Source organism: Typopeltis vanoorti, chromosome 8 (genome assembly GCF_054136105.1).
Source record: "Typopeltis vanoorti isolate ZY-2024b chromosome 8, IOZ_Tvanoo_1.0, whole genome shotgun sequence".
In the NCBI taxonomy this organism is placed as follows: domain Eukaryota; kingdom Metazoa; phylum Arthropoda; class Arachnida; order Uropygi; family Thelyphonidae; genus Typopeltis; species Typopeltis vanoorti.
Window position 1 is genome coordinate 71,260,056 of NC_143556.1, and position 72,089 is coordinate 71,332,144.

The 72,089-nt window shown below is 34.1% G+C and overlaps 2 protein-coding genes across 2 annotated transcripts in view; both read left to right on the forward strand.

The window, feature by feature from the left end:
• The window catches only part of mei-9 (DNA repair endonuclease XPF mei-9), a 3,344-nt gene extending 2,752 nt beyond the window's left edge, over positions 1 to 592 (forward strand). Inside the window, exon 2 of the mRNA XM_090396751.1 lies at positions 1 to 592. This exon is cut by the window's left edge and continues 2,291 nt beyond it. Coding sequence (XP_090252877.1) covers positions 1 to 281 — 281 coding nt within the window. The 3' untranslated portion in view covers positions 282 to 592.
• Positions 593 to 20,348: 19,756 nt separating this feature from the next.
• Positions 20,349 to 53,361, forward strand: LOC150104090 (XK-related protein 6-like). The gene is made up of 3 exons (XM_090396395.1): positions 20,349 to 20,902; positions 27,839 to 28,035; positions 52,745 to 53,361. The coding sequence occupies exons 1-3, from the start codon at positions 20,493 to 20,495 to the stop codon at positions 53,359 to 53,361; spliced, it is 1,224 nt and encodes a 407-aa protein (XP_090252521.1). The 5' UTR covers positions 20,349 to 20,492.
• Positions 53,362 to 72,089: the final 18,728 nt, after the last annotated feature.

Consider the following 72,089-nt stretch of genomic DNA (forward strand, 5'->3'; position numbering starts at 1 on the left):
TCATGGCACAAAATTCCTCAGAAAATCAGAATGAATATGAAAAATATAATCCAGTTGGTCAGAATTTTGTCTCAAAATTACCAGGCATTAATACCAAAAATATGTGGGGCATATTAAATAAGGTAGGATCAATATTAGAACTTATTAATTACTCTCAAGATGAGTTGGCAACTATTTTAGGAAATTCCATGAGTGCTGAAAAACTATGGAAAGGTGTACATGCAAAAGAAGAAGTGAAAAGTTCTTCAAAAATTTCAGCCTTTACAAAGAAGAAACATTAGAGAAATGTATTGTGTCATTTTGTATATTAGACGAGCAAAGAAGGAAAATATTTTTTTGTTTTTTTTCCTCCCTATATTGAAGTGTGGTAAGAAATGCTGTTTTTGATTTAGCAAAATTTCATTATGAACAGACTACATTTATAATTTATTATATATTATTGTTATCATGTGTGACATCTTTAAGAGTTACTTTTACAATATTGTATATAGTAATGTTGGTTTGCAAAATGTTACTAGTTCATATGCTTACTGTTTTAGATTAATTTTGTAAATTGTGAATACAAATGGAATTACTAGTAAAGATGTTTTAGAGGATATTTGAAAGGGTCATTACTTAAACATGCATCAGTACATTTGACATTAAAAATCTTTGTTTATACTATTTGTTTACTGAGTTTTTAATAATTAAACTTTTTCTACAATTATTTCTTATTGTAACTCTCTAAAGTGTTAACATGGTATAACAAAGTGGGGGGGATAAGCATTATTCTTTTATATTCTTAATTCCACTATGAATCTTCCCTCCCACTTTTGGGGGAAAAAAAAAAATGTAGTCAGAAAGCAATAAGCCTACTATCTGACTAACTTGTTTCTATAAAAGTTTGTAATGCAAGTAGGAAATGACATAAAGAGAATGAAACCGCCACATTTTTTATGGTTTCTGTTTCAGTACTTCCTTACTAGTATGTTAACTATAGATATCTGGTATTTGGAAGTTTGATATTTGGACAAAATGTTAAATATGCATAAGGAAAGTGTAGATGTTAAGGAATTGTATATCTTAATTTATAAGTGTCTCAGCTGCTCAAGAATGATCTCCAGAAGCTTATACTTTTTTTTTTTTTTAATATTTATTAAACAGAATGAGATATAACAATGAAATAAACTGGCATGTAGGGAAGAAAAGAGCAGCAGTTCAATGAGTGTTTGCAGAATTTGCCATATGTACTACAACATATTTGAGGTAAACAGCAAGAGCTCGAGGGACTTGCTTTTTTATTTAATTAACCTTTTTTCATTCAAATATTTCCACAAATAATGTAATGAGATAAGTCTTGAGAGGAAGAAAAAATTTACAAAATCAGCTTAGCAGCAAGTCAAAAAAAACAAACAAAAATAATGCACTTAATGGAAAAATACATAGGTCATTAGAAAATATATACTACAACATATTTGAGGTAAGGAGCAAGAGCTTGAGGGACTTGCTGTTTTATTTCATTAACCTTTTTTCATTTAAATATTTCCACAAATAATGTAATAAGATAAGTCTTGAACTTTTCTTTTATATTGCATTTAATGTAAAATACATAGATCATTAGAAAATAGTATCAAGTGTTTTCTGCTTGTTGGAAACAAATAAAACAAATTCAGACTGATTTTAGGAAGGGTGATCAGTAAATATTAAGGAGAGGAATATTGAGAAATACGTTAATATAATTTACTTCAGTATTTCACTAATAATTCTCTATAGTGCAGTTGAAGTGACGAACATGTACCCTTGACAGAAGCAATCTTTATTTGGGCTTTTTCAATTGAAAGTTAGTTAGCTGGTCTCATATAGAGGTAATAAAGATTTTTCCTCTTGCAAAACAGGCAGATTGGCTAGAGAACACACAAAATTAACAGACAGAAATATTCTATACAGTTGTATAGTGCAAATGGTGGATTAATGTAGACAGTGGATTGTGTGGTTGGATGTAGTGTAAAGTGATCTCCTGCAATGAGTCAAAGGACCTATTTTTAATATGTATCATAATTGGAGAAAACAACTAGGGATTTTCTTTTTTTATTCACATAATTGATACACAGTTAAAAGATGCAAACTAAAACAAGTGAACAAATTTAAATATCCAGGAAATTACATAAGCCCCAATGGAGAAATTGACGTTACATATAAAAAGCAAAAATTCCTAGCAGTCATTAGAACTTTGAATAGACACTTCAGTAAACAGATGTCTAGAACAATCCAAATAAAACTATATAAAATAATTAAAATAATAGCCAAACCTATTCTGAAATATGGTAGTGAAACATGGACTTGGGGAGAACGAGATAAAAGACAAGTGGAAGCTGCAGAAATGAAATTCCTAAGACCGCTCTCAGGCTATAAAAGAATAGACAAGATAAGAAATAAGAAAACAGTTATCCATAATTAGCATAACAGAAGACATCACAAACTATAGAAAGAACTGGAAAAACCACATAGAAAGAATGAATGAATGAGGACAGATGGCCAAATATTGCTTGGAAATATAAACCAAAGGGGACACCGATCAAGAGGGAGACCTAGGAGGAGATGGGCAGAAGACTTTTTAAACCCTTGAAAACATTACAGGCAAACAATTACCTAATATGGTAAGCCAAGAAGAAGATTGATACACAGTCAAAACAAGATATAATTTAAACAACAATTTGACTGGTGATTACAGAACAATTCAGATCTGCCCAAGAATCTAAGAATAGTCTGTCAGGTAACATCGTAAAATATGGACTGTTCCAAGTAATGCTGTGTTTTTGTAGATCATATGGGGTCACTTTGTTGATGTTTAATTGCTGTAAATAGTTGGATAGCTTCTTTGAAACTGCACCAGAGTCATCCCAATAACTATTGGGATGACTTTGGTGCATTTAAGCCACAGCTGGCCAACTTCAATTGCAGATTTCGATATTTAGTAATTTTTTCCAGTTCTTTATTGTTAATACTGTTATCACTGGGTACTGCAATATCAATAATAATATTTGATGCAACTATTGATTATGCAGCTACAGTAATGTTTTCTTCATCTGGTAATTTAAATTATCTTAATATGGGAAATTAAAAAAAAATTAAATTTTCATGAAAACAATATGCATTATTTGTAATTATTATTTTTATCCAAACGGTCATAATATTAGCTAGCTATTAGTTCCCCTTTAAAGGGAACCTTTATACCAATTATTATTATAGGCATGGACATCTCCATGGAGACCAAAGAATCGCTTGTGGGAGTTCCCACACTAAATCTGTTCATATAATACCGATCATACCTCTCCTTGGATGCATTTACTGACAGCTCCTCTCAAAACTGCCATATCCCCAAGTGACTAGATCTGTGCACTGTTGTATTATACAGCTGCATTATGTTCTACTGTTTAAAATAAATGTAAACACAGTAAGCATATTTTACTAAAAATATACTATTTAATTAGATATTTTTATTTGTGTATTACAAACCATTCCTCAGTGTAAAAGAATAAAGAAGATGCAACAAATTAAACATGTATGCTATGAACAATGATTATCTTCTCATGATGAGAAGATAACAATGGTTATCTTCTCATCAGCTCCAAGGATAGCTGGTTGTAAGATATTACAAAAGGTATTTCTCAAAAGGTATCACTACTGTTATCCAACTGATTAAATGTTCAAAGTCTGGCCTTGCAGAATGTATCACTAGTAGCAGGATACTTTAGAATGATGCCAAGTTTCTACATATAAGCATCTACAAATCTTTTCAAAGAAAGTGCTGAGGTTCTACATTGTCTCTACCTTAATATCAACAATGAACTATCCATGTCCAAAATTTGGGAAATTGTTATTAACAACTGTATTTCTTAATTTATTTTATTATTATTATTATTTTAGGATCCTAAATTATAGTATAAGTTTAGAGCATGGCATCCTCACAACTGCACATAAAAAGATAACATTTATTTTTAGTATAGTTTGTTGCTGTATTTAAATTTTCCATTGTTTTATTCTTCTTTGAGAATGACTGGTTTGTGATACACAAACCAGAATATCTGTAATTTTACAGTATATTTTTTGTTTAAAGTAAAATATCTTTACTGTGATTATGTGCTTTCTTTGTTTCAATGATCCCCCCCAATCCAAAGACTTGCTACTCTTGTTTTCTTTCAAACATTGCATTGTTTATAGTTTATATAATTAACAGGAACAGTGATTTTTTCCTTTAGTTAGTTTTGACTTTAATATCATTTTATCAAATCAGAAAGGTTTCAAATGAAAGCTCCGATTTCGATTGCATAGTTTTGCAGTTGCATAATTAGAATTCTCAAATAAGAGTTTATAAGGAAAATTCTGCATAGTTTTGCAGTTGCATAATTAGAATTCTCAAATAAGAGTTTATAAGGAAAATTTTGTGTAGAAGGGGAAAATTGAGGGATAGCAACTATCCATAGCAAGTCTGCGAATCTTCTCATAGTGGGAATTGTGCATATATAGTTCACATACTATTCCCACTATGGCCACATTGTATTGATTCATTCCTGTTGTGTTTCTTTCAGAAAGGAACCTTTTTTAGTTTTGACAACTCAAATCACTAGAAAACCGATTTCTCTCTTTTCCAGTTGAAATTAAGTTTATCCAGTCATCGAATAGTATTGTAACATTTTGGGTGTTTCTAAATGCTTCCGAAAAATTCTTGATTAGTACAGAAGTGAGCATTCAGATTAACACATTCAGTGCCACACTTTAATCAAACCAGTTTTTGCATATGTGCTGCTGCTGCTTCTAAGTGTTGTAAGACTCGCATGTTTTTGTTCTGCATTACTCAGCCTCACTTGAGTGGTTGAATCTTGTAGATTACTGCAAAGTCATTCTGTCATCAATGAGTGGCAGTGATAACACCCCTATCTCTCTCTCTCTCTAGTTCATACAACTTTTCACACATTCAGTTTCTACTGTATCTTCTACGGTTAGTTCGGTTAGTTCCACAACGATTGTTCCATTTTCCTGTAAATTTATAAGTGTGTAGGAATTCATTATCCTTTCATGACAGAACTTAAAACTTGAAGAACAAAGATTTTAGTTTTCTTCCTTTTTATTTCTCCATGCTGTTGTACTATGAAATACACACACACTCTCTCTCTAATATTTCCTAAAGACTATAATCTACAGAGTCTAAAAAAGAAATAATAGAGAGAGAGTGTGTCTGCTTATCCATAATACTAGTTACTGTAGGTTGAACATTCATTCATGTGGATTATCATAATATACGAAGGTGGTCTGAAAAGTTCTTGGCCTAACAATGAAAAAAATGAATTTATAATTTCAAGATTATTTTTATTTTTCAACATAATCTAATATATTTATTCTAGCGATGCTCCAGCACCATTATCCTGTTCCTGTAGTGGTTCTTAGTAAGATCTGCAAAATACCCCTCTACAGCTGCAATCACCACATGATTCAAAGAAAAGCACTGACCAGCGAGGAAGAGTTTTAATTTTGGGAACAGATAGAAGTCATAGGAAGCCAAAATCTGGTGAATAGGGTGGATGCTCCAACAATTTATAGTGCAATTCCCTTAATTTTCCCATTGCCAAAATACTTTTGTGGGCAGATGCATTGTCCTGATGAAAGATGATTTTTATCTTCTGCAAACTGAGTCTTTTCTCACGAATTTTTTCGTCTAGTCTGGTTAAAAGATCAGAATAATATTTCCCAGTTATTGTTTTACCTTTTCAAGATAATTAATAAACAAAATGCCTTTAGCATCCCAAAACACCAATGCCATGACCTTTCCCGCTGATGGAACCGACTTTGTCTTCTTTGACCCTGAACAACTGGCTTCTGTCCACTGTTTTGACTGCTGTTTGGATTCTGGTGTGTTATCTCATCCATAATAATAAATCAACACACAAAATCAGTTTTATTCTTGTTAAAATGCTCCAAGCACTGTTCAGAGATTTTCATGCGAGTGCATTTTTGATCTGCTGTGAGCAAGTGTGCCACCATCTTGCACAAAGCTTTTTCATATGCAATTCTTCATGCAAAATATATCCTACACATTCTTTTGAAATGCCTATAGTCTCAGCAATTTTACCCACTTTGACTCGCCGGTCATTCAATACCATATCATGCACTTGATCAATGATTTCTGGTGTTACACTTTTTGGACATCCTTCACATGGATCATCTTCAAGGCTGGTACAGCCATGTTTTAACTTGGCAGTCCATTTCTTAATTGTCAAAAATGAAGGAAAAGAGTGCCCATAAACTTTTATGAACTTCGAATGAATTTCTTTTGATGTTAAGCCCTCTTTTACAATGAATTTTATAACTGCACGATACTCAATTTTATCCATTTCAAGGGATACAGACAGCACTTTTGCTTCAGACAGCTGTATAAAACTAACTACTTGATATAATAACTTGCAATTTCACATGGATGCTTATGACAGATGTACCAACTTAGGGGAAAAAAATCTTGCTGATAGTACTGCCATATGGTCGAGGCCGAGAACTTTTCAGACCACCCTCGTATATATTTATATATGGGATACAATATATGGGAAGTGAAGATAGTATAAGTAACCCATATATATATATTATAGTAATCCACATGAAAGACTATTCGACCTATAGTAACTAGTATTATGGATAATCAGACTTCTCTTTTTTTTGTGAGTACCCAAATTTTCAACACTCTAACATAAAATTCACTTATGAATTAGAATCTAATGGTTCACCCATTACTGGACCTTCTACTGGCTAAGGAATCAAATAAATTAAAAGTCTCTATATTTCAAAAGCTTACACACATACTGACAGATATCTACATTTCTCTTCCCGTCATTATAGACCCTCGATAATTGGGTATTATTTCCACACTAGGAACAAGAGCCCACTGACTTATTACTGACAAGGATGAGCTAGTCAAACGACTTGAACATTCAAGAAATACTTTGCTTAAAAAAAGGCTATGATGACCACATCATCTCCAGACTTCTCAGCCATCATAAGATCAGAGAAATTTATAATGAAAACAGAGGATTCTTCATGCTTTCTTATATTATCTCTATTTCATTAAACTAGCAAAAATACTCAATTAACATAAAATCAAAGTAGTATTTACTCCTTTATCAAGATGAAATCACTACTCCAGTCTACAAAACCTTGACATAGCCCACTTCAGTATCCAGGTATTTATCAGCTATGGTGCAATTGCCAGCCATCTTATGGACAGGCACAAAAATCAATTGAACATATTGTAGAACACATTCCAGATGTCGACTACCATAAGACTGAAGATTCAGTTTTGTCATGACATGTGCTCTCTTCAGCTGACCCACAAGATGCTTCACAAATGAAACATCAAATTTTATGGGATAATCAGAACTATTACACTGTTGTTATGATACAATGGGGAGTATAGATCCTAGAGATTGAAGTATTACATGAGTATCGACTTGTCTGAGTACATACTATACTCCATTAGCCAAACATTTATGTGAATGCATAAATGCACACACAGTTCTGAACAATAGAAATATTTTAAAATAACATCAGTCTCTTTTATAACTGCATAACAGTCATCACCTTTGTTAGTCTTTACTGTTTTGTCTACTAATTTACTTGTTTGTATGTTTACACCTGAAGAAATCATGTGCAATTAGGATGAAATGTTATGTTGTCAATTAAAATAAATGTTATCTTATTCTGGTGTTCTGCTTTATAAACTCTCTCACACACAAGGTATATATATAAAAGCATGTAGGCTTTGCTGGTTCGTGACAATATAACTGTAACTGTTATGTAGTTATAGAAAAGAATGATGTTATTTTAAAATATTTCTAACTGTATGTTGCATTGTTCAATACATCGTGTGTGTTTACTCATTCACATGCACATGTTTGGCTAATGAAGGTAGGATGTATTCTGACAAGTTAATACTGGGACTAATGTTTAGGATCTAATGCCATTTTTTTGCAAAGATTCTTCAGTACATTGTTCAATTGATTTTTTTGTCTGTCCATAGTAAGATGACCAGCAATTGCACCATAGCTGATAAACGCCTGGATATGGAAGTGGGCTATGTCATGGTTTTTGTGGATCAGAGTAGTGATATCATCTTGATAATAAATACTACTTGGATTTTATATTCGTTGAGTATTTTTGCCAGTTTTATGGAAATAGAGCTAATATATGGAAGTGTGATGAAGCCTTTATTTTTACTTTCTTCATTAGAAATTTCTCTGGTCTCATGCCACTCGAGTAGTCTGGAGATATGGTTCATGATAGCCATTTTGAAGGAAAGTGTTTTTTTAAATGTTGAAGTTCTTTTATCTAGTTCATTCTTGCCAGTAATGAGTCGGTGGGCTCTTGCTTCTAGTGTGGAAATAACACCACAATTTTGAGATTTATAATGATGTAAACTGGCTGATAAGTACTGCCATTATCATTTGTGCAAGGAATTTACTGGAATTATTTCCAGTAAAAATTTTTTAAAAATTAACCAATCTTGAAGGGGAAGGACTTGTGTATAATAGGATAGTTAGAAACATGTGATGTTCAAAGGCAATTACTATTATTATTATTACGGCCAACGCCAAGGAATCCATAGACTCATAGAGGGAGACCCTAACATCATGTCAAGAACAACTATTCGACATTCACACAGTATCTATCATACTTTGCCTTGAACTCATTTACAGTCATGGCCCACAACACACTCTGGCAGCTTATTCCACTCATTCACCACTCTCCAAGTAAAAAACCTAGCTCTAACACCCTTGCTAACCACACTCTTGCCCAGCTTCCATGTATGGCCCCCCTAGTCCTCCCACCACTAGTCCTATTCTCAAAAATATCTTCTGAATTAATCTTATAGAAACCCTTCAGTAATTCGAATGTCTCAATTATCTCATCTCTTCTCTGCCTATCAACCAATTTCTGCAACCCACAAATCTTCAACCTGTTCTCAGACCTGCCATCATCTTGGTCACTCATCTCTGAATCCTCTCCATCTCTTCCCCATCCAGAAGAAACCCTGGCGCCCATATCTGGGTGCAGTAGTCTAGATGGGGTCTTATCAAGGCTCGATACAGAGGAACAATAACCTGTTTGTCTCTGCTTGTTAAAAGTATTTTTCAGCAACCAAGTGATTTGATGAGCTGATTTAGCCACTTTTGCAATGTGCCCCCTAAACTTCATCTCCCTATCCACCAACACTCTCAAATCCTTGGCCTCATCAATCTCCTGGAGTACAGTTCCACCAACATGATATACCGCTGTTTCATCATCAACTTTGCATCATCAGCAAATAAATTAACAGTTCCTCTCAGATCCTTTCCTATATCGTTAATGAACAAATTGAACAGTAATGGTTCAAGAACAGAACCCTGCAGCACACCACTAGCCACAGGCTGTCTTTTGGACTCTACTCCTGAATAAACCACTCTCTGATATCTCTCCATCAACCACCCTCCTATCCATCTCATCAACCTTATATCCATCCCCATATGCTGTAGTTTACTGATTAGAATTCCATGTGGTATCCTGTCAAAGGCCTTAGCAAGGTCGAGTAGAATCACTGTAAACCTATTACCCTTATCCAGTTCAGTCGTCACTGTGTTATAAAATGTGAGTAAGTTACTGAGCTCATTTTGTGAACATGAGTTCACAAAACCATGCTGTACCCGATACAGTATCCTATTTTCATCTATCCAATCCTGTATTTTCTTCTTGACCATGTTCTCCAAGACCTTGACAACGATTCCTGATATGCTGATCGGTACTATAAGATACTTAATTCTGTTCAGATTAGTTTGAGATGTGCACCATATTAATCATCTATTTACAAAATGTAAAACGATTATGCATTTTATTTTGAAGGCAAGAAATGTCTTTTTTTTTTTTTTTTCATTCTTTATTTATAATAATTATCTCATTTTTATATTTTGTCACTTAAAGTGGCATTTCTTATCCATGCTTCAGTGGTGTTCTTTGCATTTAAGCACGTAACAATATGTGACATCACTGTCTCCCTTATATACATTTTCTTTTGGCCTTAAGTATTTTCTCTAGGGATTATTTATTTTCACAGTATTGATGACAACACAGAATGGTAAGAAAATAATATTTAACTTCTTTGCTGATATTATATTATATCCAGCATCTTCAGAGCACAAAAACAGTGTCGTAGTATGCAAAAGAACAGCAATTTGGTATAACAGCGGGACTGGTTTTAAAAAAATTGTAACAGTCAACACAACGAACTGTAATCCTAATTAGGCATCATTTATGTTGGAAATAGAGAGAAAACAAATATTAATTAGAACTTAAAATGATGGTCCCCTAGATTTTTGGTAAATTTATGTATGAAAGTTGCCAATTTGACATACGGTTTAAATGCAGTGCATAGCTGATGTTTATTGAGCACTCTAGATATCTTTTCAGATGTGCCTTGAATATATGGGATGGTAAAATTTTTGCTGTGGTTTTACCATCCCATACATTCAAGCATGTCTGAAAATATATCTAGAGTGCTCCATAAATATCAGCTATGCAATATGTTTAAACCTTATGTCAAATTAGCAACTCTCATCTGTTCACCTAAGGACAAACTCTCTTCTTTTTCACATCCAGGAGTTTATGAAGTGCCCTGTTCTTGTGACCAGGCTTACTATGGACAGACAGGAAGAATTGTTGACATCCACCTGATGAGATCTGATGAACATAAAAATACATCTGGCACTATTGTTATGGCAAGTTGGGTGTAGTAGACCATGCCTTGGATACCACTTCACATAGGATCAATTGGAAGAAAACTGAAGTGCTACACAGAAGTCATTATAACCAGAGAGAGAGAGATTGTTTTTGGAATCAACAGAAGCTTTAAAACATTCTCCAAATCTCGACAAGTATGGCTGTATAAATTTACCAAAAATCTGGGAGACAGTCATTTTAAGATCTAAATAATATTTGTTTTCTCTCTTTTCCAGCATAGATGGCCTAATCGGGACTTAGTTCCTTGTGTTGCCCGTTACAATTTTTTTAAAACTGGTCTCATTATACCAAATTGTTTCATGTACTGTGATAAACTGTTTTTATGCTCTGAAGATGCTGGATATAATATAATATCAGCAAATAAATATAAATAAATATCATTTTCTTATCATTTTATGTTGGCTTCAATACCGTGAAAATAAACAACATGTACTGTGTTATTTATTTTATTTATTTAGTATATGTTATTTAATAAATAACATATACTAAAGGGGATATTAAATCCCACATTGTTTTAAAACCGAATAAGAAACTCAAAGATCGGGATCAAAGAGTTTCATGCCGAATATAGTAACTATAAACGTATCGGCGACTACTAGCATGAGCAAAAGCACGTAGTTCAAGTATGTAGTACAAACTCTTTATTTTAAATAATTTATGGGTGCACCTTTTTGACAACTCATATAGCAGAGTATATAAGTTTCTTTTTGCTATACCCTTAGTATTATACTTTGGTCTAGCTACTCACTGATGAGATCTCAATAAAGATCGAAACTGGTCTGGGTAGTGACCTCCCACCATAATGTATAACATCATACATCTCCTAGGAGATGGGTTTACATTATGGAAAATACTAAGAATAGCGATGAGAACTTTTTCCACCTTTGCAACGAGTTGCCCTAGTTTGTACTACGTACTTTTGCTCATGCTAGTAGTCGCCGATACGTTTATAGTTACTATATTCGGCATGAAACTCTTTGATTCCGATCTTTGAGTTTCTTATTTGGTTTTAAAACAATGTGGGATTTAATATCCCCTTAATTTAAATAATAATTTAAATAATATACTAAAGGGTTATGTATGAACACATAACCCTTTCCAAGCTTTTCTCTAGGTATTTTTATGGATGCTGGTTCTGAACTGGGTACCATGATTCCTTTGATTTTTTTTTCTAAGCATTTGTAAAACACAAGCAGCTGATGGTCAGCATTAATTTGTGGCCTGACTTCAGACCTACTAAACTTTCTTTTTTCACTGCATCTGTCTTCCTCCTGCTCTTTTTCTTACATTTTTGTAACTGATTTTACATTATACATATTCTTTAAGAATATGTATTATACTTCACATGCCTTAGGGAATTTGCTCTCTTTCCAAACTATAGAAAATTCCCTAAGGAATTTCAAGCACATAATCCAAGACCTCTGTTCTACCATCTGATGGGAAATATAATGTCATTGTGTGTGGGATAGATTTTCAATTAAAATTATTAGAGAAGAAACCACAGATATGCTTAGGATTAATGTCGATGTGGGTGATAAATTCAGGTGTCAGTGCAGATGATGATAAAATTGCTTAATTAAATTAAATTAAATGATTTATTATAATAGTTTGAGACTCCTAACATCTTGCAAATAAATATTGATATCTACCCATTAAAACATTTAGTATTATTATAGTTCTTTCACCAGGAAACAAGTTTTCACTTAGCGTGAATGGCATGAACTCCACAAATTACTTAAATTTCTATTTATGCCATGATATACACGTAACTGCCACTAGCTATATTCGAAATCAGTTTTATGTTTATAAGGAAAAACCCTTTAAGAAACCAGCCTTATAGCTACAGTCTGAAACTAATACAGTGCTGACAAAAAAGGAGTGAAAAAAAAAGAACACAAAAGTAAACCATATATTAATAACCATGGTGTCCAGACATATCACAAAATTCATCTTTGTTAGTTGGTTTACATATATCTTCTCCCTATCATTCATTCTCTGTCTTTATTTTTATTTATTTTAATATTTATAAAAAAATATTTTTCACATATTTTAAACATACATATTTATACACACATAGAATAATACTCAGATGGTCAATATTTCTGCCATATAATTATTATATTTCAATTTTAATTAATCCATGCTCCAGTCATAATTGGAAGATTTAAGGAAGAACAATTAATTCTTCCTTAAAGTCACAATAAATTCACTGCTTCTTTAACATTGATGAAAGCCATTCCACATTTCCTACACTAATAGTAAAAATTTGTTTTGTATTAAAAAACTGCACAACAAAAAATGCCTAAAAATTACTGATTAAATCTCATAGATGCTGCATTTTGATATGACTTTTTCACTAATAATTTTTATTTAAATAACTGATTTTGAAAAATTATTACTGCTAACTTGTGAATAATTAAAAATGTTATGCATGCTGAATTTACCGATGTTAGGTGATTAAATTCGTATTCTTTTTTTTTTTTTTTAAGTAAGGGAGATGAATAATGAATGAATTCACAATTCCTTTTGGTTGAAAGACCTAGGATTGAATGTCTCGGATATGAAGAACATTCATCAAGATTTTTCACCTGAAGATGGGTTCCTAGATCTCATATGGAGGTGGCAGTGTTTTTCTAACAGAAATGCTGTGCTTTAAAATTCCACAAATTTACCAGAACACACAGTTACGGACATGCTGGTCTCGTGACCTCAGTTTTTTCTACCATAGTCCCAAATAGGAACTCAGTTTATTACACAATTTTTTCTTAGTTACATATCTATAATTATGCTTATGAACAGACAAGAAAAAAATATGTTGCTGCACAAATTTAGAAAGTTGAACCATTGCTGAACACTACATCATCTGAGATGCAGTTTGCATTCGAGCTATTGGAATGGAGGTTTTGATCCATATGTATTGTCTGAATTCTCTTTAGTTTCTCAGAATTATTTTCTTTGACTAAAAATGTTAATTAATTCACATTGTCTTATATAGGATAACAAACCAAATACACAAAAGTAGCTGTATAATATAACATATAGCTGCTTATTGATAGACATGATATTCTAGAAGTAAAAAGGTTATAGTTCCATTATGGTATTACCTGGTTCGCAAAGAGATGATGTTTTGGAAAGGATTCAGATTATTGTAACTAGGGTTGCATTGGGTCTCAGGAATATTTGGTATGAAGACAAATTGATGGAATGCCAATTGTAGCCTAGTAACAGTTTGTGATTGGAATCCTTTGTCTGATGTACGTGGAAATGTAGATACAGTGAAATGAACAAGGTTAAGATATTGTTGATCAGCAAAAGCATTGTGTGTAACAGTCTGCTGTATGGAGATCTGATGCCAGTAATAATAAATATACACACATAAATATACACACCTGAAGCATTTTCTTATATTTGGATAAAGGATTAAACCAAGTATATAATTTCTTGGTATCTTTAATTTATAGTATACCCAATTGGAAAAACTTCCAAATATACACACTGCCTTGTATAAGTTTTATAGGATACCTTTGTGTAATCACTACATTTCTGACATTTTAGAATATCAATTTTCAATAGTTTAACAAAAATGTATACCAAAATATAACAAGAACATGCATCAACTGATAATAGAGTAGGAGTGGAATGAATGAACACTAAAATCAGTCAAGCAGTGTCAGAACAGATGTTACAGAGGAGGTACAAGACAGTAGTAGTCATATACATGAGGAATGTAAAGTGCAGGCTAGAAAGTTAAAAAGCATGGTAAAGAAAGAAAGAAAAATTGCAGTATGAGAGGAGATTGACCAGTCGGGCCAAAGATAACTTAAGGGAATTCTCCTGTTATGTGGCAGCCAAGAGAGAGAAGAATTATGGATGACACTAGCAAATAGCTATAATAGCATAGTGACAATTACAAGGGATGTAGGGAGTTATTTTATGAAAACTTTACCATTGTAAAACTGCATTATGCAACACTAAGGCAATTGATGTGAAGTCATCAACCACTATATTCAAGTAGTCGAGTCAAGAACATACTTCACGATAATTTACTTCATAACCAAGTGAAAAACTTTCCATAATATTAATTGCAAAGTTTGCTGGACAGGCAGAAAAGCAGTTATATGATAGATATTTAAATTAGTGATTTTATCGGATTCATGCAGAAGGGATTATGTAAAGAGTGCAGGACGAGAGGAAGATCAAGAGGCCATCAAGTTGTGTAAAGACATGGTGAAGAAGGGTGTAAGTAGATTTTTCCATAGAGAATTGTGGGAGATTGGAATGCATTAAACAGGAATTGCATGCGAAAAAAATGCTATGGAAGAGATATAAGGAGACAGGTGAAGAGAAGATGCATGAAGAATATAAGACATAGGCCAGAAGAGTGACTAGTGTGGTAAGGAAAGCGAAATTGGAATATGAGAGGAGATTAGTCCTAAGATCCAAAGAAATTCCTAGGGAATTTTTTAGCTATGTGGCCAATAGGAGGAGAAATGACTGTGGAAGAATGATATTGTGGGATAAAAATGGGAATAGAGTGACTGATGGAGGACATAGTGGACTTGTTCAATGAACACTTTATTGGAGTATTTCATCCTAGAGGAGTCAGTTTTAATGCTAGAGGGATAGGGCTGGTTCAAGGTACAGGAGGAGCGTGTGTTTCAGATACTGAGTACTCTGGATGTCAGTAAAACTTTGGGACCAGATGGTATTTCACCACGAGTTTTGAGAGAATGTGCTAGGGAACCGACAATGCCTTTAACCTGGCTTTTCAATGAAAGTCTGGCTGCAGGAAAGGTGCCCAGGGAATGGAAGGAAGGTAAGATAGTGCCATTGCATAAGGGTGGTAACAGACTGGAAGTGTTTAATTATAGGCCAGTCTGTGTGTCATCAGTAGTTGTTAAGATCTTGGAGAAAGTAGTGAGGGACCGTATACAGCATTGGGCAGATGAGGGTAATGTTATATGTGAGAGTGATGTGAAATGGAGCTCTTGTTTTAGCAATATGCTAGCCTTTCATAATAAAGTTACAAGAAAATTAGATGAGAGAAAGGCATATACTGCAATTTTCTTAGACTTAGCAAAGGCATTTGACAGGGTGCCACATGATAAGCTGATATTTAAGTTGCAGCACATGGGTCTGGATGTCAGATTGGTCAACTGGATTCAGGATTGGCTGTCTGATAGGTATCAGAGAGTTGTGTATGGTGGAGCAGTTTCAAGGAAGCAGAAGGTTACAAGTGAGGTACAGGGCTCAGTACTACAACCTATATTGTTTAACCTTTATATCAATGACATTGCCAGTGGATTGCAAGGGGATATTCAGTTGTTTGCAGATGATGCGAAGCTGGGAAGGATTATTAGTAATAGTGCAGATGTGGTAGCCCTGCAAGAGGATTTGAATAAGCTAGATAGATGGGTAAATGAATGGGGGTGTCAGTTTAATGCAGCAAAATGTACGGTCTTGAGGTTTTTGGAACATCGATGGGATGCTGCATTTTCTATGGGAGTAGTTATACTGGAGGAAGTAGGGGAGACAAGAGATCTGGGGTTGATGATTGATAGAAACCTGAAATTTAAGAGACATATTGTAAAGGTAGTGAAGGTAACACAGAGGATTGCTGCAATTATGAGAAGGACACTGACCTGCAGAGAGAAAAGGGTTATTATTCCGTTGTATAAGTCTCTGATCAGACCACACTTAGACTATTGTTCTCAGATTTGGTCTCCAGGATTTGAAGGGGATAAATTAACTGTGGAAAGGATACAAAGCCAGATGACAAAGATGGTTTCAGGACTGTACAAGGATAGTTATGAGGATCGGCTAAGGGAATGTGGACTGCAGAGTTTGGTGGATAGAAGAAGGAGAGTTGATATGTTTGAGACTTAAAACTGTTGAGAGGTGGTTACAGGGTTGACACTGGGGAGTTCTTTCACTTGGTTGAACAGCAGGAAGGAGTGATGACAAGAGGCCATCCCTGGAAGTTACGAAAGGAAACTGTGAGCAAGAGGGTAAGGAGTGGTTTCTTTGCGTGGAGGGTGGTTGAACTGTGGGATGCATTGCCTGATGGAGTGGTGAGAGCGAGAACGGTCAATGAGTTTAAGGAGTGGTATGATAGACTTTGTGTTTCTTAAGGGGACCCCCCCCTCGATGAATCTTGACAGACTATGTTCTTAGGAAGGACCTCCCACGATGAGTCTTTTGACTCCATGGAAGCCTGAATAATAATAATAATTACCCGAATGTTAAGGATTTTTAGGTTCAGGATGATAAATATGCTATTGGTTGAGTGAACCTCTTACAATGAGATTGCTGACTTCACAGAGGCTAATGTGATAATAATAATAATGAAATATGAAAAAAAAAATGAAGGAAAAAATTAGTTAATTTTATACTAATGAACTTTATGTGGAAATTTTAAGTCAATGATTTGTATCAGGGCCTGTTACTAGAGCTATATCCACAAAATCGCAGGCTCTTTTCTGACTAAATATACTGTATAATTGTGCTGATGATGATGGGGTAGTATTAAGAAGAGATTATCATAATTTTTTAAAATTATTTTAAAAAAATTTGATCATTGCCACATGATGAACTTGTCAGGCATTCTCGTGAAGAGTGATACAGACAGTAGAATGGCATAATGATCAGTTCTAAGTCTATTTTTCTTTAATCCATAGATGGAAAAAAGGCTGAAAGACTTAGTAGCAAAGAATGATACTTTATGTTGATTTAAACATTCTTATTGTAGTTGAAAAACGGGGTCCTTTTAATCTTTAGCTATTTGTAGATACCTTTTTTTTTTTGGAATGGAATCAGAACTGACTGTTGATTTAATAATCAACAATTCCAAGAGATAATGACTGCTTAGAGAGCATTAAATTTCTTTATCTGGAGTATGTCCAAGTCTGCTTCATGGTTTTAGATAGAGAATTTGGTGTCAAGGATTCAGAAAGAAGTCATGACAGTGGAGGATTTGAGACTTAATAAGACACTTAATAAACTGCTTTTTTTAAAGTTGTCAGAATATGTAACAGAATTTTTGAAAGCTGGAAAGTAAATCTGGAAGGGAGAATAACTGGATTTATGCTTTAAAACATGCAGGATTGAACTATACAGGTAACCCTTGTATATAATGTGGATGTTAGGTTCCATAGAAATGGCGTGTTATATAAATTGCGTTATGCAAAACTCAGATCATATAGAAAAAGTAGGGTTATGTTCCGAAATCGTTTTTTTTTTTTTAAATTATTATATAAACAACAGTGACATATCCAACAAAAATATATCTTTATTTAATTCAGGTAATTGATGTAAGTTAAGAAAACAAACTATGAAACAAATACATAGTATGAACTTATAAAATTACAAATCGTACGTAAACTTCGTTGCACATAATGCATAAATGTTTTAGGCAAAATAAAATAAAGTGCATATTTTAATTGTCATCACTATCTTCAAAAATATCATTTCGTAGATGTTCTTTATTTACGAGTGGCTGGACAGCATCATCACTTGGAATCTCTTGGACATCATTTGTATAATTCTCATTGCATACTTTGGCTGGTTTAGTTATCAAGAAGTCAGTAATAAGCCCTTACTTATCACTATGCTGCAGTTTTTTTATTAAGTTCATAATATGGAGCTAAACAAATGTCCAATTGTCTCGTGAATTTTCTCTCCATTGAGGGATCATTAAATGTTAAATGACTTCCTAACTTTCTTGAAGTCCAATCCTTCAGCTAATTTATATAAATTGAATTCTTTAACAGATTCTTCACAATCAGAATCTTCAGCAGAAGATTCTGATTATGAACTTCCCTGCCATTTGATTCGACGTCATCTATTAATGGTACCAGTTCCTCCTCATTTAAATCTATTTCCACATCAATTAATTGACTAATTTCGTTTTCAACCATATGGCAAAAGCTCACTAAGTGGCCATTACTATAAAAATAAATTTTTTACATTAAAAAAGCATTACATATTATGTATGTAACTCACCAGAAAATAAAGTGCTCAGCTTGAGATTAACACACACACTTATGATTTTTAATGCGCTTTCCTGGCAGAAAATTAAGACAATTTCTAACAATAAACTTTATACAGTAAACAACTGACGTACATGCGTGCTAAAGGGTATTTCCCCCTAATATAAATTCGCTACTTATAACTACATGCACGATACCGGCAGGTGCAAATTTAATGAAGATAAATTTTGATTTTTAAGTCGCTAGCTAGGTGAAAAATATATGAAAAGATAAAGGGTTACCACAATTTGTAGACTGTATTATATCGAAACTGCGTTGTATAAGTATCATGTTATACGAGGGTTATCTTTACTGTCATATTGGACATTTGGGAAGAGAATTGAATTATTTTGTTGGAAGCATGTAGGTTTATGAAGGACTACACTTAATTTACAATGAGTTAGTGAACACTATAAAGATTATAGCTCATGATAATGATCATTCTGACTACTGTGGAGTCATAATTAATCATAGGAAGTCTATCATAGACAACACAGTCCCAGCATATGACTCTTTAATCATCTACACTCTCATGCAAAAACTTTTTAACCTTTTACTTACTACATCTTTAGTGGTCAGCGTATCCACTCTTCAGTGAAAAGGCTGCGGGTTCGAATCTCACCATGGGCATGGATGTTTGTGATTGCTTGTGAAAATACTAGTGATGAAGATGGGCGATAGATGGCGCTGGTGTAGATGATGGTAGTTGGTGAATTGAGCAGTGGAGACAGAGTTGTTTCCTCCCTCGATGAGTCATTGGACTCCCTGGAGATGTTATGTAATAATAATAATCTTTTTGCACATTCAGGGATGGCCTCTTGTTTCTTCTCATTCTACTAATGGAAAAATCAATCTGGTAAATACCTCTCAACAGCTTTATATGTCAATCACATCACTTCTTCATCTTCTTTCCACCATACTGCAAATTACATGCACTCATGCTGTCCTCATAACCTGTGCTCTCTGTCCTGATATCCTTTTTGTGATCTGCATCTGCACCTTCTTCACTCCTTCCACTGGGGGACCAGATCTAAGTAATTAGGCAAACTAACTTTTTGCTTGCAAAGCTACTAAAGATTTGAAGTTATAGTATAGTATGTAAGAAAATAATCCTCAGCATGAGCTTCCTTGGTATCACACTAAGCACAAATTCCTTACTCAGTAGTCCATAGTCACTGTCTCAGTAAATATTAATAGAGGTTACATGAACTTTAACATAAGTGTTTGATTTTTGAATGTTACTTTAATATTTTATATATATACTTCATATCTGCAAAATGCACATAAGCCTAACAAATAACAAGGGCTATAATTTTTTATGGTACTACTAAAGTAACTAATCTCTTAAGAAATTCTAATTAGGTGTGTTAATTATATGAAATTAGAAGTGCTTCTTTTGCTTGTTATGCAAAAATGTTTTTTAAAGTATGCAAATTTATTTTCAGCAAAACTGTTTATGAAAATTCTTGGAATGAAGTATCTACCCATATATTCTTTGTCAACAAGTCTGGACTTTGGATCATGGATTATCTTATACCTGAAAACAAACTTAGCTGACTATTTTCTTACCTCACTATGTACAGAAGATAAGAAAGGGCTTGTATTTATTTTGTGATTTACTACAAACTGAATTAATACATTTTTTGTAGTGTGCATGATTTGTTAAAGATTAACATGAAGCACCTGATAGTGGAAGAAGTGCCAATGGAAATTAAAAATATTGAAGAAACTGATAAACAATTAAGTGAAAATGAAGAAATTAACAAACCATATATGATTTGTTGTATTCAGTTACCTTCAAGACTGGGGCTGATAGCTAAGTATTTGATTCCTCCTCTTGTTATGCTCACTGCATTTCTATTCAGTACAATCTGTTATATAATAGTTGCTGCACAGCATTATTTAAATGGTCACATGTGGTGGTTTACATTAACTGTCATTTTCCTTAGTATCCCATCTGTATTGTTTATAGTTAATGCAAGTATTCTTTTATGGGATCAAGATTTCAGTATTGTAAAGAAACTACTTTGGATTCTGCTTTACATTTTTAGTGCAGCTGGTCTTCTTTTATGGCCATTTTGGAGGTAAGTGTTCTAATAATATAATTTACTGTAAATAAGTGATTTTTGTATTGTTAATGTTCATCTCTGTGAGATATTAAGAGATATTTTAATTAACCATAACATGTTTATTATATATAATAATAAATTAATCATAACATGCTTATTAAAATAATAACTAAAGCATAAATTGTATATGTGTATATATATATATCATGTGATTAAATTAGTCAATTTTATCTTTAGAGACGTAATTAATTTTAGGTTGTCAGTGTTGTCACTCATATGATAAATGCCTTACCAAACATTTGAAGGAAATAAATATACATTGATTTTTCCCATCTGTTACTACTACTACTACTACTTTTATTACTAACATTTTCACCTGTCATTTTATATTATTTCCTTGTATTTCCTAGGAATACAGGAAAAGCGCTTTCTTTTATCGGGATGGGGGAGAATGTGGCCAAAAAAATTCAAACACTACTTCTATTTAATATCTGATCCCTGTGTCTCTTGAATTTGAGATTATGCAGATCATAGCGTTTGAAAAATATATTGGATTGACACTGCTTCGGGGACATCTCATTTATCATGTTCTAGTTCTCATCCCACAGATTCCTTAAGCTGAGAGCAGGTGATCAGTTTGGTCATAAAAAATGTATTATTTTAAACTTAGAAATGCTATCTCAGTTTGTTCAACCTCTTTGTATCTGAAACCTTATACAAACCTGAAATACTGAACAGTACATAACATTTTTTCATCTCTTTAGATATAAGTCGCTGATCAGACCACACTTGGACTATTGTTCTCAGATTTGGTCCCCAGGATTTGAAGGGGATAAATTAACTGTGGAAAGGATACAAAGACGGATGACAAAGATGGTTTCAGGACTGTACAAGGATAGTTATGAGGATCGGCTGAGAGAATGTGGACTGCAGAGTTTGGTGGATAGAAGAAGGAGAGGTGATATGATTGAGACTTTTAAACTGTTGAGAGGTGGTTACAGGGTTGACACTGGGGAGTTCTTTCGCTTGGTTGAACAGCGGGAAGGAGTGATGACAAGAGGCCATCCCTGGAAGTTACGAAAGGAAACTGTGAGCAAGAGGGTAAGGAGTGGTTTCTTTGTGTGGAGGGTGGTTGAGCCGTGGAATGCATTGCCTGATGGAGTGGTGGGAGCAAGAACAGTCAGTGAGTTTAAAGAGTGGTATGATAGATTTTGTGTTTCTCAGGGGGGGGACCTCCCCTCGATGAGTCTTGACAGACTTTGTCTTAGGAAGGACCTCCCTCGATGAGTCTTTGACTCCTTGGAGGCCTGAATAATAATAATAATAATAATAATATGTCGCTCGACCCAGTAATATCTCTAAAGGGATGAAAAAATGTTGTTATGTGAACATTACCTATACTTGTATTGTCTCCTGTAGATTGCATGATGGAAGTGAGATACAAAGAGGGATGCATCCTCTTGTGGCCATCTTCATGCTCTGGCCTTCTCTGCGAAATGGTATAAATCTGGAATCCTCTGACCAAAATAACCATTTTTTTATAACTTAACAATTCATTTGCATATGTATTAATGTTGTTCTTTGCTTCTGTTGTGTCTAAGAATTAATGGTTTATTTAATGACTTCTGAACTTCACATGATATATTTTTTTTGTGCATGCTCAGATATGTGGTTTACTTCTGCTTGAGTTTTGAGTCAGTTGCTGAATAGTAAGATTGCATTTTAATCTAAGATGATTGTCATGCACTATTGTTTCATGTATAGTTTTGCTTAAAATGGATATCTGTAATCTCTTTTGCTGTTAAAATGATTTAGCTTTGATAATCTGATTTTCCTTAGTTCTTGTTGTGGATTCCTGTGCTTATTGGGTACCAACTACTAGTTGTCTGGTAATCAATTACATCAAATGTTTTATCTATCTCAAATGGAGTGTTGGTTTTTGGCTTATGCAGACTCTATTTCAAAGCTAGAGAATATCATGCGAGGTGAACACTATAAAATGAATAGATTTTTGTCCAAGCAATATGCTATCTGTAGGGATAGCAATATGCTATCGATGTGCATACAAGAAATACTATCCCTGTTTTCAGTGCAGTCCTCTGATATACTAGAATAGTATATCAGAGGACTGCTATACTAGAGGACAGATATACTAGAATAGTTTGTGTACGTTTAGAGAATTTTTTTGTAGTTATATTGTTATCAATACAAGCATCTTGCTTGATTACTTTAAATTATTATTAATCAGATTTATTTAATTGAAGTCTCATTTTTGAGACTAGTGATGACATTGATGACTGAAGTATTTTTTAAAGTTTAAAATTTAGCTTAACTCTTTCTTTACTAAAGTTATGAGAAATAGAAATGGCTTGTGCTATATTTCAATTATAGCATTTTTGAAGAATAACATACATGTTGATAAAAAAAAAAAAAAAAAAAAAAAACTAGATTTTAATGTCATCAGGTTTATGAGGACATTTCCAAATTAACTAGTTATTATGTGGAGGTCAGAGGATTTTTTTCCATTGAGAAACTCAGGTTTTTACCTCTCCATAAAAACACAAATCAGCTAGAAAATGTGTATCAATGGATGTTGGTAGGCAGGTTAAGGACAATTAACTGCTTATCAGAACAGTTAATTTTTCTTTCCAAGGCTATGATATGCCAATAGAAGATGGGATATTTCTGTTTTATAGTATTTTTTGTATTTTATAGAAATGTTGCTGATTGTTCTAATCTAGAATTTTTTTGGGAAGAAGAGAGAGAAAAATCATACCCCAAAAGGTTTATCATATAGTAAAATAGGTTTATTTTTTTAATGCTGCTCCGAGACTTCAGTAAAGTGAAGTGGCTTAATACTTGATTTAGTAACAGCTGATGAAAATCACATGGTATCAAATCACCTTGCTCTTGCTGCTAAAGACATTGACATACATCTCTGCCACCATCCCTGTAGTAACATGATGTTTCCATCCATTTGCTTGCAAACATAGTTATTAATTTATGTCAGTTGTCAAAAAGCTTAACTCTGTCAGACTTTTTTTTATTATGAGTATGTGAAAATAATACATATGAAAGAATTTAAAGACAAGAATCAAACCTGGAGATTCAAGCTCAAGCAAAGTTGTCTACAAGGATAGAAAATCACACCTCCATGGTGGACTCAGGTAGTTAAAGAGGCCGTTGAAAAAATATGAATGCTTATTTAAAAAACAAACAAACATTTTTTAGCAAGTAAGTCAGCCAGCATGTTCTCTAAGAGAATACATTGGGGAAAAAAAAAAAAAAAAAAAGCAAAGCAGCACTGTATAAAAGTAGGTAAACAAAACTACTGGGAAGATTCTGGTCAGAATATAAAAATAATTATCAAGAGAAGTGACAATGTTCTGTAGTCTGTTGAAAAAGCTTAGGAATGGTGGAGAGAGTACTGTAAATGGAGTTAGGGATGGAGATAAAGATATTCTAGACGTCTGAAGCAGGGCTGGTGCTACCGCATGAGCAAATTGGGCATTTGCCCAGGGCTGCAAATTTTCATAAATTTATACAAAATTTTCAGGCGTATTATTTTTTTTAAATATTTTTTATTTATATTACATGGCATGAGTTGAATATTGATTGACTAAGCAAGTTCCTCATGTGCGCTCACATTCACAATCATGCAGATTTGCTTACTTTGCACATCTTAGAACTTTTGGTTGCACCATTGGCATGACGTGACTACCGTCATAGTGAAGCATTTGACAAATCTCGTTAATTGTGTCGGGATACGGAAGAAAACGATTATCAGGAGCTCGATACCATAAAAGAAAAGCGGAAAAAGACTAAATATACTATCTGGTATGCAGTGGGAAAGCCGTATAGAAGCCTTTCGTCCCATTCGACATCAACTGGGAGATATTTATGACTTCTTATTGGAAATCGCTGCTGACGAGTGTATGGATAAAATGGCTAGACATGAAGCTGAATATCTAGCATTGAAATTGCAGAATTTTCAATTTCTCTGTTCTGTTGTTACTTGGCGTAGCATTTTAAACTGTATTAATACTGCCAGTAAAATGCCACAACAAATTAATATAGATATTTCAGCAACTGTATGTGAGTTAGAACAAGTTATACTTTATTTAAAAAGACACCGATCAGACGAAGGCTTCGAAAATATTGCAGTCCAGAAAGCTCGTAAACTACATTTTTAATATTTCTTAGCAGTGCCTTTTCATTTTCGTGAGTGAAAATAACGAACAGTGAAATATTGTAGAAATGTAAATAAAATTAAAATTTAAAAACATTGGAACATTTCTTCCCACTTCTAATAGATAAGGCATTTCAAAAAAACTTTTTTACGTAGGGGAGATAAGGGGCATCAAATGCATGTCTTGCCCAGGGTAGCATAAACTCCATCGCTGGCCTTGGTCTGAAGTAATTAATTTGAAAGATTGTTAAATGAAACAAGCAGTGACAGAAAATATTCAAGAGGAATATTTTCTGTCAGAAGAACTTATCAACACATGAAGTATAAAAAGCCATCAAACACCTGAAATGTGAAAGAGCTGAAGTAGATGATATTTGACTAGACAAATATAGAGGTATAAAATGAGGAGATAATATTCAACCACAAATGCTCAAATATGGAAGTATAAAAGTTTATTGCAGCTGCATTACATAATTCAGAAGGCCTGATCAGGGGGTTGTATTCTGGATGACTAGAGTAGAGCTCTCATAGTACCCATCTATAAAAAGTGAAATAAAACAATGTGAGAATTACAGGAATTTTCTCAGTGTGTATTCCAGATAACTTTATGTAAACATATTTACATAAGAGACTACAAAAATTGTAGAAGAGAAACTTGGAGGACAGTCTGAGCTCACGCCAAATAGCAGTTGTCAAGATCAGAATCTACTTCAAGACAAATAGTTGAGAAATTATGCAAATATAACAAGGATCTATATTTGAGTAGCGAAAAAGATATAGCAAGGGCCAAGAAAGAATCTGTTCAAAATGCTATAATTGTATGGTGTAAATTGGCCAGCCTGGTTGGCCGAGTGGTTAGTATATCTGCTTTCCAGCCAAAAGGCTGCAGGTTTGAATCCCACCGTGAGCATGGATGTTTATGATTGTCTGTGAAAATACTAGTGGTGGTGGGCAGTAGATGGCATTGGTGTAGATGATGCAGTTCACTGTAGTTGGTGGATTGAGTGGTGGAGACAGAGAGTTGTAGAGTATGTGCCCTCCCTTGATGAGTCTTTGGACTCCTTGGAGGTGGCATGTAATAATAATAAATGGGACTTCATATGAAGAAATGCAGTCTATATTTCATTTGCTAGTCAGTAGTTAGAATTGAAGGAGGTATACAGAAAGATTGACGTTAAATTAGGTGAGATACGAGCATACATTATCTCCACTGTTATTCATCAACTATATGAATCACATTAGGAGAGAAAGACCTGATATCAAAATTGGAAATATTCAACTGAACTCTTTACTTTATGCAAATGATGTTATATTCTTAAATAAATCTAGTATAACTCTGCAGGTTTCCCTAACTAAATTGAATAACTGCTATAATAAATTTGGTATGAAAATTAGCCATAAAAAGACAGTTGTGGAAAGTTTTCCTTCTTGGTTACAATGTATATTATCATTACCATGGAGTTGGTAGACTCATTAACTGTTAGGCTGTTAACTTCACATCAGTTGGTATTGGATTAAGACAGTATAATTTCTTATCAAGTGTAATATGCTGTAACCAAGCAGAAAACTTTCCAGAGTATTTAATAATAAGGTGACACACTTTTTTCTTCTTTTACATAGAAAATACATGACTTCTGCATTGATTTTACTTTGGACTTCTTAGGTCTAGCTCCCACTGAAGAGACTTCTATAAAATTCGAAACTGGTCTGGGTAGTGACCCCTATCATAATGTTTTTTGCATTACTGGTTACTAAAGCAGTAATAATGATGAGTTGATGTGAGTAACAGCCTCTTATACAAGTAGACTGTTTGTGTATTTATTTCATGCTTTTGTGTGGGTATAGGATTGAAAAAAATAATCATTTCTTGTCAAGTATAATATACAATAAACAGACTAAAAATAAACAGAAATATTGAAAACATCAATCTTATTTTGAATAGTGAACCTATAAGACAAGTAAAACATTTCTATTTAGGCACAATTTTTAGTGAAGATGGCAAATTAAATATGGAACTATTCAACAGAATAAGCAAAGCTGATATAGTAAGGAGTCAAATGAATATATAGAATAGGAGAGAAATTAGTGAAAATACTAAACCAGCTATGTATATGACAGTGTTCAAATTAATTTTAACTTATGGATCACATACTGCAGACTAGATATGAGAATTCTGAGAAAATTAGGGGAGTGAACAGATGCCATCAGTGGCATAATCATATTAAAAAAAAAAAAAAAAATAGATGTAAGGAACTTTACATTGTTTGCATTCAGTAATATGTGACCATACCATCTGCACAGCAATTGCAGATGGTATGGTCACTCAAACACAGAACTGAAGAGGAAAAGTTAAAAGTTTAATGAGAGGAAAGAGACCAACCCATTGAAAAACTAAAATGTAGGTGAATTGATGCAGTTAGAAATGAAGACTGAAATGTAAGATCTGATGATATTGGAGTCCTGACAGATAATGGACCAATTTGGAGGGAAAATCTCAATAGGAAGTTGCTACTGTTTACATTAGCAACTATCATATTATGAAGAGTTTACATTATTACTATCATATTATCCTAAAAATCCCTTGAGGGTACATATAAGGAATTTAAGGATAATGAAAATAATATAGTACTCAACAAAGCTATATAACTTAACTTTTGTCAGATGTGATAAAACTTAATGTCAAAAGGATCGTTGTCAGCAGGGTTAATGGTAAAACTTTACTGTCAGAAGCTTCATTTTCATGTTTTTTTATTTTTTTATAGGTATATGAAAAGAATATACTACTCAGCAAAAGCCATATGGGATGAGGAACATAGGCAGGAATACTTGGACCAATACTACAGCATTGCTGATACAGAAACAGTACTGAAACTTTCATCAGCATTTTTAAACTCTGCACCACAGTTGTTGCTTCAACTTTATGTTCTGCTTTCCAATCCAAGTGAAAGTCCTGCTGCTGGTATGAGATAATTTTTTATTTTTATAAAAGTAATTTAATTTATAAATTGTTTACTTTATTTTTACTTTATGAATTCTCTACCCTTTAACCTCGTAAACCATACTTTTCAGAGCTTGCATACTGAAAAACAATTTTTTATATCTGAACTGAAATGCTCATCTTGGTTTGGAAATAATTTTATGGACCAGTAATATGCTTGCATTAAATGGATGCTCTGCATCAATGTCTGTGAATTAAATTAAGAAATTCTGAGAATTGGGTTAGAAATAAAATACTTGATCAAAGACTGGAGATCACACATATGAGAGTTCTGAGAAAGAGGGGAGTGAACAGATGGCATCAATGGCAGAATCATATTAAAAATGAAGATATTAAGAATGAACTTGATGCCATTAGCATTCAGGAATGTGTTGGTAGAGTTAATTTCAGATGGTATAGTCACTTAGGCAGAATGCGAGAGGAAAGGTTAGCAAAACAAGTGTTTTTTGCCAGGATGGCAGGAAAAAAGAAGTAGAGAAAGACCAAGATCTAGGTGATTTGATAAAGTGCTTTAAAAGATAAAAATATAAGATCTGTTAATATTTAGAGTCTTGATGGAATGCAGATTAATTTGGAGGAAAATTGTCAATAGGAAGTTATTAATGATGTAAATTTTTCATGTAGTACTATCATAATATATGGTACATTAGCACTGTGGTTAAGCTAAAGATTTTTTTTCTCTTTTTATTAATTTTATATTTATTTTGCATAAGCAAACAAAGTAGAGGGTCTCACAGCAGGCAATCTTGCACCTAAAGATAAACACAAACATCCATGCTCACACCAGTATTTGAATCTGCAGCCTGTTGTTGGAGAGGAAATGATAACCACTTTGCCAACTAGGTCAGTTGACAAATAGATACCGAAAAAAAAAATATTAGTATATAGTAACATGACTTCCAATCCATCATTATATACTGCCATTATTGGTTCAGTGCTTTGCTTGAAATGTTGGCAAAGTTTTTTTCATAGTATAGAAAAGTTGTTTGTTTATAATATAATGTAAATAGGGGATATCATAACTTTTTTTTCCCCTTTAATTTCACAAGGTTTAAACTCTGAGGTAAGTTCATTCAATTACTTCCAAAAATACTAGGGCAATTTGGCATTTCTTGTAACAACATAATAATGAGTTTTTTTTTTCCAAATAACACTTATCTGGATACAAATAGGATTAAATTTCAAAAATTGACAGCTCACACAAATATAATTAAGGTCTAATTTCTAATTTGTATAAATTTCTTATATCTAAGCAAGATTTCGGTAGCTAAAGATTAAAAAAAAAATTATAATTATTATTGTTATTACATGGGTACCTCTATGAAGTTCTAAGACCTTTCCTTGAATTCATTCCATTCATTCACTACTCTCTGAGTGAGAAATCTAGTCTGCATACCTTGCTAACCTCACTCTTACCCAACTTCTAGGGATGACCTCTTGTTCTCCCCCCCCCCCCTCTAGCCAAGTACTAAAACTTTTCCCCTTCAGTAAAAGTTTCCAGTTTGTTAAAGGATTCTGTTTAGTTTTTGCCAAATCTTAAATTTTTGTTAAAAATTAATTTGGTATAAAAATCATAAAAATTTCATTAAAATTGGCAAATTATTTTTGGAAATAGCTAATAGAATAAGCAAAGCTGGTAGGGTGGGATATCAGTTGATAAATTTATATGGAATAACAGATAAATTAGACAAAACACTAAACTATCAGTATACTTATGTAAACTGTCAGTATATTTATGGATATGAGAATTTGATTAGAAATAAAACAGTTGATCAAAGACTACAGACCAGAGGCATGAATGTTCTGAAAGAATTGGAGGAGTATGAGAACTATGAGAGCTCTACTCCAAAAATCTGGAATTCTACCTTCTAACCAGGCACTCTGAATTAAGCTGTATAGCCATCTCAAAATATCAATGGCAGAATCAGATCAAAATGATGATGTTAGAAAGGAACATGACATTGCTATCATTTTGGAAGACGTGAGTAGAGCTAATCTACTTGTACCAAGTTTGGGTGCCGGAATGGCAGGAAAAATACCCAATGGATGACAAAGATCTAAATAGATAAGTGTGTTAGAAATGTTAGATGTGACCATGTTGGAGACCTGACAAATGATAGATTAATTTGAAAGAAAATTGTTATCAGGAAACTAATAATAATGCAGACTTAATCACATACTGTTATTATATGTTGTGCGCCTCTAGATTACATGTCAAGAATTTTTTGATGATCACATTATCAAATCAGCAGCACTTGCACTTCTCATCCATGTACTTCTATATGATATTTTTCTTTCCTAATCTTAGGAGTACTTTCATAAGTAATAAATAATATTATAATAATATAATATGCCAGCCTGGTTGACTGAGTGGTTATGTTAAAGATACCAAGCAATTTTAAACTTGGTTTTACTCCATTTTTCCCAAGTAAGCAAACAGACAAAAAAATGTCAAGTTTGCGCCTGCAAGTGATGCAAGACAAGCTGATCCTACAGGTAGTGCGAGACCAGGGCAACTCGTGGTAGACGTGGAACAAGCTCCGATCACTAATCTTAATATTTACCCTTAATGCCAAAACACATCTCCAATAAGGGGATGTATGATGTTTTGTATTAAAGGCATCCCCTTATTGGAGATGTGTTTTGGCATTAAGGGTAAATATTAAGATTAGTGATCGGAGCTTGTTCCACGTCTACCACGAGTTGCCCTGGTCTTGCACTACCTGTAGGATCAGCTTGTCTTGCATCACTTGCAGGCGCAAACTTGACATTTTTTTGTCTGTTTGCTTACTTGGGAAAAATGGAGTAAAACCAAGTTTAAAATTGCTTGGTATCTTTAACATAATTATACCCAAGGTAAAAATACTTTCTACGACTGAGTGGTTAGCTTATCTGCTTTCCAGCCAAAAGGCTGTGGGTTCGAATCCCTTTGTGGGTTGGATGTTTGCGATTGTCTGTGAAAATACTAGTGGTGGGCGGTAGATGGCGTTGGTGTAGTTGTGATTCATTGTAGCTGGTGGATTGTGGGTGATGGAGATAGAGAGCTGTAGAGTAATTGCCCTCCCTCAATGAGTCTTTGGACTCCCTGGAGGTGTCAAGTAATAATAATATACTATAATCATTATAACATTATAATAAATGACATTAACAAATGGATTTAATTTGTTAATGTCATTTATGTATTTTTATTAGTATAAAATTTCTGAATAGCAGAGTAGAAAGTGAATCCCACAAGGCATATAAAAATGTTTTAGGAAAATTTTTTTTGGGAGGGTTCGAATCCTTCTGCGCTTGGATGTTTGTGATTGTCTGTGAAAATACTAGTGGTGGTGGTGGTGGGCGGTAGATGCCATTGGTGTAGTTGTGGTTCATTGTAGCTGGTGGATTGTGGGTGGTGGAGATAGAGTTGTAGAGTAAATGCCCTCCCTCAATGAGTCTTTGGACTCCCAAAGACTCCCGTGTTCCAACATAAAACAAGTGCACATGTTTGCAATGTCTATGCAAACATGTGCATATGTTTGCATGGAGAGAAGAACGCAAGAAATAAAAAAACCTCATTTACTATTATCATTGAGAGTGATATCTTCATGCTAGTTCAGGGTAAAGAGAGTACAGGAAATTGGAAGTGACCATCACTTAGTTTTAAGTAGGATAAAACTGACATTGAACAGAACAGTATGTTTAAAAAAGAATTAAAGTTGAGCAGCTTTTACAGGTAAAGTGTAGACTCACCTATATAAACATTAATGAAGAAAGAATGAAACAGTTTGAAAACAAGAACCAAATCTTGATGTCTCAGTGGCAAACTCTAAAAAAAACATTGATGATTCAACTAGGAAGGCATGTGGTGAAGTTGTCTGCAAGGATAGAAAAATAAGAACACTAATGCAGACACAATTTAAAGAAGCAGTCCTGGAAAAGAAGAAAGCATACCAATCTATAAACCAAGGAGTAAGATAGGGATGCCCTCTGTCACCAACACTTTTCAATATTTATGTTAAATTTTCCCAATACAGAGAAAAATGTAAGAGAGCTAAGATGTGTAAGAGTAGCTAAACAAAGGTCATGGAAAGATTTTGGTAAGTGAAGGTAAATAACAGGAAGGTGGCAAAATATTTTGGGTAGCTATTGAAAAAGCTTAGAAATAGAGAAAAGATTACTATAAAAGGAATCAAAGATGATCAAGGTGATATGAAAAATTGAGGATTACTCAAGACATCTAGGATGTCTTGAGTAATTACTCTGAAAGACTGTTAAATGAAACAAGAAGTGACAGAACTGTAGTAGAAAATTTTCAAGAGAAATGCAAACAGGAGTATGTTTCAATATTTGAGGGAGAAAAAGATACAATAAACTCTGAATTGAAAGAATTTGAGAAGGAATTTTCTATACAATCCAGGTATAGAAATTTCCTGGAATAACAAAATATATACACTATTATTTGCAGATGATCAGGTTATAATATTGGGCAAGAAACAAATTTTCCCAAATTTGCTGGAAAAAAAATTTCATCAAAGATTATTAAAATTTTTAAATAAAATATATACAAATGGACAAATACCAATAGAATGGAATACAAGTATAGTAATACCTATATTTAAAAAAGGGGATAGTATATATTCAATAGTTTATTGAATATATATACTACAAAATATATAGTAGAATACTTAATGAAAAATTGAAAATATTCAGTGAAAAAATATTAGAATGTCAAAATGGATTTAGAAAAGGACACTCTACAATGGATGCAGCTTTCTGTTTAAAACTACTTGTAGAAAAAAAAGAAGACAATTTAATTTAGAAACTCATCCTTTGTTTATGTATTATGAAAATGCATTTGACAAAGTAAAAAGATATATATACTGTTTGATATATTACAAAGAATAAATATACCTAATATTTTACTACATGCAATATTAAATATATACAAATATAATGAAATAAAAATAAATGAAAAAATGTCTGAGGTCCAATCTATAAACCAAGGAGTAAGACAGGGATGCCCTCTGTCACCAACACTTTTCATTATTTATATTAATGAAATATTAATACAGTGAAAGTTAGTAATGATGTAAATTTTTCATGTAGTACTATCATATCCTATACACCCCTTGAGGGTACATGGCAGGAATTTGATGATGAAATACCTTAAATAATCCAGGTATAGAAATTTTCTGGAATAACAAAATAAATACACTGTTATTTGCAGATGATCAGGTAATAATATTAGACGAGGAAGACAATTTACAAAGAGCAGTATATAATTAAATGTTATAGTAGAACAGTTTGGAATGAAAATTTCCATAGATAAAACTAAAACAATGGCATTTTGTGGACAAACTCCAGTTAGAAGTAAAATAGTTATTAATAATAAATTAATAGAACAGATAAATACTTTCAGTTATCTAGGATGTGAAATATCATATGAAGGAGAAAAAGACATAAAATTAAAAATTTCAAAATTTTTACAGATTATAGGCCCGATAAATAGAACACTCAATCCAAATATAGTACAAAAAGAAACATGCTCGAAAATATACAATACTTTAGCAGTGTACCCACATTATTATATAGCAGTGAAATTTGGGCAATAAACAAAGAATAAAAACAAGTGAAATGAGATTTATGAGAAGAACTGCAAAATACACATTATTAGACCAAAAAAGGAACAAAGATATTTTAAAAGAACTGAAAACAAAATCAATAGAAGAAAAACTAAACAGTTATAAACAAAAATGTATAGAATATGTAAACTGAATGGCCAACACCCGATATCCTAAACAAATACTAAAATATAAACCAATTGGAAAGAGAAGGCCTTGCAGACCTCAAAAAAGGATGTTGGATGGATAATGAGTCCGGAACAGAGACCAATATGGTCTATACCCGTAATTAGTGCTATGATGATGATGAGGTAGAAAAAGCCATTAAACTTGAACTGTGGGAAGGCTAGAGCAGATGATATCTGACCAGAAATGGTCATAATGGAGGTATAAAAGTTTTGCAGTGGCTGCTCTGCTTAATTCAGAGGGCTTGGTTAGAAGGTCAAATTGTAGATGATTGGAGTCGTTCTCAGATTTGAGGAATAGCCTCTCATATTTGTATTTGCTGCAGTGCAATAGAGTGGTCTTCTTGTAGTGTATCCTGTGGTGGATGTCCAAAGCATGGTCAGCAAGTCCAGAGTGGCCGTAATGGTGGAACCGGATGTGGTCCTTGTGTTCAAAAATTCTGATATTGGCTGTCCTGCCTGTTTGGCCATAATAGAACAATTTGCAACTGCAAGGAACCTGGTAGGTCTAAGGAATGTGGCTGGTCTTTGGGAGTGGATAAGGGATGTCAGTTTTTTTGTGGTTTGTAAGTGGTTGTAAGGTTGTATTGTCTTAGGATTTTTTGTTAATTTTTCAGATGTGCTCCAGATATATGGACTGGTGATAGATTTTGTGTAATCTCTGCTCTGAAGGGGAAGAGAGGGAAGGGTTTGCAGTTACAGGATTTTAGTATTTTTTGGATTTTGTTGGGATTGTAGCTGTTGGGCTAAGAAAGTGTTGAGAATATGGTCAAGTTCAGTGATTAGGGCACTGCTATCAGAACTAATTAATTTTACCTGTTATATAGGGATTTTATAATCCCATATTATTGGAAGGTTGGAGGGTGAGTGTTTGTTAATGTATCTACCAGTATATGTGGGTTTTCTTTAAATGGAGAATGCCAGGGATTCATCAGGCTGGAATATAATCTTAGTGTATAGGAATGGGAGACTTGTTTTTCTTTCCTAAGGTAAACTGGATCCTGGAGTGTTGATGGTTTAGATATGTTAAGAAAATTTTGATTCTATCCAGGCCACATGGCCAAATGGAGAATGCATCATCTATGTAGTATAGCCAGACAGTGGGTTTATGTTGTGCAGAGTTTAAGACTTTTTCTTCAAAGAACTACATGAAGAAATTGACCAGGGGTGGCGAAAGTGGAAACCCATGGCTGTCCTCGCTATCTGTTTGTAGAATTTCCCTTGCCAAACAAGATAGCCTGAGTTCATGGTAAACTGAAGCAGGGCTGAGATATCAGGAAGAAATATAGCTCAGATGAGATCTAAGGTGTCTTTGAGTGGGACATTAGTGAATAGGAGTGTGAGGATTTCTATACTGGCTTTAAAATGGGCCTAGTTTTTTATATGTAAAGGTATGTTGCCAGTATACTGTGTAATCACTTTGGCTAATTTGTATGTGGGTGAAGCAAAGCCATCCACAATGGCACATTTTGTTTATGGATTTTTGGTAGTCCATATATCCAGACGAGGAGGAGGGGGGGTCTAGAGTATATAGTTTTAGTTTTGTTGTTTTTGATATCTTTCAGCTCTTCATATTCTTTCCTTGTGAGGTTGGTTTTTAGTGGTTTTGCATGAATAAGTACACTGGTTACATCTAGTCTGATATGGGTAGGAATCTGAAGATACCTTGTTCTACTTGGATCATTATTTCTTCTGCAGTAATTTTCTTAAGTGCTAGCACAGAGTTGTGGCCATGAGTGATTATGCTAATTGCTTTAGGGCAAAGGATGACAACAGTGCTTTGAGGTAGTTGAGGCTTGAAAATTAAGATTTTTGGTAGATTTTCATATTTCTTGGTGTGGCAGCATCTTATTTTTTGAAACTCTGTCTGCTGAAGCGTTCAAGATGTCAGAAAGGATCATCCAAAGGTCGACAACCAGCATGCCATCGAGCTCTCTTCTAGTGTATGAATAGCTTCACTTGTGTCGCCAAATAGAACACAAGTAGTGGCAATCTGTTCTTGTAAAAAAGCAAAGCTAGTGTGCTTGTATATGTGAAGAGCCTTTGGTGAAGTAAACTGGTCTTTCAATTTAACATAATTTGTGGTGACATTATTATCCTGGTAGTGCTTTAAAGAGACTAATCTATTCAGTTGTCTGGATAGCTTCAATTTCAGCTTATCATATTGACATGCCTTGCATGTGATTGAATCTGTGGATATGGTAATTCTAGTGGACAGGCTATTCATTACTATTATTTTTCAGGAAATAACGTATACTAAATATGAATTATAATTTTAATTAATACTTTCAGATTAATACTGTTTTGTGATTCCTGATGATGGCATTGTAACATTGCTGAAATATAGGAAAATATTAATTAAAGCTATTATAATTAATATTTAGTAGTCATTGTTATTTCCTGAAAAATAATAGTTATGAATAGCTAATGTATATGCCTATCTACTAGAATCCACTATTATTCATCATCTACATGGATCACATTATGAAAGAAAGTGGCATTAAATCTGATATTAGAATTGGAGATATCAAACTTGGATCTTTGCTTTATGCAGATGATGTATTCCTAAACACATCCACTGTAAGTCTCCAGGATTGTCTAACTAAATTGAATGACAGCTGTAACACATTTGGCACAAAAATCAGCAATAAAAAGACCAGAATTATGAAAATAGACAGGGACATAGAATACTTCAGCGCTTCTGAAAAGCTGAAGTATTCTATGTATTCTAATCACCTATGTTCCTATAGAACAAGTAAACATTTCAGCTATTTAGGCACAGTTTTTTTGTGAAGATGGCAAGTTAAATCTGGAAATAGATAACAGAATAAGCAAAACTGGTTTGATGGAGAGCCAGTTTAATAAATTTACCACAATCCTTTGATTAATGCGCGTAATGCGTTCTTTAAAACAGGCGCATTAACTAAAACTGCACTAATCGAATATAATAACCTATTGGGAAAAGTATAATTCGTTCCTGAAATTTCTTTTTTGACCCTTAATTTTTTTTTTATAAAAGAATTAGGGTATGATGTCTCAGGGCCTAGTTAAAGGAAAACCATGAAGCTGAAAGTCAATAAAACATATTCAGAATATAATTTGATTATTTTACTTCTTAACAAAGAGTTGAGCTAACATAGTTTGGCGAGCATGCTCTTTCTTTTTTTCATACAACTGACGGTATGGCCCTATTGCCCTCCTCTGTGAATTTTACTGCTTCTCTCTTCACCATGGTCAGCCTCTAAGCATATTGCTGCTTAAAAACTTTGGTTGCACGAAAAATATTTTCAGTTTATTTCTGTGAAATCTCTTTGGGCTTGTTAGTGATTAAATTTCTTCATATTCTTCAGGATTTTTCCACTGTGCATCTAAATTTACAGGTCAGAATTACTCAGTTTCTCAGAATGAGATTTAATTAACTTAGATTCATTTGAAAAGTCTCTAAAATCATTTGCACAATGTGGAAGAATGTGCTTCCAAACGGCTTGCATATTGCTGGCAGTAATTTCATTTGACTTTGTGACTTTATAACCAGGCTGAGATTTCTCTGATTTGGCCAGAAAAGTTTTGAAAGGCATTTGCTTCCAAAAAAGGCCAGTTTCATCGACATTAAATAATTGTTGGTCACAATAGCTCCTTCTTCCACAGTTTTCTTAAAATCTCTGGATAATTTGCAACCACCTCCTTATCTGCACTTGCAGCTTAGCTTGTGATTAGAACATTATGTAAGTTATTTCTCTTTTTGAAACACTCAAACCACCCAGCACTAGCATGGAATTTTTCTTCTTTTTCATCATTGATAGCAATTTCTTTCAAAGTTGCAAAGAGACGTAATGCTTTTGGTTTGATAACGTCAGTGCTTAGTGGGATCCGTTTTTGGTTACAATCTTCGATCTATATATATATATGTATATATATATATATATATAGAGAGAGAGAGAGAGAGAGAGAGTGGTCTTCATGCATGATGAACTTGAAGCAGCCTTACGTTTCTGTTTGTATTCAGCAGCTTTGCTTAAAGTTGCACTTATAGTTGATTCACCCATTTTTGTGTTCTTGTCCTGTCTTTGCTCTGGACTCACCTTGTTTAGTTTTCTTTATTATTTCAAGTTTTTCTTCCAGTGAGATTACTTTTCAAATAATTTTCACACTTCCACTTTTTTGCTCACTATTCTTTTACTCATGATGAAAGGTTGGGAAAATGCTTTAAAATAAAAAAGTAAGGAAAACAGTTGCAAAGGAGGCACAAGACATGATCAGCAAAACGCTATGTAATTAGTTTCTTTTAGGCTTGCACGGTGATTCGAGTACAATTTTGAAAATTATGGAGACAACTGTGTTTGAGTAAAACTTTAGTTTAATATAACTAAACTATAAAACTAAAGTTTTACTCAAACACGGTAGTTGCCTCCATAATTTTCAAAAATGTGCTATGTAATTAGCAGACGACATAAATTTTGGCAGGAAATTTGGAACATAGTGTACATGGAAATAGTGTAGTATGCCATTAAAAAATAACTTTGTAAAATGTTTAAAATCGGTAACTAAATTATTTCATCCTGGTGAGTGATTTTTTAAAATAGTTAGCTATTAAAAATGTATAGATAGAAAATTTTTAAAATCTGTAGCATTTATTTTTAAGATGTATATAGGTGCACTAATCGAATTTTAGAGGCACATTAATTGAATTTGGATATAGAAAAAAAATGACTCACTAATCAGGGGTGCATTAATCGAGGGATTGCTGTATATGGAATAAGAGAGAAATTAGCCAAAACACTAAATCACAACTATAGCAGTATACAAAACAATGTTCAAACCAGTTTTAAGTAATGGATCTGAGAGTTGGGTTAGAAATAAAACATTAAATCAAAGATTAGAGACCACAGATGTGAAAGTTCTTAGACAAATTAGGAGCCTCAACAGATGGTTGAAGACATTAGGAAGGAACTTGACATTGTTTGCATTCAAGAATGGAATGATCACTTAAATAGAATGGGAGAGGAATGGTTAGCAAAACATATTTGCCAAGATGGCAGTAAAAAGACCCCAGAAGACCAGGGTCTGGTGGATTGATTCAGTCAGAAGTGCCTTAGAAGCACGAAATGTTAGATATCACAATATTGAAGTGCTCAAAAGTAATAGATTGATTTAAAGGAAAATTGTGGATAGGAGATTGTTAATAATATAAACTTAATCATGTAGTGTTGTCATAGTAGCTTGAACACTCTCAAGGGTACATATCAGGAAATTGATGATTTTAAAATTTTTGCCCCAGTATCAAGGGGCATCTTCAGTATTACTTTCAAATTAAACAACAAGAACAGAAACCAGTATATTCAACAATGACACGTGAATTGCATGTACATGAAGTTGAGCATCATGGTCTAATTATATTAAGGTTCTAATAAAAATAACATGAACAAGATTTTTTTTAAAAAAGTATAAATAAAAAATTTAATATAATTAAATTTAAGTTAAATTATCCCATAAAAGGGATAATTTAAGTCCATCATTTCTATTTAGATTCAGTCAATATAGCAAGGTCTCACAACTCTCTTTGTATAAGCGTTTCAAGAGATTACTTTTTTTTGGCAAACCTTAAATTTCTTCCAAAAAATTCGGTGTTTGGTGCCAATGGTGTGCTCCACAAGTCCCAGTTGCTCTGGCTTATAGAACTTAACACAGAACTAAATGTTCATCACAACACATGACTACAGATCTACCTGTTTGGCCAAAATACGATAACTCACACTGGCAAAGAATTTGTGCACACAGAGTGGGCTAAAAGCAGAAGTTTAGCCAAGCCTAGAAAAGTAGATATCCTGTTGATAGGACTGAAGTATACTTGTAGACCAATGGATCTAAGTAGTTTGGCTATATCTTTGGAGACGTCTTTAACATAAGGTATGGTGACACAATGGATCACCTCTATATCACTCTGTTTCGATGAGTGGCAGAGGACAAGGAAACTCTATAATTATTATCTTGTTGATATATTTTCCAGCGAAGGTTGGTCGATTAGTAGAGCCTCTGCTATTAATGGCTCAGCAAAAAGTTAAGCAAGTTTGAGCATGGTTAGTAGTTGGAAGGGATTCAATGGCTCAATGCTGTTGGCACACTCTCCCTCGATGAGTCTTTGGATTCCCTGGAGGTGTCACATAATAATAATAATATTTGGTAAAACCATTAATAACGGAGGTGTGTTTGGTGGCAATGGTGTGCTCCACAAGTCCCAGTTGCTCTGGCTTATAGAACTTAACACAGAACTAAATGTTCATCACAACACATGACTACAGATCTACCTGTTTGGCCAAAATACGATAACTCACACTGGCAAAGAATTTGTGCACACAGAGTGGGCTAAAAGCAGAAGTTTAGCCAAGCCTAGAAAAGTAGATATCCTGTTGATAGGACTGAAGTATACTTGTAGACCAATGGATCTAAGTAGTTTGGCTATATCTTTGGAGACGTCTTTAACATAAGGTATGGTGACACAATGGATCACCTCTATATCACTCTGTTTCGATGAGTGGCAGAGGACAAGGAAACTCTATAATTATTATCTTGTTGATATATTTTCCAGCGAAGGTTGGTCGATTAGTAGAGCCTCTGCTATTAATGGCTCAGCAAAAAGTTAAGCAAGTTTGAGCATGGTTAGTAGTTGGAAGGGATTCAATGGCTCAATGCTGTTGGCACACTCTCCCTCGATGAGTCTTTGGATTCCCTGGAGGTGTCACATAATAATAATAATATTTGGTAAAACCATTAATAACGGAGGTGTGTTTGGTGGCAATGGTGTGCTCCACAAGTCCCAGTTGCTCTGGCTTATAGAACTTAACACAGAACTAAATGTTCATCACAACACATGACTACAGATCTACCTGTTTGGCCAAAATACGATAACTCACACTGGCAAAGAATTTGTGCACACAGAGTGGGCTAAAAGCAGAAGTTTAGCCAAGCCTAGAAAAGTAGATATCCTGTTGATAGGACTGAAGTATACTTGTAGACCAATGGATCTAAGTAGTTTGGCTATATCTTTGGAGACGTCTTTAACATAAGGTATGGTGACACAATGGATCACCTCTATATCACTCTGTTTCGATGAGTGGCAGAGGACAAGGAAACTCTATAATTATTATCTTGTTGATATATTTTCCAGCGAAGGTTGGTCGATTAGTAGAGCCTCTGCTATTAATGGCTCAGCAAAAAGTTAAGCAAGTTTGAGCATGGTTAGTAGTTGGAAGGGATTCAATGGCTCAATGCTGTTGGCACACTCTCCCTCGATGAGTCTTTGGATTCCCTGGAGGTGTCACATAATAATAATAATATTTGGTAAAACCATTAATAACGGAGGTGGGCTTGATGTGATTTATTTCTTGCCAGAGCAGCACTTCAGTGGAGCAAAGGGAGTGCTTGATAGACTAAAGTCTTAATGGTGCCAGATTTTGGACAATGTGATAGTGTGTAAGAGGATGAATGTAAAGTTCAGTATTTGTTTTCTTTCTGAATACTGAGAAGTAATAAGAGATCTAAAAATATTATTTGATTGTTCTCTTTTAACTCGAGTGAACTGGATACGATGGTGAAAGATGTTCTTATTGACAAACTTTTGTAGATTTGTATGGAATCGACATCAAACCATGAAAACATCATGAACACATCTGTACCATGAGGATGGATTAGGAAGGATGCTAGGGCAAAAATTTTATACTAATAAAAATACACGTCAGTTAAATCCATTTTATGTTATTTATTAATTAACATGTCTTACATTTCTATATGTCAAGTTACTTTGATAAATTTTGGCTTAAAAAGGCACCGAGGACATGCTTATGGGGGTATTCTAGAACTAAACCTTTAGAAGTGAAAATGCTGATGGAACTGATGTTCTGGCCTTTAGTGTGGGTTGTGCTAGCCTTATCCATTCCACTCAAGTCCATTCATTCGTCAGCAACCATCTTTGCTTAAACCTTCACAATAGTAAGCCTATTAGTAGCTCGATATATTTTCCAACCAACAAGCATTAGATTATCAGAGGAAACTATCTGGGTGAACTAATCTAGTCAGGAGTTGAGGTGTAGCATCCGCAGAGGGTGGGCCAAACTTGTGTGGGATACTAAGGCAGGGCTTGGTGGTAGATGAGTTTCACAGCCCAATATAATACCATGCTTTTGCTTATTAGGAGCAGGCAAAAACATTCTTTCAAAATGTACATCATACATTATGGAGATGTAATATTTCTTCTTTTGTAGAAAGTTTTTTTGCCCATGAAATTATATTGTTATAATCCTTTACCCACTCATAAGTAGATAAAGTTTGTGTATGAAGTATCTTCATTGCTGGGCTATTTGTATATAGAAGCTGTTGAATTCACACTTGCCTCAGTATCTCATAATGCAAAGCACACTTCTTTTCCAACATGTATATTGAAATGCATTAATGGATGTGTCACTACCCAGACCAGTCTTCAAACTTTATTGAGGTCTCATCAGTGGAAGTTTGACTAAGGAAGATACCAGGGTTAAATCATGAACCATAATATATAGCAATATATCCATCCTAAAGGAAGTGTGTTTTGCATTATGCAGATAGTAAGGCAATTGATGTGAAGCCTTCTATATACAAGTAAACTACTTGTGAATATACTTCACATGCAAACTTTATTTGCTTATGGTTGGGTCAAGGATTGCAACAAAAATATAATTTCTTGTCAAAAATATTTATTTTCGATTTTCAAGAGTACTACTTTAAAACAGTTATTCAGCAGACTACAAGATGGTATCCAAGTCAGTTAACATGTTCGCTGCCAACTACGAGTATACTCGTAGTTCGTATATGAGCTTCGCAAGCCAACTACGAGTATACTCATATGTTGATTTAGGGACCTCCTATGTTATTGTATATATTGTATATTATATATGTTCCTCAGAAGCCAACTATGAATATACTCGTATGTCAATTACCAACCTCCTATGCCAAGTGCGTGTTAATCCGTAGTATAACACGTAATTTGTAAATCAATTTAAAACTAATAAAATCAATAAAAATAAAAACCAATCAATAAAATAAAATAAAACAATTTATTCAAATTAAGAATGGTACATTTTAAAACAATTTTCCACGCACAATGGTGGTTTTTCCTGGCAAACAGGACAATAATAACGTGTTTCGCATGTGTTTGTTTCGTGTACACGCACGTCATGGCTTTGTCGGGCGATTCTTTTTTTTCTCTTGGTGGTAATATTTCCAAATAATGAAAATCCCGATTCCTCCTGATATTCTCTGATGCTGTAAGTTCATCCATTCCAACAAAAACTGAGATAAATTGATCTCTAAATTTTAACACAGTCATTGCATTTCCAGTAATCATGTTATAAAATTTATGGGCATTTTGAATGTATACCTCAAAAATGCATATTGCCAATTTCTTTGGCCATCTAATTGTCTTTTGTAAGTGGAATAGTAAGAAAGCATTTGATCAGAAAGATCGATTTCTGACATCCCCAAATTATAATCCCTAATGATGTTTGGTTTTAATTGAAATTAGCATTCTGATTTTGCGTTTCAACCATTTCAAATTTGTGCATATTTGAAATGGAAAGAACTTCCCTCTTATCCTTCAATTTGCTGACTACAACAGGACCTCTTCTTTGCCAGACAAATTCCCCTTTCTTTAGTTTCTTCTGAATAACATCTGGTGGATTGTTTTTCCTATTATTTATCAGCGTTCCACACACGTACGATTTTCTGTCGGTAAGCGATTCCATCAGAGCTACAGAATTATAAAAATTGTCCATATGCAATACATAACCCCTGTCTAAATATTCTTCCATCAAGTGGAATACAATATCATATGCGTGACCCATTTTCGCTAAAGAGGATTCTGATTTTCCTGTATAAATTTTTATTTTTATCACTAATCCATTTGATTCACATAGTTCATAGAACTTCACGCCACATTTATGTTTTTTGTTTTTTATGTATTGCCGAAACGCCAGTCTATCATACCACAACACCATTGACTCATCAATACGAGATTACTCGTAGTTGGCGTATGAAACAAAATTCTGTCTGATAAGCCGGCTACGAGATTACTCATAGTGACCTTGAAGACGTAAAAAGGCTTGGCATGCGGGAACAAACTATGCCTGAGGAGCGTGGCAGCGAACATGTTAATAAATAATCTTGCTAAAACCACTATTCTGCTAGTTCTGTCTAGAAGTCGGAGTAGTGGTATGTCAAAGGTGGGAAACAGTACTGAGGCCACAATTTGCAGAGGAGTTGTGTAAAATTTTCATGTATATTGCTTAGTAAGGAATCTATTGCAGTACTGTATTTTCCATGCCCCTCCCAATTTCATCTCACCTAAAACTAACCACTATGAAAAGTCAAACAAAGAGGAAAATATTACATACTGATAAAGATAAACCTCCCCAAACCATACAGATTCACAAATGTGTTCTTAGTTCTAACCTCAGTGGTATATGTTTCCACCATAGTTTGTTTGATTTTAATCCAAACACTAGATCTCTTCTTCACTGGTTATACTGTGACTGTGTTTGACAATGGCGTTTATTTCTTCACTCCCAGCGCACGCGCACACACACACACACTCACCCTTGTCCATACTTTGGTTTAAGGAAATTGACAACATATTTGTTAATAAATAAAATTTATTTATTTTTCTATATTTTGCAGAAGTCAAATCGGCATCATCAGGGATTAATATACTTGTATTAGGCACATGAATCCAGGCACACTTAAGTAAAAAAGATGAAAAACTGGAGGGATGCAGAAAGATCTAAAGTCCTACAATTACGGCGCCTATTGGCTTTGGTTAGGTGTTCTTCTTCAATGGACTGATTGTCTGCAGATGAGGGGGAGAATCTGATACAACCATATTTGTTTAGCTTGGGATAGTTGGTGAGACCTGCAGCTGATTTGAGGAAAAGCCTCTTGAACTTGAATTTGCTTTGGTAGAGTAAGGTGGCTTTTTCCCCCAACAGATTTTCCCCCAGGGTACGATCTGCTAATCCTGAGCAACCATAGTGGTGGAATTCTATGTAATCTTGGTGCTCTAATATACGTAGTTTGAAGAAGTTTGAAAAATTAACAAAAAAGTCACCAACGTCTCCAAGACCACCCAAAAACAACGTGGTTAATCTATCCATTGCCGTCATTGAAATAGTTGCTGTCGACATACTCAGCCGCAGCCAAAACTTCACCATTGCACCTAGATACATACTAGCCAAAGATTTCACGATCCAGATTGAGTGTGGAATCTACACCCTTCTGTGAAAGATGAATGAAAAAGTGAAAAATTGAAAATCTACACCCTTCTGTGAAAAAGATGAGTGAAAAGTACTAAATTATGACTCCATGTACGCACACACAGATTGCAACCATTCATAGACTACTAAAAAAATTTTACTACCTGGCTATCAGACATACCCAACAAACTAAAACCCTACAATTCCAGACCCCCCCCCCCCCCATATTTATAGACTTCCAAAAATCCATTAAGAGGATTTTTGATTTTCTCCATTAAGAGAATCCATCAAAAATCCATTAAAAATCATTGGGCATAGAGGTACATCTTAATGTACCTCTATGCCCATTTGTAGATGGAATAGACTAGATGAGAATATAGACTAGAATAGAATAGATGGAATAGACTCATCAAACTAGCTAAACATTTAGCCAAAGTGCTTTCCTGTGCTACTGGCAATACCAGTAAAACTTGGACTTGTGATGAGTGGTAAAGCTGGTGAAAGTCTTGATCATTACGCAGAATGAATGCTCGTTTATAAGTATACTTTTAGAACACATTCATACGCATTTCACTGATGTAACTCTAGTGATGTTATTTATTTCTGAAAAACTTGACACAAACTTGCTTTACAAGATTCTCGAAACTACAAAAACATTGTAATTTGCTTTCAAACACTAATGTTGTACTTATTCTTTCACTTCTGGCACATTTAAAAAAAATGGATACCACACACAGCAGAAACTTTGCTAATGAAGTCCTAAACGTCGTCTGCTTCTGTCACGACTGCAGCGCCTCCTCGCCACCAGTACACAGTTTAAAGAGAATTCGCAAGTATTTGACAAAAATCCTTACACCTCATCACATAAAAAACTCAGCGCATTTTAAGTCCAGTGTACAAGACTTCACACTCTGCCACACTGACTTAATGATCAGTTTCAATGTCTCCTCCTCATTCACAAATGTCCCACTTAAAGCAGAATTTCCTCCTGATATTTCAGCCCTTTTTCAGTTCACTATGAACTTAGGCTATTTTGTTTGCCAATGAAAATTTTACAAACAAATTGAGGGTACCCCCCCCCCCCCAATTCACTTTTTCATGGAGACATTTGAAAAGAATGCCCTTAACTCACTATTTGGCTGTGCTATGTGGACGATGTATTTGCAATTTGAGCACATGGCCGGGACACCTTACACACTTTCCTTTCCCATTTGAGCAGCCAACATCCAAGGATTTAATTCACAACTGAAATAGAAAACAACAACAGTCTGCATTTCCTAGACATCCTAGTTACAAGACAACCAGGATCCCTAAACTCTTCATAGTCTACAGAAAACTTTCTCTCTCTCTCACACACACACACACATATATACAGGTAGATACATCTATCAACATTAACATCATCCCCTATCCCCCCTCCCCTTTTAATAATTTGGGACTATAAAACCTTAATTTTCTAGCCCCAAATTGTTGTCTGTTTCACTCAAGAAGCTGTTTTACACCCAACCAACTCTTTATACAAGTGAGTTTTCCAGGTAATATTTCATCATCATCATCATCATCATCAAATTCCTGTCATGTACCCTCAAGGGGTGTACAGGATATGATAGTACTACATGAAAATTTACATCATTACTAACTTCCTATCTACAATTTTCCTCCAAATCAGTCTGTTACTTGTCAAGACTCCAACATTATCAGATCTTATATTTCTATCATCTAAGGCACTTTGTACCGTATCAATCCACCTATATCTTGGTCTTCCTCTGGGTCGTTTTCCTGCCAACCTGGCAGAGTACACTTGTTTTGCTAATCTTTCCTCTCCCATTCTATTTAAGTGACCATACCACCTGAGATTAGCTCTGCTAACGCATTCCTGGATGCTGACAATGTCAAGTTCTTTCCTAATATCCTCATTTTTAATATGATATTGCCATTGATGCCATCTGTTCACGCCTCTAATCTTTCTCAGGACTCTCATATCTGCGGTCTCTAGTCTTTGGTCAAGTGTTTTACTTCTGACCCAACTCTCAGATCCATAAGTTAAAACTGGTTTGAACACTGTCTTGTATACAGCTAATTTAGTGTTCTGACTAATTTCTCTCTTATTCCATATGAATTTATTCAATTGACTTCCCACCATACCAGCTTTGCTGATTCTGTTATCTATTTCTTTATTTAATTTACCATCTTCAGTAAAAATTGTGCCTAAGTAGCTGAAATGTTTTACTTGTTCCACAGGTTCTCCATTCACAACACAGTTGACATTTTCAATGATTCTGCCTATTTTCATTGTCTTTGTCTTTTTATTGCTGACCTTCATACCATATCTATTACAACAGCTATTCAATTTAGTCAGAGAATCTTGCACACTTGTAGCGGATTTATTTAGAAGTATAACATCATCCGCATAAAGCAAAGAGCTGACATTAACATCTCCAATGTTGATATCAGGTTTAATACCACTTTCCTTCATAATGTGATCCATATAGATAATGAATAACAGAGGGGATAATGTACATCCTTGTCTCACACCAGATTTAACATTAAACCATCTTCCTGTACTTCCTTCAATTCTAACTGCTGACTTACAACTCAAATAAAGACTAAGTATTGCTTGATATAATGCCCCATTCACACCATACAACTGCAGCGTATTGAATAGCTTCTCTCTTGGCACCATATCATATGCCTTTTCCAAATCGACAAAACTTAAATACAGATCTTTGTTATATTCCCATGCTTTCTCGACTATTTGTCGTAAAGTGAAGATCTGATCCTGACAGCCTCTATTTGGCCTGAATCCAGCTTGTTCTTCACCAAGCTTTTCTTCCACAATTCTTCTCAACCGTTTCTCAAGTATACTTGCATAGATCTTGCCAGGAACACTCAGTAGGGAAATACCTCTGTAATTCTCACATTCAGTTTTATTTCCCTTTTTATATATGGGTACTATTAGAGCTCTACTCCAATCATCAGGAATTCTTCCCTCTGTCCAGGCTTTCTGAACTATGCAGTGCAGCCACTGTAAGACTTTTATACCACCATACTTCAGCATTTCTGGTCGAATATCATCTACTCCTGCTGCCTTTCCACATTTCAAGCCTTTGATGGCTTTCTCTACTTCAAGTATGGATATGTATTCCTGACTGCATGCCTGGTCAGTGTTTTTTACCACTATGCTGTCATCACTGCTTGTTTCATTTAGCAATTTTTCGAAGTAATTACTCCATACTTCGAGGATATCTTTTTCTCCTGTTTTCATGTCACCTTTATCATCTCTAATTCCTTTTACAGCACTCTTTCCTCCATTCCTAAGCTTCTTCAACAACCTCCAGAATATTTTGCCACCTTCTTGACATTTATTTTCTATATTCTTGCCAAAGTCCTCCCATGACTTTTGTTTAGCTAGTTTTACACACTGTTTAGCTTTCTTACATTTGTCTCTATATTCTGTAAGAGTAAAAGCTGACTTATTTGCCAGGAACTTTTGATATGCTTTCTTCTTTTCCTTCACTGCCTCTTTAACTTCCTGTGTCCACCAGGGAGTTCTGATTTTTTTATCCTTGCACACAACCTCACCACATGCCTCTCTGGCAGAATCAATCAATGTTTTCTTCAGAGTTTGCCACTGAATCTCCAAGGTTTGATTCCTGTTCTCAAACTCTTTCATTTTCTTTTCAATAATCTTTCTGTATTTTAGTGTACAGTTCACATCTGAGAGCTGCTCAACTTTTATTCGCTTTAAAACTTTCTTACATGTTATTCTTTTCAGTACGAAATTCAATTTTATCCTGCTCAAGACTAAATAGTGATCACTTCCAATTTCAAATCCTCTGTACACTCTGGTGTCCTGCACCAGGGAGAAAACATCACTATCAACAATAACATAGTCAATGAGACTTTTCTTATTCCTAGCCTCTTCTCTCCATGTGAATTTGTGCACATTTTTATGTTGGAACATGGTGTTAGTAATAACCAGTCCATGTCCTGAGCAGAAATCCAACAGATATTTGCCATTATTATTAGCTTTGCTCTTTTCTCCAAATTTTCCCAAAATATTTTTGTATGTCTCACAATCATTTCCTACTCTGCTATTTAGATCCCCAACAAGGACCAACTTTTCCTTTTTCATCGTGTCAGTTGCTTTTTCTAAAGCATCAAAAAATTCCTCCACTTCTACCTTAGTAGAACCTTCTGTGGGACCATAGGCACAAATAAGTCTCATTGTCCAGTTCCCCATTCTCATATTTGCCCACATTACTCTACTTGAGACTGACTGCCATTCAAGAAGATTAGCCTCGTATTTTGTGTTGAATACTATGGCTACTCCTTCTTTTCCTTGATTGTCATTGCCTGAATATAACATTTTGTATTTATTGCTCAGAAAGATCTCACCAGTATTGGTCTTTTTTGTTTCAGTCACCCCTATTATGTCGATCTGGTACTTATCTAATTCCTCAGCTAGCTCCCTTTCTTTGCCATTCAGGCTTCTTATGTTGATAGTACCGATCTTTAACTCTGTTGATGTTGAGTTGGGGTTTGTTTTCAGATTTGTTCCAGTAGCTGACTTTTCGCTGTTCGCCCTGGTTCCCTGACGAAAACAACGGGGGCCTTGTTTAACCGGGCGACGCCCCAGCCGGCATGCAATTTTGTCATGTTGTACCATCATTTTTATTTTGGTTTAACCAATACAAATACAATTTGGTCGGCTAAATCCCAAATTGCCAGCCCATCCTCGTTCGTTCAGTATCAAAGTAGATACCCAACAGGGTGCACCACGAGAAGGTGAGGATTGGACATTAGGTCAGAAGCCCTGGTCGGTTCTCCGCATTCCTTTAAAGGCTATGTGGAGGTTTCCTGTCAGTTATACAGCTTTGACCCTTATCCAAGCATAATTGAAAAGTGACTAAGAAAGAAACCATAGAAGAGAATCTTCGGGAACATCAAGCAGTGCTCAAGCAAAATTAGGGCTTGTGCGGCTCACATTTTTTACTTGAATGCAATTAGTTAAGAAATCATGGGAATATAATAAGGAGTTGTAATTTATGTTGTTTTGTAGATCTGGTAAAGGGCTTATGTGCAACATCATACATTTATATGGTGTGAATGACATTAAAGAGTACAATATATAGCCATAATTAAGTAGTCAGCTATTAGAATTGAAGGAAGTACTAGAAGATGGTTTGATGTAACATAAGCAATAAGCCAAGGATGCATGCTGTTTCTAGTGTTATCTGCACAAATAACATTCTAAAGGAAAGTGATATTAAACCTGATATTGAAACTAAAAATATTCAGCTCAGTTCTTTACTTTATGTAGATGATATACTTCAAACTAAATCTAGTGAAGTCTTCAGGACTAAATTGTAACAAGTTTGGCATGAAAATCTGCATTAAAAAATAATAAAAATAAGAAGAAAATAGGCAAGAACATGGAAAACATCAACCAAGTTTTAGCAAAGAAAACAAATTAATTTTGGAAATAGATAATAGAAAAAAACAAAGCTGATACACTATGATGATCATAGTGTACCAGGTCATCATAGAATCCTGCTATGGACATGGATGCTTTTTGATTGTCTTTAGATGGGAGGTGAATGCTTCGTCCAGTGAGATTCACTTATTGGGGGCTTGAAGTGGTTTGACAAAGTTTCATGTTTGGTCTGTAGAGCAAAGTTTCCAGTCTCTCTCTCTATATATATATATAAATTACAAAAACAATATAAATTTAAAAAAAAAAAAAATAGAAAAAAAAATCCATAGCCCACCACAGTATAAACGCACTATAGGTTTACAGCAAAATCTTTTGTGGGTGGGTGCCACATAAAAAAAGTTTAATCATTTTATAAGAGAGAAATTAGCAAAACACTAAACTAGTAACAGTATACAGAACAGTGTACAAATCAGTTTTAACTTATAAATCTGAGAGTTGGGTTAGAAATAAAACACTTAATCAAAGACCAGACCCAAAATAACTTATAAATGTGAGAGTTGGGTTAGAAATAAAACACTTAATCAAAGACCAGACCCAAAATATGAGAATTCTGATAAAAATTAGGGTAGTGAGTGAACAGAAGGCATTGATGATGAAATCATATTAAAAATTAAGATATTGGGAGGAAACCTTGCTTGACATTGTTAGCATTCAAAATGTGTGGGTATGCTCACTTAAATAGATTATATAACAGGAATCCATAACAGGAAAGGCTAGTAAAACAGGTATTTAATGGCAGGGAAAAGATCCTGAGGAAGACAAGACTTGGTGGGTTAATACATTTACTAGTGCCTTTGAAGACTGAAATGTTGGATGTTGACTTTATTGGAGATCTGACAAATATTAATTAATGATGATAATGCTAGCTAAAGCTAGTGAAACATTGGATTAGTTATAAATATTATTATTACATTAAGTTTACAATAATTTTTGTTTTTATCTAAAGCTCAGTAACAATGAGTAATATACCATCACAGAAATCTCTAATAAACATTAATTTTCTGAATGTTGCTTTCTGGGAGAACTACTGCATGAAAGAAGAAACCATATTTTTAGAGTACAGTTTTTTTTTTTTAAATGAAAATTTAATTGAAGTACAGGAATGCCTCATTAGGAAGGGGTTAGGTTTCCAGCTCACTGTTCATAAAGTGAATTGTTTGTAAATTGGGATAGAATGATAATGTATTTAAATGATATTGGTCTCTTCATTATAAAAATTGCCAATCCATAACACTAATAATTTTTCCATTACTTCACTCCTTGAATATGGTATCCTTGACACTTATATGATGTCCTTGACACTCTTTATCTTTTCTGCATTTGTTACTATTCTTGAAACAGTAGAAGGCATTAACTTGAGGCTTTACACCCATCAAGTGGACACTAATCTGATGTAATGCATCAAGTCACTTCCATTTTTTCCTCAATGGTAAGTGATCTTCTGCTTATTTTAGCTGAGGAAGACATTAAATCAGCTCTACATTTTGATGATCTATTTAACTTGTTTAAATACTAATATTAGTAAAACATTAACTTTTTTTAGCAGCCCTTCCAACATGGTTTATGCTGGACCTAAACAAATGTTTTTGATGATAAACAAATGCTGGACCTAAACAAATCTACCAACAATTCCATAGAATATATCAAACAAAAGACATTGCAAAGACTGCTGATATTTGCATTTATGCTTTGTTTTGTTATGTTTTTGATTTTTTGTTGTTTAATTTTGAAACGTTCATTAATCGAATCTTCATAAATAGAGGAAATGTAACATGAGGCCTTCCTGTATGTGGTTTTGTCTTCTTTCCAAATGTGTAGTTATGCGAATTTCTTATTTATTAATTTTGCATCTAAGTTACAATGTCTGGATTAAGATCAGCATGTGTACCTTGTGTTTTTTTAGTAATAATACTTTTAGATATTAAGCAAAATAATCTTTGTATGCCATTTTTATGTTCTATGAAATAGTTAATGAAATTTTTGTTTACGAACACAGTGTTGCATTTTGAGTTAATAGATGTCGGATATAAAATATAAATACTGTTTTATCTATATAAACTTATACAAGCATAATATTTTTGCATATTTATATTTTATGTATATTTGCAGTGGTGTTCCAGACTGTTTCTGTTGTTATTTCTCTACATACAATATCTCTTGTAGTAGTAAACCTTCAAATGAACAGTAAACACCATTTCAGTACAAATCATCTTAGAGAAGGAACAGATGAAATATGCTGCATTGTTGTTCAGTATTTTTGGTGGTTTTTCTCCATTGGTGCACGAGTTTTAGCTTTAGTTCTTTTTGCTGCTGTATTTAAGTACTGGGTCTTTTTGATTTCTGCACTTCATGTTGTCACTATTTCATTTTGTTTGTTTGTAAATCATTCTCACCAGACCCTTCAGAGTTTTGTTATGTCTATTTTTATGAGTTTAATATTCATGTTTTGCTTCATAGAATATAATGTTAGATTTGATGCATTAGGAAAAGTAATATGCTTATATTTTCTGTATTATGGATTTACATTTTGTCAGAATATGTGCATGATCCTTAGTGCATATTTGTTGGCACAATCACATCATTGGTTCTACCTTCCAGTACTAATATTTCACTTCTTAGGATTCTTTCTTGGAATATTATGCATGCTATTTTATTTAGGACTGTTACGTCCTTTTCATTTAAAATTAATGAAGAAAAATATTCAAAGCTCAAGTGAACACGTTTAAAGTGTTTACATATTAATTGTATTTGTTTTTCATTTATAAATAAATCAAGTTTTAAATCTGTAAAAAGAAGAAAAAGCCTTAATATTTTTTACTTGCCTTTATCTGACAACAAGTAAAAAATGTTAATTTTTTGTATATTTGAAAGTTTTTGTAAAAATAGTCTCTAAGTCATTGTAATAGTGTATTCTTTGTTAGCTTTTGTATTTACCATTATTGATGTAAAATGTTTGCTTTATGTAAATAGATACAGTGTATCTCTCATTTATTATGGATAAATAGGTATATTAGCACATTACAAGAACCACATTGCACTGCAACTTAAAACTGCCATAAACCATAGTTGCCTTGTAGTTGCTTCTCACTATATATTTATATACACAGTATTATACAGTATATTCTTTTATATATATTGCTGCATTATTGTCTTTGTATTCAGTCAGCAAATGGAAGAAAAAAGATTTTCTTCCAACTTGTTCTTAAAATGTTTTCTATAGCAAAAGTATTCTGTATTTCATCAGTGAAAAATCAGTAGTGAAATATGTAAAAACAGTACTGTGATACTGGTGTGTGTGTGTGTGAGAGAGAGAGAGAGAGAGAGAGAGATTAACTGTTAAGATAAATCCCAGTATTAATATATATACAGTTCCTGAAAAAATATTCGTGATATGCAGATGCTCTAGATTTGAAGAAAAAAATGTGTTGACTTAAAATATCAGCTTTTTATTTCAGCAGTAGGTTACAAAAAAAAAAAGTAATTGTGAACGATGGGGGTATTGCTAAGCTGCAGTAAACAACCTATTCTCCTGACTCTGATTGGTGGCAGACATATAAAAAAATTAGGTGGTTTCAGCCTCATATAATTCTAGTTTCTTCACTTAATCCTGGAAAAACAAAAATGGAAAATTTATAAAAATTAAGGTGTGCTTAAAATATAGTAAAAAAACTTATTTACTCACAAAATAAGAGATAAATCCATTGCAATTCTTAGTATTGAAACAGTGCTGCATTTATTGACAAGTTCATACATATATATGCATATATATAAATGTATATATATTTCACCACAAGTATCAGATTGTTGCAATGCTAAACATTGTAATATGGGTTTATCTGTTTATAATCAATGAGTTTTGTTGCAGCATTTTAAGTATATCATCCCTTGATTTATGAAGTCAGTTGATGCTGCAAAATTGTTTCATAAGCTGAAATTTCTAATTTGAACATTTCCACTGTAGTTTTTTTTTAATTTTTTTAATTGAAAAGTATTTGAGTTATGAATTTTTGATTAGTGCACAAAACAGAACATTATTTATTAAAATTTCTTTTATTTATATAATGCTTATTCATAACATGGATATGCCAAAATTTATTTATGAAAGGATTTGTTCATTCTAGTGAAAATTTTCTTCGTAAATCCAAAGGTCTTAAAATAGTTTTGTGATATAAAATCATCAATAGAAATTCATATGAAGAGGATGAGCATATAAGATATGCTCATTTCAGTAATTTTCTAATTTTGTTTTTTCTGAAATATTGGCCATTGACCACTTGTATTCCCCAAAGAAAATAGGCAGAACCCTTTTAGTCTCCAACTTTTGGAATTTAGCAGGCACACACTCTCTCTCTTTCCATCCGTCATCAGAAATTGAGTTTATTTCTACTGTTTGTAGATTTACAGTTGATGAGTAGAGCAGACAAATGTGACATAGTTCAAGGTATTTTCTTCTCAGTTTTTCAGAGTTGTGGGATTAAAAACCTGAATTTCCGATAGTAAGTTGCACTTAACAGTTGCAGAGATTGACTAACTTAGGAATTGACTGACAGAAAGACTTAGAAAAAAGTTAATTCGATTAGAATTGAATGTATCTATATCTATTGGTCCTTCCAAGATTCTAGCTCTCGCCTTTTTTGAAGTGGCTATGCAGGCATCTGTATTAATGCATATATATTTCACTACTAGATTTGTGACCAATAACAATTACTAATAAGCAAGGTAAAATTGTGTCATTTATCATTTCTGGATGAATTATATGATGTTAAGGTATGTGTAGGATTCTCTACTGTACTTTACAAGTAATGTTCATTATTATCAACTTCACACCAACCATTTTCTCCAAAACTTAATTTATTTTTTGTCTCTCCAATATTTCATATCTTAGTTTTCAGTGATTAATGAGATTAATAATACGTGAGTATTATTAATCTCATTTGATTAATAAATTAAATAAAAAAGTAAATTAAAATGAACCATTTAATATACAACACTTATATTTCATGATTAGTATCTCATCACATCATCAAGAACATGCAAAAAGAATGGACAGTTACATGCAGCAAGAATGGAATGACAACAGACATTGCAGAGTGCTTTCTTTCTACTGCTCTCCCTCTCACTTGATACTATTAGGAACCTGTGGGAAACTGTGAACACTGTCATTAACACAGCTATAAACACACTCAGCCAATGGCCAAATTTTAGCGATGTAGAAATGTATGTAAGGAGAAAGTTTAAGAAGAAAAAATTTTAAATTACAGAAATACCTTGATTATCGTGCTTATTGTTGCCATGAAACATACCGCAATAATCGAATCTGTGATAATCGGGATAAATAATGCATGTAAAATGGGTGATCATTGCCAAGGATTTTTCAGATCTATTAATTAAATTGTAAATATGAAGTAAAAAAGAAATATGTTAAACGTGTTAAGTAAAAAATGAAGGTTCATTTAGAAAAACAAGATTATTCTTTAATCTTTATTTATATATAAGGAGTACATATAGTACATACAATTATTCTTTCTTGGATAAAAATTGGTGTAGAGTTGTCTTTTGGAATTTTTTTCTTTCTTTTTTCTTCGTATAAAACTCAGTAGCAACGGATGGAATTTTCAATTTCCTGACGAACTTTCATCGATCTCTCGAGATTAGGATTGCCGTTCGAGATTTTTTTTTCTTTAAAATTTTCAGCAATTCTAAACATTTCGTCAATTTCTTTAAGGATAAATTCCTTCGGTGCCATGTCAATTTGTTTGTCATTATCATCGATTTGAGCTTCGTAAGCACGTTCTCTCTCTCAAGGTTAATTAGGTCTTCATCATCCAGCTCCTCATCGTGTGACTGAAGCAGGTCCTGAACATCACCTTTTTCAATTTCTTTTAGTCCTCGATTGAAGCCAAGCTTAGTTATGTCATTGATAACTCAGGTTACTTCATTTTCAAATCCTTTAAAATTATTTGCACAATGAGGAATAATCTTTTGCCATGTCACTCTCAGGTGGCTAGACATTACTTCACTCCATGCTTCCTTGACAATCTCAATGCAATTTTTGATATTGAACATCTTCCAGAATTCTGTCAAAGTCATAGCTTCATCTCCTGTAGTCTTTTCTATTGCTTGTGAAAACGTTCTTCGTAGGTAATATGCCTTAAAGGATGCGATTACACGTTGATCCATTGGCTGGATGATGGAAGTGGTATTAGGTGGTAAATAAATAACTTTTAGATTTTCACACAAATCATTCAGTGCTGTTGGATGACTAGATGCATTATCTAATATCAACAAGATTTTAAAATCAAGATTTAATGACTTGCAGTACCTATCAGCTTCAGGACAAAAACAGTTTTTAAACCAATCCTCAAAAATAGCTTTTGTCATCCAAGCTTTTCTATTGAATCTCCATCGAACAGGGAGAAAATCTTCTAATATATAGAGGCTTTATCTGTAATCTCCAGAAGTATTTCCACATAGTAAAAGTGTTACACTCCTTCGAAACCTTGTAGCCAGGCTGTGATTTTTCATTTTTTGCTAAAAATGTTTTAGTGGGCATTTTTTTCCATAATAAGCCTGTTTCATCAACATTAAATATCTGATCATCGATATAATTTTCTTCTTCAATGATCTGTTGCAATTCACCAGGAAAACTAGCTGCTGCTTTTTCATTGGCACTTGCAATTTCATCTTGTACACGAACACTATGAATGCTCAATCGCTTTTTGAACCGATCAAACCACCCTGAACTTGCAGAGAAAGTTTCTTCCACTACTGATGCCGAATCATTTTCGCTTTCTAATTGTTTTCTTTTTAAAGTTTCAAACAAATTCAATGCTTTTGTTTTTATAGTCATTTGACTAAGAGGAATTCCCTTTTGGTTACAATCTTCTATCCACACTGACAATAGCGTTTCCATTTCAATCATAAGATGGCTTCTGTTTCTCATAGTTTGGGACCTAGACGAGGTCGATGCACTTAGTCCTAGTTGCTTATAGTTTGCAGTGTGGTCTAAAATATGGCGAACAGTTGATTCATTTAGACCGTACTCTCTCTCTTGCAATTTTGGCTTTGGTTTTGCCTGCTTCATACTTATTTATCATATGCACCTTATCTTCTAAGCTGATCACTCTACGTTTCTTCTCGATAGCTGTAGACTTTATACCATCATTGTTTCTTTTAGCATTCATTGTAGGAATAAATAAGAAGAGAAATAAATATCCACATGTACTTCAGACAAAGGCAGACAATTACTGGTGAGCAGGCGGCATCGGATAAAAACGAAGCGATACCTGGAGAGTGGCTATTCGAACTAGTTACATATGTAGCAATGGGGCTACATCTTGCAGCCGCAATAATTTGAATTTGGAGTGCAATAATTAGAATTTTGGTATCAAATTATAAATCGAGAATCACGATAATCGAAACTGTGATAATCGAGGTATTCCTGTATAACATTTATATAAAAATTGAATATAGAATACGTATATAATTAATAGATTATTCATAAAGTGAATATAAAAAAGTGTATGTAAAAATAACTAAATCAACCTAAGAATATGCGTGCATGTAAAATAAAATAACTGGTTAAGAATTGTATATATTAACGAGCGTTTAGTCACCATTTCTCAGAATTTTTAAATTTTAAGACAATTTAATATTTAGGTTAGGTAGATTGCAAAGAGTATCATAGTATTCTTTGAAGTCTCTAAGATTTGAAAGGACTTTGGACAACACAAAAATTCTTTGTCTATAGCAGTGGTTCTCAACCTTTTATGCTTCATGTATCCCCTGGAAATGAGTATGTAACTGGTTTACCCCTTGTATAGATAGATGTATATATATATATATATTGGAAGTTTTTCCCACTTGGTTAACTATAATAAATTTAGTTTAATCCTTTATCCAAGTGTAAGCAAACAAAGTTTGTGCCTGAAGTATCTTCACGACTGAGGCAACTCGTAAAGGTGGACCAAGCTCTCATCACTACTTGTCTTAGTATCTCCCATAATGTAAAGCACATATCATTGCAGACATGGGGAAGGGCCACTACCCAGACCGATTTCAACCTTTATTGATGTCTCATCAGTGGGAGTAGACCCAGAGGTTATGATGAATGTTTCTGCCTGGTATCTCAGCTTGGGCCTGACTCCCACTGAAGAGACCTCAATAAAGGTCGAAACTAGTCTGGGTAGTGGCCCTTCCCTTAATGCATAACATTAGACATATCTGCAAGGAGATATGTTTTGCATTATAGGCGATACTGAGACAGGAGTGTTGGTAGCTTGCTCCACCTTTACAACGAGTTTTCCTGGTGTTGTACCACCTTACCCCAGTCCTGAAGATACTTTCAGGCGCAAACTTTGTTTGCTCACACTTGGATAAAGGATTAAACTAAATTTATTATACTCTAACCAAGTGAAAAATAAACTTTCAACAAGAGGTGATGATACTAAGGTGGAAGCAATGGAGAAGTCATATTTACCTATAAGTCCTGAACATACTTCAGGCACAAACTTTGTTTGCTTGCACTTGGATAAAGGATTAAACTAAATTTATTATAGTCTACCAAGTGAAAAAAAAATTTCCAACATCTTTCTCTACATCCAGAGTAATTTAATAATAAGGTGAGACACCTTTTGGCAAATCATATAGGTCTTTGAACAGGTTGGATGTTGATGATGACCTGCAACTCTACCTTAGCAAGATAACCCCAACCACTGATGAACTGTGCAAGCATAAACAAGTGCAACCATCTCACTAATTACCCAGTATGTAATTTATAAATACAAAATTTAATATGTATATATATTTAATTTATTTTATGTCACAAGGAAATGTGACATAAAATACTAGATCGAGCAACTTTTGAGCTCTCATGGCATACCCCAAAAATTTTACCACGTATCTCCAAGGGGTATAGTTATTTTTAGTCTTTTAAAAAACTTTATAAAAAAGACTTAAAGTTATTTTTAGTCTTCAGTTTACTGTGAAGTTAAATGAATGTGTTTCTAAAGTTCCTTGAAACATGAGTAAATGGATAATTAAGAAGAAAAGTAACGTGGAGCTGGAGCCAATTGCTTCTACATATACAACTACATTATCATCCCATGTGAATAAAGAGGTAGATTCAACAGTAACTAAAAGAACATTAAATGTTAAACAATCAAGTGATAAAAAAAATTAAAAAACATAAATATCATGAATCATATTTACAATTTGGCTTTGCATGGACAGGAAATTTAGTAGAACCAAATCCACAGTGTGTTGTTTGCTCTCAAGTCCTGTCACAAAATTCTATGAAACAGTTGTATGTTTAGTCAAAAAAGAGGCAAACCTTGTTAGAACCATTCCTTTGTCAAATGATACAGTTTCAAGGAGAATTAAAGATATGGCCTGTAATGTGAAGGACTATCTCATTCAAGCTATTCAGTGTGGCCTGTGGTTTGCCACACAAGTGGATGAGTCAACAGACGTAGCTAGGCTAGCTAAATTACTTGTTTATGTGCATGGAAAATTTCAGGATGCAATATTTGACCGTATTTTATTTTGTAAGCCTCTCAAAACTTCTACTACTGGTGAGGATATTTAAAAAGAGTTCTGGATGAAAGTGTACAAATGGTTAATTTCATCAAAAACTGACCATTGAAGTCTCAACTTTTTTCAATTATCTCTGAAGAAATCGGTAGCCTGCATAAGAGATTGGTGCTTCACACAGAAGTACGTTGGTCGTCACAAGGAAATGTTCTTTGCCGTTTATTTGAACTCCTCAATGACGTATGCCTTTTTTTTTTCATGGACCACAAATTTCAACTTTCTTTGAGAATACAAGACTTAGAATGGCTTCCATGGTTAGCATATTTAGCTGATATTTTTAAAAAGAAATGAATATATTTGGAACTTATCATTGCAAGGAGACAATGTTGATGTGTTCTATGTTGAGAAAAAAAACAAGGGCCATGGTAAAAAAAAAAATTATCTCTGGAAAATGGAATTAAAAAGAACAGCTGTGATTAATTTCAGTGATTAGATTCATTTCTTAAAGAAAATCAGCAAATGATTGCAGACTTTGAAGGCATCAGACAACAAGTAATCATTCACTTAAGCACTCTTAAAACTTATAAGACAGTATCCCCCCCCGATGAAACAGAAGAATGAATTCGAGACCCCTTCACATTTAATTTGGAAAAATGTAAGCCTCCATTGTCCAATAAAGAAGAGTTAATTGAGATACCTTGTGACAATAGTTTAAAAAGCATTTATTCGAAAAAGCCACTGATTAGTTTTTGGATCGGAATGGAGAAGGAATATCCGACCATATATCAAAAAACTGCAGTCAAATATTTGTTACCTTTCACAACAACTTGTGTATGTGAAACTGATTTTTCATCTTTAACTGCTTTAAAAAATAAATAGAGGAACAGGCTGGATGTTGATGACTTGTAGCTCTACCTTAGCAAGATAACCCCAACCACTGAAGCATAAACAAGTGCAATCATCTCAATAATTTCTCGGTAGAACTGTATATAAAAAAGGAAATTAAATGACTCTGTACCGAGAATGACAAGTTTAATGTTAAGATTTAACTAGTTTCGTTAAATACATCAACTTCTTCAGGTATCACTGGCAAAGAATTAAATAAAAAAATAACAGAGACATGATAAAATACATTAACAGATCTAGAAATAAAACACACAAGTACATTTACATTTAAAAGAGAGGAATGCGTGCTTGAGTTCCAACTGATGTTGACTATGTGCGAGAGCTGGCATGAGTGCACCAGTATTGGATAGTGGCAACGTGTGCATCAGAGATATTATAGCTAAGGTTAATATGAAATGAATCAAGCGATATTTCTCTAGATTCAATTATTTTTCTTTCAAGTTCATCGTAGCACACATGGATGTTAGAAGTTAGTGGCCAGTCTACGAGGTGTTGGCGGCCCTCATCTGAGTTGATAGAGAAGAGAACGTGGCTAGAGAGAGCGCTGGCTCTGGTTCTGTTGTAGGAAATGTCTCTTTTGTGTTCTTCCATGCGTAAAAGGATGGATTTAACTGTCTGGCTGTAGTATGGTCTGCCACAATCACAGCCGTAGTATGGTCTTCCAGAATCTTGTAGACTCCTGGATACTGAGTAGGGAGATGTTTCATTTTAGGTCTACTAAGTATGGAACAAAGTTTAGGAAACGTAGTGAAGCAAGTTCTAATGTTGAATTTCTGGAGCATTTTAGCAAGTTTTGAGGAGAGAGAGCTGATGTATGGTAACTAAATAAAAGCTCACCAAGAGCTTTTATTTCATTACCATACAGTTACCTCTTAATTTACACGTGTTTAAATTATGTAAATATAAAATAATGCATAGCAACCATATTTACAGAAAGTGCCCATAGAGGCCAGTGCAATAGTTTGCATTTTGTTTTTTGCTGAAGATTGTCAGTTCATCATTTGTTGGAAATGCTTTTTTTTTTTTTTTTCTTATATTTACCTATTTTTTGTTTATTATTACCCTTATGGCTAGTGAGCATCCATAGTTCTAGGAAAGAAACTGAGGATGTCAAGGAAATCTATTTCACTTGAAATAATGGTTTGATAATGTGAAATAGTTTGGAAAAGCTGCATCAGCTGATAAAATGTTGCAGTGGATGTGTTTCTTGCAAAATGATTGCACTTGTATTTCTAGTTCTGTAAAGAGTGCACTTGTCTTTAAGCACAGTAAAAGATTAGCTAACACTTCTGTTTGGTGCTAATATTGAAAGTTATAAACTGAAACCTCTGTTAATTTACCACTATCGCAACCCTCATACCCTTAAAGGTCACAATGGTCATACACTTCATAGGCCTATTGAGCCTTCCCTAGCTCCATCAGTATAGACGAAGCCCTTTGGTTGGAAAGACCTGGGTTCAATTCCTGTCCATGATGTGAGGAACCTCTATCTGGTCTCTTTCGACTTAAGGTGAGTGAGTCAGTGATTGGAGTTGGAGGGTTTTTTCCACCCGGAAACTTGGGATTTTCATCCCTCAGAACAGGCAAATTGGCCCGTGAACACACACATGGATCTACCATCATAAAATACATACTTAATCCCTCAGTAGGAGGGCTCAAACTAGTGTAGGGTTCCTCCCGTCCTAAGGGATGGGAGGAACTCTACACAAATAAATAAAATAGACCTATTGTTTGCATTTATTTTTGATGATTATTTACATTGTACGCGAATTTAAATTGTACAAGATGTTCTGGAATATAACCCTCATGTAAATTAAGAAGTCTGTGTATAAAATGAGTAGATTGCTAAATCTACTACATTTTATGGTCATAGTCATCCATTCCCACAGTCTTATTAACACTGATACGCCTTTAATTCTTTCACCTCTAATTCTGTTATTTGCCTCCTTTCTGTCCTTTGCAAAGCATTTTTTCACCAGTAGAATATTCAATAGTAGAATAATCACTCTCACTATTGATAAAAAGCTCATTAAATAATTCCACTACATCCTTACAATGGTCACTCTGCTTCCATAACTATCCACTAGTGCTGCTCTTTCATATTCTTTCTCCTGTTTGCCACATAGGAGAAGAATTCTCTTGTGTTATCTGTGGCCTGACTGGTTGATCTCCTCTCATATTGTACTTTTTCTTTCTTTACCACATTTTTTATCTTTCTAGTCTGCACTTTATATGCCTTGTGCATCTGATCACTATTGAATGTCTTGTGCCTTTGCTGTAATAACATCTTTTTTGACACTGCTTACCTGATTTCACTGTTCATCTATTTCGCTTCTACTCTATTCATCTAACTCTTGGTATACCATTGTGTGCTACTTATTTAAAAAAATGATTCCTAATTGGTTTCCATGCTCTTTCAACTTCTTTTTTATACATCTTATCAAATCATAGTATTGGTTCTAGTTGACTATGGAGTTTCTCATGATCAATGACCTTATAATTCCATCTGTATCCTTTTTGTGATGGACTTTTTTTCTTGTTTGACCACTTTCCAAATCAGTACCTCATAATCACTCTCACTATCTGATGGCAGTGTTGATATCTCATTAACAACCACATCCTATAAGGATATCAACAAAGATAATGAGAAACTCCATAGTCATCTAGCATCAATACCATGATTTGATAAGCTGTACAGAAAAGAGAACTGATCAGGAATCATTTGACAGTGAAATCAGGCAAGCCGTGTCAAAAATGGTATTGATGCAAAATATAATGTGCAGGAGGGAAGCAAATAATAAGAGAATTAAAGGTGAAAGAATCAAAGGCATATCAGTGTTGATTGGGATTAGATATTAATAAACTGGGAATAATCAATTTGTCACCATAAAATGTAGTAGATTTAGCAATCTACTTAGATTTAACAGTGACTTCTTAATTTATGTGAAAGTTATTTTCCAAACACCTCTTACAATTTAAATTCATGCGTAATGTAAATAATCACTAAAAATGTGACGATCGGCCTATGTGAGTAATTGTGGGGATTGGACCAAATCCTCACAATGAATCTTGGACTCTATGGAGATCTGAGGGTATTACAAAATTCAGCACTGTTTAAATTTTGTGTTGCTTCTGTGCTGCTTAATAATGTATGGATGCAAGGTCAGTGAATTTATTGTCCTGTAATTAAAATCTTCCATTAGGACCACCACCTTTTTACATATCCAACAATTTGCCTAAACATTTCATAATCAGTACTCTCTGAATAAATGATATAAAACAACATCCTATTAGATACTATTCTATTTTCAATTTCACACTGAACTCATTAGTGATACAGAAAGAATTTTCATGTAAAATCTCTCTCTCTCTCTCTCTCTCTCTAGTTGGAGGAATTGCCAATTAGATCTGCCAGGTTGTAGATGACATTGCCTGGTGAAATTCTACCCTGTTTGTGTATTGGGGGTCTGGGTTTTTGCCATATTTTATCCCCAGAGCAGAGGTTTTAGTTTGTTTCTTTCCTATATTCTAACATGCATGTTAGTGATACCCTTCAAGGGCATGGAAGACATTGTGGAGATCCCCCATCCCAATCTCTGAGGGTGCAGTAGTAAAAAAGTTACCATAGGTAACCAGCCAAGAATGAAGAAGCCTGTGAAACACATTTAGGAGACTTCTAGATCAGCTGGTTCATAATCTTACTGCCTTCTATGCTTCATGATCATGCAGGAGGGGAACTGTGTAGTGGTATATGGAGGGCATGCAGTTAAGGGACATGCTTTAGTATGGGGTGATCTCAAAGATTCTTAAACATATCTATAGGTGACATGTTTAAGAATCTTTGTCATTTTATAGTATGTTTCCCTACTTTTTCTCTTCACCTCTGAAGTACTAACATGATAATAACCCAGATAGTGTCACTGCAGTTAGAATAAAAAACAAACCTGCTTAAAAAAAAAATTTAACTCAAAAACTGTACAATATTTTTTTGTAAGGTTTTTCACTTTCACAACACATTCACTTCAACATTTGTGGTATAAACACCTACTTAAATTATTATGTAACTATTTACTATTTATATAACTATTTACATAACACCTCCAGGGAGTCCTAAGACTCATCGAGGGAGGGCACCTACTCTACATCTCTCCGTCTCCATCTACTGCCTACCACCACTAGTATTTTCACAGATAATCACAAACATCCATTCCCATGGTGGATTTGAACCCACAGCGTTTTGGCTGGAGAGCGGATATGCTAACCACTCGGCCAACCAAGCCGACATATGCCCTGATCTCTTGTTCTTGAACCCATATGCTGCTACAACAATCATATTCCATCTTAACTGTCTGGACTACTCTGTATGATTCCTTCTGCCACATGGATGGGTTTTGTGTGATGTGATATTCCTTGCCAGGGGATGCTTAATGTTGAATCTTTCCCTTTTTTGACCATCTGTTGCTTAAGAGCCCCCCCCCCCCCCCAATTCTGGAAATCATTCTAACCTCTTTGGCCTGTTATCCTTGAAGCTTGATTTCCTGCAGTCAGCAACCCTAACTGTTAATTAACCCATCTTTTTTTTTTTTTTTGGGTGATTTTAATGTCTAAACTAGACAGGAGGCTGAGGTTTTTGTTGTAAGCACTGACCTAAAGCAAAGTGTTCATCTCCAGACTCTTTACTCATACAACACTGGATCTTTCTCAACCAATTTTCTTTCCAGGTACACTTACTGTTCAGGTGACCCCCCCCCCCCCACAATTGTAATTCAGATCTGTTTCATCCAGGTTGCATCTCTAATTCTAATTGTATGCCCTTCCCTCAGTCATTCAAAATCTCATGTCCTTTGGATTCACAAAAAACACTAGGTGAAAGAAATGAGTAAAAGTCTACTTTTACTCTTTCTTTTCATGGTCAGTTACTGTTTTCATTCTCTAGATCCAGATACTTGTCATGATCTTGTCAACAATATCTAAGCCATGAGTTTCCAAGAAGTGTGCCAGGATAGTCCAAGAAAGAAGAAACATAAGCTTATTTGAAAGTGGCTTGAGCCCAAAACTCCAGCCTCGTTCACAGTCTACATGGATGTCTGCAACACTGTCATTAGCAGAGCTAAGTCTGAAATGGCTAAATGTAAAAACTTGTGGCCTGATACAGGCAGCACGTTTCCTTCAAGAAATTTGGTCAATATTGCAGCATGACCTAAATATAAAGCTGACTTTCAGGCATCAATTCTTTTCATCCAAACTCTTATGGAGCTGACCAAAACAAACAACATTCTTCATCATCTGGAACATTGCATTCTGGTCCTGATGGCACCCCACCAATTTATGAAGATATGTGTTTATAAACTAAAACTAACATCTGTTTTTTTTATCATCTCTGCACTATGGTAGGTTCATCTGGCATACCTCACATCATGGAAGCAATTGTATACACAGCTAATTAAAAAAAAGTGTGTTTGCCTATTAAATTTACCTAAACTATTGACCTATTGCTCTCACCTCAGTGCTGTTTAAAGAGAGAAGGTCATCAACAGTCAACTTTTTTGATACTTGAACTGTAACCTAATCATTGATCGTAATAATGATAATAATGGCAATAATAAAAATAAGAATCATAATCTATAACCATATAGATTCTGCCAATCAAGATTCATAAATCTTCTTGTCTCCATCATCCACCTCTAAACTTTCGTCATGCAAAGGTTTAAATGCTTGGGGACACCTGTGCTGTTGCACTCAACATTTCCAAGACATTTGATAAGAAGTTTAGCATTGAAGGATTCTCAGCAAATTGCAATCTTATGATCTTCTTTCTTCCATTTTTAATTGGATTGAGAATTTTCTATCGGATCATTCACTGCATGTAATGGTGGAAGGTGTTTTCTCTTCAGATTTTCGGACTGATGCTCGTGTTCCTCAGAGCTCTGTTATTTCACTTACTCTTTTCTTCATGTACACGTCCTCCTCTCACTGATCTTGAACTCTCCATCAACAGTTTTGCTGATGATAGCACTCTCCACTCATTCAACTAAGTAGATTTGAGATTCACTTTGAATCTCAAATCTGCTTAGCCTTCTAAAAAACCCATCTCAAGCTTCCAGATCATCTACAGTAAGTGCCCATAAGTGTATTAAACACTACCACACAATTCTTCAATGGGGCAATAACAGTCTAGTCATTTTTACTGCTTCTAAACATTGAAAGTCTTTTTTGCAAGAAGAAAAAAGTTTTGTCTTTTTTTTAGCCTTGGAATACTGCTCTCACATTTGTGGTGATTCACTTAAAAACCTTTCAGAATTCATGATGTGGTTCAGAAGAGAGCAGTTCGGTTGATTGATGGCTTCTCTCTTTCTCTTTGACTGTTCAGCCACTCTGATAGACAGTCTGTTTCTGCTGCCTCTTTCTACAGATATTTCCATGAGCACCATTCAGCAGAATTAGCATCCCATTTTTTGTTAAACCTACAATAACATGAATAACTGCTGATCAGCATCTTTTACTGTTGAATTGTGACTCACCATACTTGCTACTGCTGTTCATCTTTCATTTCATCCACCTCAGTTCTGTGGAACTGTTTTTCTCCATGAAGTATTCCCCAAAGACTACAATCTCCATCTTTTCAAGCAGAATATCAACAGATTGCTTTGCTCTTGATCCCAGCCTACACACATAGCATTTATTTCATATAGCATTGTACCCTCTCGTGTAGGAGTGATATATACTTTAAAGTAGTAGTAGTAGTAGTACATGTGTTTTAGAATCTTCACATGTACTACTATTTTCAACTTCCACTGTTGGTGGACACAGCTCCTCTGCCATCATTAACTACACTTCCTTCCTCTTTTCATACTTTCCTATCCCTCCAGAAAATTTTATCTCTACATTTTAATCATCATCAGACAACAGAGTTTCATTTATCTTCGGACATATTGACTCATTCAATGTAACAAATTCAGTGCCCTTATCTCTGATGCTTCTTCCATTAGATACAAACATAATCCCACCTCATAATACGATCTCACCTTCTTCCCAAAGAATTCACAGCCCACCCTTGGAAACTTGGGTTTTAAATTTACATACCTTTGTTTTATCCACATTTCTTCCCCCCCCCCTTCCTTTCTGGCATACTTCAGCAGTGATATATACCTGATGTTGCTCCAAAAGAAGACAACCAAGACATCTTACAAAAAGTAGGTCCAAAATGATTCCTTCCTTATATTCTTCATTTGATATAGCATTGTACATTTAGGCATTATTGATGTCTTTAAAACATCAATAATGCCCAAAAAAATTGAGTAAAAAGCCAATGACATCCTATAAGGGGTACTCCTAAAGAAAAATTAGCAAAATAGCTATAATAATTAATAATCCCATCTCCTTTGAAACCATACCATCAATGCCATCACACTTTACTCAAGCTACTATAGTAGACATTCTCTCTCTCTCACTGCTCTGATTACTGTCATTTCTCTCTTTCTGACTTATTTCAATTGATGTTCCTCTAATCTCCACCTTTATGCATTCCATGTCAACTACCACTAATTCTATTCTTTCCTTCCATGCAAAGCATCAATTACTTGTGTTGATGTGCCACCTGGGAAACCTGTTTTTTGTACCTTGTTATTCGCTACGCCTTTAATGATTGAATCACCATATAACACTACATGATCATCCTTTTATGTTTGCTTCATACTACTACTAACTTCCTCCTCATTCACATACATCAGTTGATTCTTTAGATGTTCAGTTTCATCTTCTAGGTGCTTCATTTCACTCTTCTCTTCCACTTTGTTTTTGTCACTATCTCTTTTATCTGTTTTCTGACTACTCTTGGCAATGATGCAAGTTTCTTTTTTTGGAATGCTCTATCCTATCATCACCTTTCTCATGCCCTCTTAAAGTTTGCTTCTGTTTTGATGCATAATTTAATTTTCAAAGCATAATCCAGGACAAAACTCAGTCTTTAACCTGAAGTTAAAGATTGAGTTTTGTCCTGGATGCTGTTTTCACTTGTAACATTCAATGGGGGGGGGGGATACACAACACAAATCAACAAAATTGTGGCCACAAGCACCACAGAATAACATTTATCTAGCCTGAAATGAAGCATATTATAAGATTAGCAAACACTAAATGTCCAGGTGGATGCCTACTAACATGGTTCAGCATCGAAGTGAGGATTAGACATTGTATTAAAAGTCCTGTTTATTTCTCTACATTTCTTCCGGATTTTGTGGAGGTCCCCTTTCACTTTTCTAGCTTTAAATTCTTAAGCATCCCCAACTGTATAATTGAGAACCAAATATGAGGGTGGTTCCATAAATTTCTGGCCGAACTAACTTTTAGAGATGATGGAAAGAAAATTGTAATTTTTCAACATAATCTCCCTTTATTTCAACACACTTTTCACATCTTTGAATGAACATTTCTATGCCCTTGAAAAAATAGTCTGTTCTTTTGTCTGCAAAATGACCTAAAACTGCATCTTTCACCTCATTGTCATCTGTAAATTTTCTTCCTTGAAGGTCTTTCTTCAGTTAACACTCCATGGATATCCCCTTTCGGAAAGAGGATCATAATAAAGGACCATGGTTTCATCCATGGTGACAATGGATTCCAGTACCCCTCTCTCTGATTCCCTTGGCAAATCTCTAAAAACTTGCAGGAACAGGTCACATGAACCTGCCTTGCACTGACCTTTGTCATGTGAAGCTTCTCGTGAATGATATGAAAGACAGTTGTTATAGAAAGCCCTGGCCTTGCTGAGATTTCTTTGAGCTTCAGCTGTCTGTCATTGAGCAGTTCCTCCTTAACAAGAGAGATATTTTCTTCAGTCATCACTTCCATAGGCTGACCATCACAAGGATCATCTTCGATGCTCTCTCTTCCGAGGCAAAACTGTAGCCCATTCCTTCATGGTGGAATATAAAGGAGAAGCTTCCCCATAAATACCATCCAATCACTGTTTGATAACGCTTGGAGAAAGCCCTTCTTCTGTGAAAAACTTTATCACAATGCGGTACTAAATTTTTAACATTACAGCCACTTAGCGTGCTATGTGTTAGTCAAATGAGTGTCTCCACCTGAATGACACAGGTAGAGAGTTGAAACTAGTATATTAAGCTCCCTATAGATGGTGTTTTCTGTCACACATGGTGTTTTAAAATTGGCAGGAATTTTGTATAGGTCAGAAACTTTGAAACCTACCTCATAATATGTGATATGTAGATGCAATCTGGAAAGAAGTGAATTGATGTGTTTACTGTGAAAGCCGTATGATTATGCTAATATTGTCTGCTGTAGTCTGTTAAAGTGTACATCAACTAAATGCAAATATAATATGGAATATATGTCCAGAAGAAGAGACATTATTAAATCAGATTTGGTCGATTTAGATTAATATAGAAAGGCTATAGATGTTAAAAAAAAAAAAAAAAGTACAACAGATGCTTTTTTACAGCCTAAGCTACACGAACAAATAAATACTGTTTTCATCATGGCTGAAAATGAATCGATCATTTTTTTTTTTATTCTGGAAATTTATTTAGGTCAGAATAGGTTGTTTACTGTACTCAAATTGAAATTAAGAAATTAATGAAATATTTCATCCAAGTCCTCTAAGCCAGTGCTTCCCAAACTTATGGATGTAAAGGCCCCTTTGAAAAAATTAAAATATTTCACAGCCCCCATTAGAAAAAAATTCTAATACAGACATAATAAATTTGTGAACCAACACCAATGTGTGATTTTTTCCATTAAAATATAAAAAATAAATAATAAAAATTAAATATGTTTCTTTTAAGATAAAAAAATCTACTTAGTTTTAAAACATTTTAAACATTTGTTTTCATTATTTCATGGCCCCCATCAACAAAACTAACGGCTCCCAAGGGGGCCACAGCCCACAGTTTGAGAAGCACTGCTCTAAGCGACAGTATATTCCAATTTTGCAATTGATAGTTTTGCACTGATGAATCAAGAGGAAGTAGTTAAAAGCAATAAAGGTGTTAGGCAGAATGTTCTATTTGTAATTATTGTGTGCTCCTTAGTTTTGGCCCTTATATTTGTGGAAGTGTGCCATTTGTTTGTTGCATATTAATATTTTATACAACATCTTGTTTATTATATATATACACACATGTGGCAATGTAACTTTAGAGTGAACTTTAGAACATATTTACAAATTTGTGAAATTTCTTGTAACATCATTTATTCACTTTTAAAATGTGCAGTGCAGAAATTTATACTAAACTTAGTGTCAAGTCCTACATCTTATGTGGATCTAAGGATCTACCATTAAATATTCTATTTTAAAGTACAAACCATTTTATACTTGTAATGATACTATTTTGATATGTTTTTTTGTATATTCTGTAATTTATTTTATTGAACTAGTGCATGAAATGCCATCATCCATTCATATAAGCATTGTATGTATTAAATTAATTTCATCTCATCAGGCAGTTTCAGAAATATGCAGACAGTTTATATTTAAGAACAGTGTTTGTAAAATTTATTATTTATACTGCATCGTATTAAATAGACTTCTCACTACATTTATTTTTGACTTACTATGAATCATGGAAGCTAGATTATTTTTATGAAATGAAGTAATTTATTTTTTGCTACAAGTCTTTCTTTTTATAATATTCCACTTTTATTAAATGGATGTTTCTGTATAATATAAATGAAAATGATGTATATAATTTATAGTTAGAAAATGTGCATATAGAAATAGTAATGAAATTTTTTCTGCGTTTTAGACTGTTGTCAAATGTAATGATTAAAATAAACTGCTTTGCTGGAGATGGATAAATTAGGTTTATTATTAAGTTAAAACATATCCTTACAGGTATGATATTTTTTATTTTCTGTGATCTCTTGTGTTCACATATTTTTCATATACTTCTGTACAGTATTTTCATTGTTTTTTTTAATGATCAGTAATGGACCTAATGCATCATTTAACAATTAGTATAATTGAATATTTCAAATTTAGGGAAAAGGCTGTTAA

Coding starts and splice junctions, on each gene's coding strand:
- LOC150104090 (XM_090396395.1), top strand. CDS start 20,493: ATGAAGCACCTGATAGTGGAAGAAGTGCCAATGGAAATTAAAAATATT. Junction 20,903..27,838: donor CTTTTATGGCCATTTTGGAG/GTAAGTGTTCTA, acceptor ATTTTTTTATAG/GTATATGAAAAGAATATACT. Junction 28,036..52,744: donor AAGTGAAAGTCCTGCTGCTG/GTATGAGATAAT, acceptor GTATATTTGCAG/TGGTGTTCCAGACTGTTTCT.